General features: G+C 41.3%; 4 protein-coding genes and 2 non-coding genes across 8 annotated transcripts; 2 read left to right on the top strand and 4 right to left on the bottom strand.

The window, feature by feature from the left end:
• The first annotated feature begins 3635 nt into the window (after positions 1-3635).
• On the top strand, positions 3636-10078 carry scoca (short coiled-coil protein a). Of its 3 annotated transcripts, none has more exons than XM_085460353.1 (4): positions 3636-3896; positions 8123-8194; positions 8316-8396; positions 9059-10078. In XM_085460353.1, exons 1-4 carry the CDS (start codon positions 3833-3835, stop codon positions 9199-9201), a joined length of 360 nt encoding a protein of 119 aa, XP_085316479.1. In that variant the 5' UTR covers positions 3636-3832; the 3' UTR covers positions 9202-10078. The 3 variants fall into 3 exon arrangements, with proteins under 3 accessions (XP_085316479.1, XP_085316480.1, XP_085316478.1); XM_085460354.1 differs by lacking the exon at positions 3636-3896 and adding an exon at positions 5914-6066; XM_085460352.1 differs by lacking the exon at positions 3636-3896 and adding an exon at positions 6305-6506.
• Positions 10079-11870: 1792 nt separating this feature from the next.
• On the bottom strand, positions 11871-23590 carry clgn (calmegin). Its single transcript, XM_085460350.1, has 15 exons — positions 23358-23590; positions 18231-18488; positions 18052-18125; positions 17843-17901; positions 16875-17016; positions 16712-16793; positions 16377-16569; positions 16047-16236; positions 15552-15665; positions 15305-15461; positions 14823-15038; positions 14593-14709; positions 14381-14501; positions 14148-14287; positions 11871-13216 (listed from the first exon to the last, which is right to left on the bottom strand). The coding sequence occupies exons 2-15, from the start codon at positions 18486-18488 to the stop codon at positions 13142-13144; spliced, it is 1938 nt and encodes a 645-aa protein (XP_085316476.1). The 5' UTR covers positions 23358-23590; the 3' UTR covers positions 11871-13141.
• A 1467-nt stretch (positions 23591-25057) lies between these two features.
• exosc9 (exosome component 9) lies at positions 25058-29972 on the top strand. Its single transcript, XM_085460349.1, has 12 exons — positions 25058-25203; positions 25414-25508; positions 25598-25717; positions 26486-26588; positions 26689-26826; positions 26967-27049; positions 27865-27997; positions 28549-28637; positions 28760-28906; positions 29192-29358; positions 29465-29540; positions 29639-29972. Exons 1-12 carry the CDS (start codon positions 25138-25140, stop codon positions 29700-29702), a joined length of 1281 nt encoding a protein of 426 aa, XP_085316475.1. The 5' UTR covers positions 25058-25137; the 3' UTR covers positions 29703-29972.
• Positions 29973-30150: 178 nt separating this feature from the next.
• trnaq-cug (transfer RNA glutamine (anticodon CUG)) lies at positions 30151-30222 on the bottom strand. Its single transcript has one exon. It is a non-coding gene; the product is annotated as a tRNA-Gln (tRNA).
• A 294-nt stretch (positions 30223-30516) lies between these two features.
• Positions 30517-30590, bottom strand: trnai-aau (transfer RNA isoleucine (anticodon AAU)). Its single transcript has one exon. It is a non-coding gene; the product is annotated as a tRNA-Ile (tRNA).
• A 12215-nt stretch (positions 30591-42805) lies between these two features.
• Positions 42806-61309, bottom strand: LOC146708459 (high affinity choline transporter 1-like). The gene is made up of 9 exons (XM_085460348.1): positions 61035-61309; positions 54901-55103; positions 54654-54767; positions 53380-53535; positions 49730-49878; positions 46226-46369; positions 45915-46068; positions 45568-45785; positions 42806-44394 (listed from the first exon to the last, which is right to left on the bottom strand). Exons 2-9 carry the CDS (start codon positions 55082-55084, stop codon positions 43852-43854), a joined length of 1662 nt encoding a protein of 553 aa, XP_085316474.1. The 5' UTR covers positions 55085-55103; positions 61035-61309; the 3' UTR covers positions 42806-43851.
• Positions 61310-67273: the final 5964 nt, after the last annotated feature.

The following is a 67273-nucleotide window of genomic DNA, read 5'->3' as shown; positions in this document are numbered from 1 at the left end:
GGGCAAACATCGAGTGCCATAACGAAGTGGCCGGCACAGTATACAAGAACATCTGTGCCTAGTACGGCCCGGGAGTCCCGAGGTCTAAATGGGACACATTTGTCACATCTGTGTTAATCCTGCAATAGGCTCCAGGACCCCACGGCCCTCAGTTGGTCAAGAAGACAGATTATCATCTGTTTGAGCTTAACTGTTCAAATCCCTTCGTTAGCACCAGATTTCAACATGCTACTGTGTTTCTCATCACATCAGACAAACAGAAAGATTAGAAAAATAAAAGTAAAGAATATTTCTTAGTTTTTCCACATGCATTGAGTTTACTAGAGCACACCACAATTTACAGATCACCAAAAAGGGACAGGAGCTTCACATGTTGAGTTTTGGTAATCAAACTCAGCATTTCAGTCTTTATTAATCAGACAACTCACTGAGAAAAATGCTTTCCACATTTAAGATGCTATTATCACACCAGCATTACAATGAAAATTGGAACAATTAATGACCTCACTTTTCACATTTATAAATCCATCCAGTGAGCCGGAGTAGATCCTGGCTTCCTGTTGGGCACACCTGATGTATAATATCGTTTTAGCTGCACTGTGAGTGATCTGACCACAAGATGGTGCTCTGACCCCAGTAATTACATTTAATGTGGGCTCCAGCCTCTTACCACAGTTCGAAGAGGTAAATGTCAGGTTAATCAGTGATTCCTATTCAAAATGCTAATTGCAAACTTCAGAAAGTTTTAGGTCTTCAGGTCCTTGATGTTGTGTTTCGCTTTTGTTGTTCTTTTTGTTGTTCTTTTTTAAAAACGTCCTTTTTAGTGCAAACTGAACATTCACACAGAAAACGCTTTTAGAAACAAAAACAGACTCGATTAAATAAAAGCCTAAAATATGGAAGTTTTAACTTTCAACTTTGACTCCATAACTTTGCATTTGAAGCAAACAAACAAACGAAAAGAAAAAGAACATATTCATACTCATATCAGAATGTTTAGCATCTCTGTGTATCTATAAGGCTGTGCAGGTCCTAGCTGTGTTTGTGTATATGAATCAAATTTAAAATACACCAGTCTGGTAATATTTAAAACACATAGCAGCTTAACAGCTCTTGACAATTTCAATATGAGTTTGATTAAAGTCCAGCTGCAGATCAAGTGTATCAGTAGTGATGGACTGAGGAAAGTCAGGCACAGGTTAAAGTCTGAAAAAGGTTTGTTACCTTATTTATTTACCCTGTTAAAAAAACTTGGTTAAATTATACAAAAATCTAAATCATAAATAAGGGCAAGGTAACAGAACATAACTCAAAAACCAGCGTGCCCCAATACTAGTAACTCAAACAATCGGACCTACCGAAATGAGACAAAGGGAAAACTTAAATAGTAGCTGATCAGCCCACAAGGACACAAAAAGGGTACAACTCACTAAAACCAACATAACAAATTCCATCCCCCCCCTATGATCCAGAGTTGTGGTATGACCCAATTTGCAGGTCTCCATATAGGCTTGCTCCACCCCTTTTCCACCTCTTAGCTCAAGGGGCTGGGAGCAACAGACTCTGGGAGACTAAATCATACACATAACACTATAAACTAAAATGTGCACACTTATTTTAGAATACACTACACCAAAACCAATTCTTTTTTACCCTGTAAATTAAATCCTATATTTAAAGGAAAAACAACTATGTGTAGTGTTATGTATAAGTCTGTTGTAGCGCTGTGATGTTTGATAGATGTTACCCAATATGAGTGGCTGTAACTTCAGCCATCACAACAGTAAAAGGCAAATAAATGTGCCCAGGTCCTGTTGCATTCTCAGTTTTCCTGTCATTTTTAGGGGGGATTTGGAGTCTAAAGCTCAGGACTAGACATTTGTGTGCATTCATTTATGCCAGCCACTTTAATAAGGCACCAGGTGAAAGATGTTGGCTCTGGTTCACATACTATTATTTTTATTTGGTGCATATGATACACATTTATACAACTGTAGAACATAAAGAATCACTTATAGAAACCATAAATAAAAACTGGAATGTTAAAAAAAGTATTCATATTCATGTGGGTTTTTTTTTCTTTCTCAAAGCCACAGGGAGCCAGCAGAGATGGAGGCTACATGCAGCTCTGGAGCCTTAGGTTTCTGACCATTGTTCATACTGGATTAATGCAGCTGCAGTGGGTATCTGCATTAATGGTGTTCCCTGTGTCTGCACCATAAATTCCACACAAAAGACACCGATGTGACATTAAACATTATTTCTGGGGACTGCATTGTAAAGCCTCACCATTAGGGCATTGGCCGCTGCCAAAGCAGAGGGTGAAATGATCACACAACCAAGCTTGGTTGTATAAGGGCAAAACACAAACACAGGAACCGGCTGTTTAAAGGTTCCTAACAGATGAATCAAATATTAGAACCTTGGCCATTAAGAATGAACTGCAAATGTCTTGGCTGGTCTGTGCCACACAGCAGGCTTTATCATTATTGAGATAAAAAATAAAAATGTTTTCAGGACATACACCACTGTAGGAATCTTTCATAAGACAAACCCTTTTTAATCTGTTACCCAAATAACCCAGCTAACAGCGAGCATTCCTACAACATTTGCAAACGTCAGCTATCCATCCGAATGACATCTTTAAGAAAGCATTTTGATCTTTATTATTTCAAATATCATCCATGTAAAAGTTTAAATAAGAGACAATATTTTGTAGGGGTATCAGATAATTTTTAAAACATTTGTTTTTATAAAACATCCCTTTAGTGTTATATGGTAATACGTTTTCAAGGGGCTACTCAGAGCAGAGATGTTAGAATGTTAAACTGAAGTAAAAATAGCCATTTTAATAAAAGATCGACGTTCTTGTTTCTCTGATTCATTCATTTCAGACGTACTCTTTCTACTAGCTGGAGGACTTTGAGAAACTACTAGCCTCAGCAGTGTTGGGGAGAAAGAGCCAGGTAAAATACAGGCTATCAGTTATATCGCTTTTGTCATTTCAAGAACATATTTATTTATGTTTTGATAAGATATAGTTTTAAGATTAACATTTAAGAGAAGACAAGTTATTTTTCACGGTTTCCTGGATGGGCCTCTAACTGTACATGGACCCCTGGGAACATGCCTTGAATGCCTACAGGATAATTCATCCAGGCTCTGGCCCGCAGGAAGTCTCCTAAGAACTACAATGAGTTTGACCCCCCTGTTCTAGTCCACAGACAGTGGATAGTGAGCTGCAGTGCAAAGCTTCAGCCACCAGAGTGCAGGATGCACCGCAGATTTGAGGAAACTGCTCTTTGTCGTTAAAGATTTCTCCGGTCATTTTAAGTCAGCTGAAGCCTTCAAATTCAAACCTCATGTAAATAAATAAATGAATGAATAAATAAAAACTGAGGAGCATACTGTCCCGAGTCACCGAGCTGGGGACTGCAGTGTGCTCACATGGCTCACGATCCTAATTTGAAGATACTTTAAATGTGCCTCTTCGCCATTACTCCATTTCACAGGAGCTTAAACTTTGACCCCCGATAGCTTTATTGCTTGAGCAGTCTGTCTCGTGTTTTGGTCAAATGGTCGCCATGGTGACCCATTCCCACGACAGCCACGTAACCGGAGCTGCCAGGCAGGTAGAGCAGGTAACCGTGGCAAGCAATTCAAGGCAGCAGGTGTGTGTGAGAGAAGGCAGAGCCAGAGGGGGAGAACAGACAAACAGAAAGAAGAAACAGAGACTAACAAAACCCGGAAAGATCAACACACATTCACGACTCTGTGAGATAATCAAAGAAAGAAAGGAATAAAAGTGGAGGACGAAAAGCAAACTCAGGCCATGGAGGCCACAGTGGACGAGGATGATGGGACGTTCACTAACATCTCTCTGGCAGACGATACAGGTAATCCACTTCTTCAGATTTAGCCCTAACCTGTCCTTTATTTCTATTTGCACAAACAGCTTTTAGCCTGCAGCCAGTCGACCAGATTGTAAACGTCGGTCTGTCAGTCACAGTTTTACACAGATAGTCGCCTCAAGACTAAGACAGGAGCTAACCCCCCTCTATTAAACTGATTCCAGTGTGCAGCTCTATGTTTTAAAACTAAAAAGTTGCTTTAAAAAACAGCTTATTGTTCAAAAGCATGCGCTCTTTGGGTTACAGGTGAGGTTATGTTCTGATTATTATTGTTATTTATTTATTTATTTATTTATTTATTTTACCTGGAGCAAACGGTCAGAGACCGTTGTTTTTAATGTTACAAGCATGTGACTGCACAAAGGGCTATAAGGTAGAAACAATACCACAGTGTTTATATGGGTGTGTGGCATTACTGGCTGGGGTGTGGCTCCTTTTTACTTCTCGGATTTCACACTCTCCGATTGTTACTAATCTTCACTATGTACACATGAATCTCAAACTATAATATTTTATTTAGAGTTGAAGTAAGTAGCTCGAGAACAGCATGTAAGCAAAGAGAAAAGAGTAGACGCCACAGACTGTAAATAAAGATGGCTGCAGTCACCTTCAGAATCATCAACAGGTTTGTGAATTCCTGCTATGAAGCCCGGACTTTGAAATGCCCGGAACACTTATTGTGGAAGTTGATGCACTAATTAAACTTTAAATTAATTTGAACAGTTATTGTCTTGTTAATATATGTGTTACTATTAAGGTACCAACATCAGCAGCTGTCTTACAGTTCAGTTACACAGTTTAGCCAGTTAGATGCTGCTCAGCTGCCTGTGTCAAATCACAGACAATATATAAGATGTCTGTAGCTTCTGGTTATGGAAAATTTTGTAATCACAAGCCATTAGCCACTGAGTGTGCAATTTCACAGTGAGATCCATCCCTTGCTTTTCACATTCAGTTCTGACACACAAAGAATCTCAGGGTTTCCTAAATTTAATCTGTGGTCTGTGTGGTCTTTACCCACTTGCCAGTGAAAGCAGATACACCCTCAATTATGCAAACTGGAAACCTTAGTTGTGTTGTGTTTCCTCTTACAAATCCCCTCTAAAGACCCAGTTTCCTATTACCTAATAATCCTAGAATGCTACTCATAAAGACCTTGGAAGCCACACACACTCCACAGAGCAGAAAGGAACGCACAGGAGGATGGATACAGGGTAAACTGGCCTCAGACAACTGTTGGCTGAGGCAGCAGTGCCCCCACAGGGTTTGGGTTTGGCTAACAAGCAGCAGCATATGGAGCTGAGGCCACAGGGGTGCCACACACAGACAGACAGACATGCAGGCATGTAATAATGCTCACACAGGTCAGATAACACTTCATTCATGCATTCACATAGAAAACTGTAGATGTGCATAGATGTGTGTGTGTGTGTGTGTGTGTGTGTGTGTGTGTGTGTGTGTGTGTGTGTGTGTGTGTGTGTGTGTGCGCTGGGGTTTCTACCAGACGGAAAAGCACGAGCATCTGTTAGGAAAGCTGTGTGTGTTTGTGTGTGTGTGTTCAGAGCTGACATATCTCATTGTTAAGAAACAGGGTATAATTCAGGGGACTCACGTGACATAACACTTATTGAATAGAGCTAAACGGCTAAAATATATTACATCTGGCTCTACATATACAACCCCACACTTTGGTTGGGCGAGTCTTCTTTTTTATTCATTAATTTATTTTATTATACTTAGACTGCATGCTGATTGGGTTGGTTAAGGGCACAGTCTCAGCTGCTGCTGGCTTCATGCCTGAAATCAAAATGGCAGGTGCCGTAAAGTGGATTAGTAGCCTTGTGGCAAACCCACATAAAGGTATTTTGCGAGTCTAAAATAGAACTAATTCCAACATATTTAATAAAAATGAAAATATGATAAAAACCCACGAAATCCAACATTTCTGTTACATCACGAAACCGGAAGTTTAGAGAAAGTCTCCGATGGTGCGTAATGCATGTGGTATGTTGCTCCCCCTGTCGGTTGGTGTGGTAACACACAGCGATGTAGCCGTCATCGTCATCCTCCTCCTCCTCGTCATCATCATCACAGCTGTGTGTCTGTTTGCAAGGGTAACTCCGCTAATCGGAGAAGACTTTTTTTGTTGCTTTAGGTGAGTTCATACTCCTACATCTGCTGTGTTCCTAAATTCGAAGTATAAAAATTCGGGACGTATTTCTGTCTGAACTTAAAACTAGCCAACAATTTGCTTGTAGCAGTTAGCTGCTCTTCGCTCGGTGCCACGGTGTAAATTTTATTTGTCAGCGAAAATTTAAATATCAGACAGACCAGGTGGTTTTGTTTGGTTTCTTCTTATGACGGGTTTAAACGTTTTTGGTGTTGAAAGTAAATTAAGTTTCAGAATCGTTGGCTTGGTTGGCCACTGAGCTAGTTAGCTTATGGAGCTAATCTATCTACGCCCATTATCGGACACATTTGTGCTGTTTTGGCTTGTGTTGTCGGGGAAAACTGCCTCCAGCACCTTGTCCGATGTTTCGGCCGTGGCTTCGAGTAGGAATCGTGATGTGCTAGGAGGTGGAGCTTTGTGTATCTGTATGTGTTTTTTAGCTAAATGCTATGTTTTGGCGCTCATTGCTGCTTAATCGTTGCTTCAGTGTCAGCATCGATTCGATTATTGGACGGCAGACCGGCGAACTAATGAGCGCCTTTATCCAAAGCAGCATTTGGCTCCTAACACGCGTTTTATTGATGCAGTATGACCACAGCACTCTCAGCCTGGGTGCGGTGTGTGCTCCCATCATGCTATCATCACTCACTCAGACACGGTAACGGTTACCAAATCCAAACAAGCCAAACAAAATTACACTATTCACACAAACGATCAAAGTTACTTTGTTGATCAGTTAAATCACTGATACAGTGCATTTAATTTGAATCAAAATTTCCCAAATTCTCTATAGTTTATAATAACAGTAGAATAATAGTAATAAATATCTTATGATAGTCTTTATAAAGCATTCTCCGCATTAAAATAACTGTAACTGTTATTTCAGCTGCTGGTGCACTCATTATAATTTTAGGGATGAGCTGAGTACATACTCAGTGTGTAGGAAGGTTAAAAATGCTGTCATCCTTATTCAGAAAAATCCTTTTTGTGTCACTGTTTGGTCTAGAATTAGTCATGAATTACTGTAACAGTTAAGGCACTTAATCTCTGCAGACTATCAGTAAATGAGTGAGCTCTTTATAATTATGTAATAAGTAAATTAATAGGTTTATTAAGACAAAGGCAACTTGACAAGAGTGCAACCCGGTCACAAGCCAGTGCTCCTAGTGTTGGTCTCAAGCCTGGATAAATGGGGAGGATTGTGACAGGAAGGACATCCCGAGTAAAATCTTGGCCAAATCAACAAACGCAGCTTCCCGTGTTGTTGGACAACAGGGTGCTGGTGGATTCTCTGCTACTACTGGCCAAAAACAAAAGGATAGGGAGAGATGGAGACAGATGATCTACTGTGGTAACCCAGTTTCAGTGCTTTAGGATTGGAATAAACCTGGCTTTACACTGCAGGATGGAACAGGTCTCGGTCTGGTTCATACCTCAGCTCGTGTTGGCAGGAGACATGAACTAACAAAGTGCCAGGGAGCTGAGCAGTAGAGCTTCAAAGTTATGTCACAGTAATTCAAGAAAATTTATGATAATGATATTTATGACAATATAGAAAACTACCCAGAAGCAGTTTCAATATTTTTCAGCGCTGTGACTTTAAACTTGAAGGGAATTTGTCTTATATTGTAATGATCACTGATATCCACTGATATGAAATTCAAGTTTTTGGACATATTGCCCAGCAGTAAGACTGAGAGTAAACAAAAGGGGGAATCATTACAGCTGGAAGTGTGTCATCTGTAGAGCATATAATAATCAACCTAAAATGTAATGTTCAGTGATTCTGCTAATAATTAAAATCACTGTCTTATATAGACTTTCCATTATATCCTCCCCATATGAATCTTGTCCGCGTGTTCTGTAATGTAAGTAGGCCACCCTGCCTGACACACCAACTCTACTGACATGAAAATGTAAACACTGATGGCACCATATTTACTGTTGTTTATGAAAAGAGAGAGAGATTGTACAGTGCCTCTTAAATATAAACTCCATGTTACAACTCACAGCTATAACGGCGCTTTTCTTTGTCTCACAGTGGATGGTGGATCTGCAGCCCTGTATACCAAACAGGAGAACGAGCTTATCACCATGAACTGCGACATAGATGGTACGTGTGGGTGAAACAGTCTCCCTCAGGGTTAGCTTATGTAGAAATACTACTACTACTACTACTACTAATAATAATAATATGATAATAATGATGCTGACGTGTATTGTTGTTATTTCAGGAGACATGGAGAATCAGGTGGAAGTTGAGGAGAAGACGAGGTTGATAAATCAGGTTTTGGAACTTCAGCACACACTGGAAGGTAAAAAAAACAAAAACAAACCCTCTTAACACACAAATTAAATTTTACCAGACGGGAACAATGACCTCATGGATGAAACACTCTAAAATGATACAACACGCTGCACATTTTCTGGTTTTATATCTGGAAACTTCCTCTGATATCCGAGGGCCTTTTTTTGTATGTACATCCTGCGTTTGTTCCCTAAAACAGATTCAATAAAACCCCCAAAAATCACATGTTTCTGATTTAACACGCCGGACGTTTCTCTCTGTGCAGCTGCCTTTTCTCCTTTTACGTATTCTTTCTTACTGCATGAGCTGTAAAGCATTAAATGCAGATTTTGATAAGTAAAAAACTGGTTTGGGTTTTTAAAAAAAATCCTCAGAGGAAAAAATACAGAAATAATTTACATAAGTCACATGTTGATCTTTCAGTGTGTATTCTGGTAAATTTCTACATCTAAAGCTTTAAGATGGGTCTGGGCATGTCTGCTTAGACAGCTTCCTGAGTGACCCAGGCCCATTTACAACATGGATGGATAAATGCGAATCTACTAAATACTAATAATTAAGTGATAATTTGTGTGACAAAAATTGTACAGGGGGTCAGTAAATGCTAAGAAAGGGGACCTAATGGGGAAGAGTATGCCTTTTAGCTGCCCATTTCCTTTTTTGTCCCAGACCTGTCAGCACGAGTCGATGCAGTCAAAGAGGAGAACCTGAAGCTAAAGTCTGAGAACCAGGTCCTCGGTCAGTACATTGAGAACCTCATGTCGGCCTCGAGCGTCTTCCAGACCACCGACACCAAGAGCAAGAGGAAGTGAGTTACCCTCAGTAAAAAGCTGGAGTCCTGGGCCAGCAGCTGGGAGAGGAAACCCATCATGGAGACGTGGAGAGGGGTTTGTTTCCTCAGCAGATATGGGAGTTTCTTTAACCACTTACCCGAGTCAAAACTAACAAAATAAATATCAAATAACCCCATAAACGGACTTATAGATGTAAGAAATATGTGTATATAATTTCATTTGGACCAGGGCTGTTTTTCATCAGCTTCCTCTAAACACTACAAAGTAGATGTCACCCCTTTAACTCAATAACAGTAAATTAAGAGGTTGAGGGTCTTCTTACCTCAAGTTTGTCCCTAATGCTCGCTGTCAATCCGATATGTGTAAAAACAAAACAAAACAAAGCTGTGTTTCTGTTTGAGGCCGGTTCTGATTTCCTGCGAATGTCCCGCCTTTGACGTGTTCTGTTTAAAGGCGACCCCAAAACAAACCACAGATATTACAGATCCTCTTTGACCATGAACCTCATTATCAGCACTGGTTTAATTTATTTATTTTTGGTAAAGTATTTTGTACGACAGCTGGATCTGTTCAGGTCTTGGATGTCACCTTGTCTCTGTAAAGCACGACTGTGTTCCTCCACTTAAAAGCTGGCAAGCTGAACAGTATTATGCAGAGTGTATTTGGCATGTTTGAGTGATATTTGTTTATGTATGTTTTTTTGTTTGTTTGTTTGGCCGATTAGCATATCTACTGAGATGTCAATAAATCAATAATCACTGAAAACCAGACTGTATAAAGTTACCAAGAACTTTTTTAAATCAAGAGTAGGTGGATCCAGGATGTGCAGATACCTTTGAAAGCTTGTTAGCAATATAAATAAAAGCACAGATACTAAAAGTCTTGTAAACTTGCACTCTGTACCAGATTTTGTCTTTATTATCATCACTCAAGTCGGATTTTCTGTGTTTTTGCAGACCTGTGAACTTAATAGTGCGTGTTTGGTCCAAATAATTCCAAAAGCCACGGGATAAATACTCTAAAAGTTGCATCTGTTCCCTGCCTTCCCCTTTAACTGCAGGAGCAAAAAGCTGCAAAGAGGCCTGGAGTGTTATCGATCCATTAATCCAGGCCTGCAAGATGGGTTTGATCGTAAGATGAGTTGATGTACTCGGAGGGGGGAGGGTGTGCACATTGTCGTCTTCTTCAGATAAAAAGGGACGTGGAGGGGAGGGGCCAGGTGAAATTTACTTTGAGCAAGGATTTAATTAGCTTTTAAAATGAATTTTCCCAATTATCCTAAACAGTAATGTGCTTTTTGTAAAGTAAGGAATTAGGAAGGCGAAGGGAGGCAGTGAGTGCTGTACATGGTGTAATTTATTGATGTTATTTTGTACAGTTGTACAGTAGGATTTTAATTTGTTTCCAGCATGCTGCCTGTGCCCTGCCTGCACACGTCCTCGTGTCATCCTGTATGTTGCCTTTAAATTCTGTTTTAATAAAATCCTGAGATCGAGCCTCTCGCTGGTTATTTTGGTCACCTGTACAACCTGAAGTCTGTAAATGAAAGCTGGACATACCCACTGTGGCACCCCCCCATTGGTTGGTGCTGTGTTTCTCAGACTGTAGAGCAGGGATGTAAAAATCATTTGACATCATGAGCTACACACACTTAACTAAAGATTTAACCCCTGAGACGTCTTAATATAAGAAAAAGGAACAACTTCAGCATTATGTCTCAGTGTTTTTTTTTTTAATATGATAAATCTATAAAATTACAGAAAAAGTTTATTGCCCAGGTAGTTCATGGCTCAGACTGACGGGACTCCAAGTTTGTGTTTTCTCTTTCCCGTCTGAGCAGATGCAGCTTTCTGCACCATCTCTTCGACGTCCTTATCGCCGCATTGCGTTCGCGTTCTAAAAGAGAAATCGTTTCCTTGTAATTAAAACAGATTCTGAAGTAAAATTTCACTGACTCATCTACACAGGCATTTTATAGAAGGCTTTAATCTCAACTTTATTCTCAAAATGATTGTTTTTCCTGAAGTGACCCTGATACTCGTTCGACTGTTGTGCATTTATAAAACAATGTTTTTGTTATTTCACAGAAAGACAAGAACAACTATTAGGTTTATGAAATTTATAAAGTTTATAAGAATACAGTTAAAAGTTCTAAATCTCTGCACTCCACATTTTCCACAGGCCTCCAGCTGGATTCTAACCTGTCCAGTGATTAAAACTGGTGGGGTATGATTTTTCTTTGGTTTGCCATTTAAATTAAAAAAAAAAAAAAAAGTACCACAGGGATATTAAAGCCACAAAATGAGTGTGTCCACCATCAGCATTTGTTTGAGCTTAGAGAGCTTGACCTAGTCCCCCGCCCATCAGCTGTTCTGACTTTAACACACTGTATACACAGCACTCCATCGACCCCAACAGCACGTCTGAAAAATCCAACCTTGCATTCTGTGCTCCTGTCTCCATAATCAATTATTTACGCAAATTGTATAATCAAATTCCTAATATTCATTGACAGCTTTAAACCAGAGATGATGAGTGAGGCCTCCTCTAAAGCATACCCTGCTTTATCATTATTTTTGACTTTAATGGGGACCATTCATTTCTAAACTGTTGAAGTCCATAAAGTCATCATAAAAGTGTTTACAGAGGGTGTGTGCATCTTTGTCCGGTCTGAATAAATCCCAGAATAAGTTTTCTTATTAAATAAGTTTATTTTCAAGAGCAATGTACAATTTGCAAACAAATGTAAACAGGGATATCTGCCAGTGTGTGGCGAGAAGGTGAACTACAAAAAGCTTGAGACAGTAATAGAAAACAAACGAGCGTCAACGTCTTCCCCAGGCTGCAAACTAGATCTGACCTCCGGCTAGCCGGGATAGATTCTGGGAAAGCACTGCTGAATGAGACACGTCCTCACGGCTTTTTGTTCTGTCTTCCAACTGATGGCCGAGACTTGAACTGTACTTATTTTTGCTCAAAGCGCTGAAGTTTCACTTTGATTTCAGACCTTGGCTCAAAGTAAGCACGTCAGAGGCTTTTAGTTTCAGGAAATCTGCCTCGAGTCATTTAAAACACTGCAATATTAAATTTATCTGTACTGCAAAAGAAATTACAACCAAAAACAATAAATATGGTAACCAGTGCTAATCCTCAGTTCTTAAATGCTATAACTTAGTATAAAACACACATGAAAGGAACTAATGCTCATTACAAACTAGCTGAAATCTAAACATATCATTTTTTTTATTTTTTAGAAGAGGTAATCTTTAACCCTAAGCTGAGACGAATTTGTCTGTCCTGAAGCTGTAGTAACATCTCACACAGCCTTCCTCACAGCCCGGCATCCTCTCCTGCTCTTGAAACCCGAACATTTAGAAAATCTGCCAAACGGTGTCCTTGAACACGTTCTTAAAAAAAGAAAAAGGACACTGAGAGAATGGAGTCTAACTTGAGAGAAGTAGCCCCTACGATATGCGGTAAAAATGGGACAAACAACGCACAGGCGCTCTCTGCTGCTCCGAGAGGAGAGGATATGATGGCAGAAGAAACACGGCGAGCAGGAACTGTGGTGGAGGAGAGGCGGGGCCTTTTTCATTTTAGGGCTGACAGGCGTTTCGACAGCGATGGCTTATAGAAGGAGAGAAGGATGAAGAAAAGTGGATGGAGGAGGAGGAGGAGGAGGGTAAACAGCTAAATGCACAGACTCTCTGGGGAGCTTATCTGAGTAGATGGGAAGAGGGAGAAACAAGACGAGGGGATGGTACAGGATGTGGTGGGGGTGGGTGGATGAGGAGGAGGAGTGGATGGGGCAGCCGGTGGGGTGAGAGCAGGCTACCAGTTAAAGGAAATGCATGCTGCTCCGCTCAGGGAGGAGGGAGCAGCGGCGGCGGCAGAGACGACCCTTCCACCTCTTCCCCGTTGGGGCAGAAAGGAGACAGCGGGCATGACGTTTGCCTCCTCAGTCTTTCCGTACCCTTCTCTTTCTCACTGCTTGTTTGTGGCTCTCTTCGGCAACGTCTCCTTCATCCTTCATCTGCGAGACAGAAAGCGAAGCGTCAGCTTTGATGCTGGAGCTGTACCACAGCACTCGTGCAGCTGACACGTTATTAAAATGTTAAAAGCTTTATGAGGTGTTGGGGACATGTCAGGTTGAGAGTTATTGGGCAGTTTTGACCATAAAGCCCGTCTTGCAAACGCAAATGACAGTTCCCAAGTGACCTGTAAGATTAAAGTTTTATTCTAGTGGCTGTGTTACAATTCTGCAGCAATGTCGAGTTTTATTTGGTTAAAAGGTGAAGAAACAGGTGATGTGTACTGTATCAAAATCTCTGTTCTTTGTGTAGCTAAAAAATAAAAAACCTGTCAGATGTATCGCTGTCAGCTGAAGTGAAGTTTGGAGTTTGAGGCTGTTTGGATTTTCATATTTTGCCCCCTTAGGGTTACTGCTGCTTGCACCGCTCTGAGCGAGGACATTAGCCCCTCATTAAGGGATGCTTTGGACTACCGGCCCACCTCTACTGCAGGATAAAGAGAGCCCCAGACAGCAGCAGACTCGAGTGTGCCAATAACAAACGTGGAGACAGGCTGAGAGACCCTGAGTGATCCAGAGGCAAGCTTCCACCAGTTCAGCTACGGAAAATCTGTTGGATCTACTTTCTCTAAAAACATATTTTGATCTCATTTCAGTCATCTTGTAAACAGAGAGTGAGTTTGGGCTTTTAGCAGCACAGTGAGACAAATCAAAACAGTCACTGCATTAATGGCTGTAATACCTCCACAATTTAAGCAACTGTTTCTGTTCAACCCCTTAAATTAAAGCTAAACTTAAGTCACATCTTGATAGTTTCATTTTATCCTCTTCTGGTGGTAAATAGAAAGAAAATATGTCAAAGACTTGAGAAGTTCCCTGACTGCACAGCTGTTAATTTTTTATCATTTCCCCCTGTTGAACAGATGACACCAACCTCATCTTCTAATGTTCTCCCTGGAGCTTTGCTTTCCTCTTCTCCTTCCTCCTCCTCCTCTTCTTCCTCCTCCTCCTCTTCTTCATCATCGTCACCCTCTACATTGTCCCCTCCTGCTTCTGCATCCTCCTCGGCTTCTTCTGTTGCATTAGGGAAAAAAAACAAAGAGGACAGTAAGGGGAGAAAATATGATCCAGAACAGTGCAGTATAAATGTAGGTGAATGTGTGTCACCTGCAGCTGGTGCTGCTTCTGTAGCTTCAGCTCCTTTGTCTTCCTCCTCCTCCTCTTCTTCCTCTTCCACATCAGCCTTGGGCGGATCCACCTTTTTGTACACGTAGTCATCATCCGATTTCTGGGATGCAAATACGAGACATCACAGCAAAAGTCAGGAAGCTGCGCCTATGATCTGAAGTCTAAATTAATGTTTAGCAGGGTCTTAGTACCTTTGGCCAGCAGAAGAGCACGAGCAGTCCCACAGGCAGGCCTACTGTCAGTATGTAGATCACCCAGAGCCACGGCCGCTCCTCTGCTGCCATCATCAGCTGAGCAAAAATCCCTGGCTGTTGAGATGGAGGGAGAGACAAAGAGTAAACCGTGAGAACTTCTGCACAGAAACGTGACAGCTCTGTGGTACGTCACACGCACACAGCAACCCCGCACACGTGCTCCTGACCTCGTTAGCACTGGCCACCAGTTTCTTCAGCCCCCAACTGTCAGACGCCCAGCGGTCAGCAACCTCCTTGTGAGAGGTGATAATAAAGTTGTCAAAGTAGATATCTGAGGTCATGGACCACAGCTCCAGTCCCAGAGCCTTGAATGGTGTCATCCTGAACGGCTGCAGGTCCTCAAAATAGTCCGGGTTAAGGATCTTACGAGGCTTCCACACTCCCTTAGGAGACAACACAAAGCATGGAGGATACAGTCAGAAGGACCCACAAATACAAATATACTGGCCAATGCTGTTTTGCTGATAAGATGTACTAATAATACACATTAGCAAACATCACGGTTTTAGCTTTTGTCTAGAGATAAAAAATAATAAATTAATTTTAAAAAACTATGAAAATCGTAAAGTACCAGCTGTGCAGGGGCAACTTGGTGGACACTGTGACATAAATTTAAGTTATGTGTATAAAACCACAGAACAATAGTTACCTGATAGTTAGGATTGTCCACCAGGGGGGCTTTCCACTTGCCCTTGTACTGAGGATTGTTGATCATGGGACGCTTCCACACCCCGCAGCCAGGAGCCGTCTCACAGGCTGGGTTAGGGATCTGCGGCGCCTCCCATTCTCCATCCATCTCCTCGTCCCTAAGGAAACACAGCGACAAGCTGTCACCCTGAACCATTCCTCATTCCAGTTAGCATGACTGTAAGACCACGGTGAAAGAGTTTGTTTACCAATCTTCTGGTTTCTCTGCATTGGGGTCAGGGACAAACTCCGACTCATCATCCAACCAGCCCTCAGGCTTCAGTGCATCAGGGTCTTCGATCTTTGCAGGTGCATCCTCATCCCTTTGTTACACACATACAGCAGGGTTTGTTATTTGCTAATATGCTTTTACATTTCAGCTCTTTTACCCAATAAAGACCCCATCTGATGACCTCCGCTGTACTCCTAATGTTGACACACAATATATATCAAAGATGTGGTTTAAAGAACAACAAAATAGTTTCTGGATTTGTCCAAGCTTAGCTGCAAAGACAGAGACCAATGAACAAAATGGACAGAACTGAACTTTCAAAATAAGAGCAAGGAAGAGTTTTCTGCCTGTCAATTGTAGATGGTGTTGTTCTGACAGATAGCCAGACTGAGAATAACTGAACATTTTCGCTCATCAGTTCTAGCCTCAACTTGTGTGTCATTCTGTACACTAGTATGGAGACTATAGTCACCAGTCATCGGGCTTCACAGCCTCTGGGTCGGGAATCTTGGCCCTCTCGTCCCAGTCGTCTGGCTTGGAGTCATTTGGGTCGTCTATCTCTTTGGGTGGGTTGACCGGAGGCACCATGTCCTCCAACAGGTTGCCACGGCTCACGCTCGACTGATCGATAAACAGCTCGTAGCTGTTGTCCGGGTTCAGGACTGATGCCAGACAGAAGTGACCAAAGTAGAAGAGTAGAGTGGATTTTAATGTCATCTGATGAAATCTGAGTCTTACTCCAAAATGAGATCATACTACAAAACAACACTGAGTGCTAAATGTCTTCAAATTAGCTACATACGCAGCGTGTAGAGGTGAGTCTTCTTGTCAGTGTAGAATTTCTTGAGGTCGACGTCGGCTCTCTTTGCGTGCTTCTCCTCCATGTCTCTGTTCAGAGGATTCTTGTGGCGGAAGATGAAGTGCAGCTTGTAGTCCTCGCCACATTTGTCCGGTCCAAGCATGATGGTGTAGGGTGTACGGTCATGGAACTGCTCCTGTAGTGCAGAACAGAAAAAAAATACTTAAGCATTTGGTGGATTAGAGAAATTCACCCAATTCTACCACAAATATCAGATTACAGCACAGAAATCTGGAGGTTTTGCTAATTATGGTGGATTATAAAACATGTATACAAACCAGGTTGAGACTGCCAGTGTCGGAAAGCAGTTTGATGTATGCTCCACCACAGTCGATACCATCTTGGAAATTAACTTCATACCTACGACGCCACATAACAAAACTGTTTAATGGGTCCAGGTTGCGACTTCTCTACATAACGAGGGACAAAGTGTGAACTCACTGAATGACCAGAGGTTCATCCTTGAACACAAAGGGTTTGTCCAGCATTGCAGAAATGGCGTGGTGTTTAGCCCGGGACTTCAGCACCAGGCCCTGGTCTCCTGGAACCTTGTTCTCCTTCAGCTGCTCCACAGCCCACTTCCCTGCAGCCACAGACACGGTAAATGGACAGTAACACTTATTATTATGGACGATTCTCTCTTTTGAACAAGTCTGAGTTTTATTTTTACTGCCACAGCTTTTAGTCCTGTGGGTTATATGGTAACGTTTTTCATAAAAGCCTACTTTTTGGGATGTGTGGTGGTGCTCACTGTGTGTCAGACAGCTTTAAGAGGACCAGTTTCTGGCTCAGGTATTGTAACCTCATGCTGCAGCAGTTATGTTGCCAAATGAAGTACAATTAGCACCAAAAAGAAAAGGTGGCCAATACTATACAAGTTAGACCAACTATTATAAATATCATCATCATTTAAAAGCATAATTTCTGCAGGTTTTAAGAAGTTACATTTAATAACTGACTGAGCGAATTTTCAGTCAGTTATTAAAAACTGCCAACCAGTCCCATTGGTTAGAAAATTTGTTGTGAAGAATCAAGCATTTTTGCCATTTTGCCGATATGACAAGATCGAAGTAGAACTAAACGCAGAACCCAGAGGAGTCGGATTTCCTTTTGGAACCACTGAAGTCGCCCCCTGTTGGCTATGAGAGAAAAGGCTGGTTTAGGTACTAATTTGAGCGCTTACATATGTTACAATGAGCCTGACTTAAAGCGTGGTTTGCTTTGATTGTTATAGGCTTAATTGATAGTTTTGTTTAGTACTTTCAATATACTTGCGTTACTTTGAATTTAATGCAACTTAAAATACGATTTTCAGACCTTTCAAACAATGGAATCATGCATGAGGAATACGTGATGTGAGGAAAACGCCCACACGCATCTTGAATAGGAGGAAGAGAACAGCAACAAACCGTCATATTTGGCGATGTCACCATCCGCGTCCTCCTTCACTGTTTTTGACAGCTGCCATCTGTGGAGATCAACATCATGAAACACACACACACACACACACACACACACACACACACACACAGAAACACTCTTTGATCCGCTAAATCTCTGTGGGAGACCATATAATAAGTTTGGGCTGTATTTTGGAAGTTTGTGTGTTAAACAATACCTGTCCAGTGAACCATCATCAAATGTCTCTGCAAAGTACACATCTCCAGTGGGAACAGGAGTCCTGTATGTTACCTGGTGATATAATAAAGGATACAATAAGAGGCTTTGCAGCCATCAAATAATCTTCTGATTCAATTCATTTTACTAGATTTCCTGATTTTTTGCTCTGCTCCAGACCTGGAAGGAGACATTGGAGTCAGTGTCCTTCTCGCTGGCTGTGCTCTTGCTGTGCGTCTCTTTAACCTGCTCGCTCTCATCCTCCGCCATCAGGACCTTTAACTCTTCCTCATCTAAGCCCATGTCATCATCGTCGTCGTCAACGACGACGTCTGAAACATCGGCCTCCGACTGCATCTCGTGGGCCACCACAGCTGCCACAGCCAGGGTGGATAGAAGCAGCAGCAGGAGCCACGTCCAGCCTTTTTCCAATTTCATCTGTAGCAGGAGGGTTACAGAAGTGTGAGATAAGGGATGTGCATGGTGTTAGAGCCAGAGTAAAAAAGGGTGCGGGAGGGGGATGGGAAGAAGAGGCAGGTGTGAGTGAGATGGATTTTATTTATGGAGAACAACGGGGAGTGTGTGTGTCGTGTCAGGGATAAAAATAGAGGAGAGACAAGTGGGTGAGGGTTAGAGGGGAAAAAAAAAAAAACTACAGACATGGAGGTTACATTAGGACACAATCCTACAAGATCAGGGACGTGTATCTTCAGATCATGACTCTTAAAATAAAAAATCTGCACATTTTCTGCTGTGTTTTTCCACCAGAAGAAACGCCTTAGGAGCAACACCTCTACTTCACTACACATCTTTTAATATCTTTCTTATTTTTTGCAGCACATGCACAGTATGAATACGCATTTGAAATCTAAACGGTGGCGATTTAGCATGCTGAACATCAGCTTCAATAACCTCCCATTGATCAGCCCACACCCGCTCGCTCTTGTTGCGAGCAGCAGGAAATGAAAAGCATCACTGGAGACAGCACAGCGGCATGCTTTCCCTTAATTCCTAATTAAGTTTAATTCCCAAACTGGTGTTGTTCTGTTTGCTAACAACAGAGTGCAGGAGGATCAAAAGGATTGTGATGAACATAAGGGAGAGATGATGAAAGAGCAGCATAATGAAAAAGCTGTCTTATCTTTAAAGGCATTGTGCTGTTGCTCATGTGTTTGCATCTTTGGACTGAAAGCGAAGCTCAGTTTGAAAGAGAGCTCAACATTTAAAAATCAGGTAAGTTTGATGGGGTGTAACCATTCTGTTTTATCACGGTTTCATCTTCCCCTGTTGTGACAGCCATGTGGAGATGCTAATGCCTGGTTGAAGTGCGCTAGTCTGGTTAAAGGTGTGATGTTTAATGAACGTTGAGTTAACGAGTAAACTGAAAATATAGCAGAATAAATTAGTTTATTCTGCCTGAGCAACTGATCAGGCTTATGGTAAAAATAATTAAATTGAATAGGAATGCACCAAAGATATGGCCCAGATCCTCACTCAAAAAGCTGGATGGGATATCCGCAACAAACAGCCCATAAACAGCCCAGTTCTATGTCCTGTATTTATGCTGAAGAGCTAATTTAGACTGGGGGAAGTTAACAGCAAAGGTTCAGCAGTCTGGAGGTATTTCACACCTTCAACATCAACTGATTTTCTTCATGTTTGAATATATTTTTTATTCAACTAGAAACTGTGGTACCAGGATCAAGAAGCTCAGCAAAGACTCATTTGTTTACTATACCTCTGTACATTTGTTCAGAGAGACATTATATTTGGTAGAAGCTAGGAGGACACTGGTTCCACTGTTGTGACTTGTTGTGAAACACTCGATGCACAATTTCAGCTGAACAGTAAAAGGTCTCAGACAGAAAAGAAATGGAAAACTACCAATACATTTTAAAAAATATATATTGTTTGTGTTGCGCCTGATGTCATGCATTATTCTTCTCACTGAAATAAAAGGAGTCAATTTCTAAACTAAATTATCAGCTTTTATTAGCAAATTATAAAATCTTGTATGAATGTTCCTAAGTTTATTTTAAAACGTCAGTATATCAGAGTTAAGTTGAGCTTGATGTTGCCTTAGCACCGAGAGAATGATTCCTAGTTTCCTTCACACAATGAGAAATACAGCACAATCAAATACTGGCATTAGATCAACGCTCAATTAGATCAAACCCTATCTGCAGACATGTGAGGTCTAGTTATTTATCTTGGAACTGGAAAAATTTGGATTGGAGCACCACTAGGTAAGCCACTTCCCCACTGGCTTCCCTTTTCAAACCAAGGAGCTACACCCATCTTTTATTCTGTCTATGGTTTGGGGTTTTAGGCTTCAGGTGTCTCAACTTGGCCTGTTATGCTAATACTCTGCAAGGACACATCGACCATATCTTACCTGGTGTCAGTCTATCAGTTATGCAGGTAACTCCCCCTTTAGCAAACAGATTTATTACTGGACATAATCTAGTACTCAACAGCTGTCATTGTGTGGATGCTTTAAGCATCCACACTATTGAGTTCCTCTTGGGACTTCCGTACACTTTTTGGCACTTAACTACTTCCACAATTTTCAGCCGATTTTCACCGTTCAAATTTTAAAATATTCTGCTATTTCTGCTAATTCCTGCTATGTCTTTTGGTATTTTTCACTATTATACTTTTTAAAATATTAAGCTTAATTTGTCCCATTGAAATGAATGGGAAACTTCTGCAATTCTGCTAAAATTTGCTTGTTTCTGAAACTTAACTACTTCCTCATATTTTCACGTAGAACAACCATTCAAACTTTAAAATGTTCTCAAATTATTGGGCTATTCAGGTATGATTCAGCTTTTTCAAATCTTTTACCGTTTTACCTTTATGCCTCTTAAAGTTTTCAGTTGCAAAATTGTGATTTTTCACAAAATACATGCGTTGTTATGGTTGCTGTGCACTTGGCTTCCAGTGTGCCACTGAAGGTTTTGCAGTCTTCTCTTCATGTCCGAACAACTTCTTGCTACTTGCTCAATCTTCACTCAACTTCCACAAATTATACATCAAAACGTAGGTATTTTTGATGGGTTTCCGAAAATGTCACTATCATTGTTGTGGGATTTATAGAATTTTGGCAAATCTCCTCAGACCAACACAAAGTCGCAAAACTCTCCATAGAAAGTCAATGAAGAGCTTGTTCAAAATCACCGCTTGATTTCTGTAATGAGAGGCATATTCGAATCGTCATATCTCCTTAACGAAGCAAAGTTAAGACATAAGGCTTGTCCCAGTATATCTTCAGACACTCCTGACGCTCACAATTCAAGAATTATTTTCTCACCTATTACCGTTCTGAAATGAGTTAGACTTGTTTGAGGGTAGGAACTTCGTCCTTCGCTCAGATTTCTTCAGATTTCAAACTCTGGAAATGAACCACTTTTTTCTCTCGTCATATCTTTTTAATGGATTTCCACAGAGACCTGAAAATTTCCATGATTGTTCACCAAAGCCTGCTGTCTCTTACGGTGAAAGAATGATATTGATACTCCAAATAGATTTAGAGTTAGAAAGCGTTGTTTGAGGGCAAGTCAAGGCAGTTTTTGCTTTGCTCTACTCAGTTATGGTGCATTAGAAGTCAATTATCTTTAATAATTCATATTTTAATGATAAATTGTCAACACTTTAAGATTCCCCCATCTCTTCTGAACAAAACGGTGTAAGAATGACCGCTCTAGCCCCTACGGTTAGGAAATTATGGTCATTTATTTGAGGGGAGTCGTCATTATGAGAAATAGACTGCAAAAATCCTGTGTCTCTCTCTGTGCTGCGTGCACCTGTTTTGGCGGGAAAAAGTGCACAGGCTCTCTGATTGGTGGATTCAAATTCAGCAGCTCCAAGGCTGCTTGACTGAGCTAGAAACTTACTTCTCTGTGTGTGTGTGTGTGTGTGTGTGTGTGTGAGTGTGTGAGTGTGTGAGAGAGAGAGAGAGAGAGAGAGAGAGAGAGAGAGAGAGAGAGAGCCTTTTTATGGGATGATCTCATTGTAAGATTCAAATTCAATATATTTAGACTGGTTGACTGAATTGGATCTTGTGTGTGTCTCTCTCTGTGCATGTGTGTTTCCATATGTGTCCATATTTGTGATTGTGTGGCTGTTATATTTTTTTTTGCCAATTTTTTTCATTTAACAAGTATATTTGAGGGACCCTTAGCATGTTCAGCATTTTTTCAGCTGTCCATTTTGCTTTTCCAATTTTTCTGTTTAAGTTATTACCATTGTGCTAAATCATACTATTTCTGCTATTTTATAAGATTTGTGCTAAATATAGTATTTCTGTCAAATTATAGTATTTGTGCTAAAACATAGTATTGATTTAAAATTACAATATTCATAGTTCATCACAGTGTCTCTGGTAAATCACAGTATTTCTGCTCTGTTGTACTATTTTTCTAAATCATAGTGTTTCTGTAATGCTTAAGTATTTTTGGCTAAATATATTCTTTCTGTTATCTTATACTATTTCTCCTAAATTCTTGTATTTTTGAGAAGTTATCATGTTTCTGGTAAGTTACAATATTTCTGCTAAGTTCTGCTATGCTATTGTATTTCTGCCAAGTATTATGTTTCCTCTAAGATATTGCAGTTCTGCTAAGTTATTCCATTTTAGCAAAGTTCCTTTGCTTCTGCAAAGTTTTTACAATTTCTGCAACTTTTCAGCTTTTTCAGCTAGTTTTTGCATACAGCTTCAGCTTTAAAGCATCCACACTGCATTTTCGCAGGAAATGCAAATCTTTCTAGTTATCTTTACCCCACAGTCACGCTTCAGTCCTCCTGCTGAAGTGTGCAGGGGCTATATGCCTTATCAGCATCTGGTTGACTCTAAACAGCGCCAATGTGACATTTTTCCATTTATAACCATTGTCATAACACACGTTTACACAATAGGAATAAAAAAAAAAACTAAAAAAATAAAAGGTCAGAGGCGCTAACATGGCTGCCACCAAACACAGCAACGTCCAGGCTCTTTCAGAGAGCGGCTCTGGCTGCAGGAGCTGCTCGGCTAGCTGACGTTAGCGCGCCAGTCACAAACGGCAAACGTTAGCACAAGATAAGCTCAGCCAGAAATAAACTAACGGGCTCGTACCAGGAGCCCGGTAATTCAACACACACTGGTGTTTAAATTAAAAGATGCTAATAATTAATTTGAAAGCAAAAGGCCGCCGAATATCGCATTCTTCGGTTGCAGAAATGAATGAACAGCAACGGTTAGCTGGCTACATTAGCAGTGATGTCGCACAGGGAGGATGGAGAGAGATTGAATGAGCGCAAACAAACCTTTGCGCCTTCTGGATATCACGGAGAAAAGAAAAAAAAACTCCGTCGATGAAAACTGCTTCTCCACGCAAAAACACGGGAAGAGTTATGTGGGGTGAGCCCGCTGAATACTACTAGGATACAGTCGAGGAGAGCACGGTTATCTGCTGGAGGAGATGGACCGTGGATGACAGCTCGGCCCGGATAACGGTGCGCCGCTGAGGACAGGTTCCTTTGCGACTGAGCATGCGCACCAGGGTGGCTGGAAGCGTAAAGGGTGCATTCAGGCACCGCAGAAATTAAGAGCATAGCGGTATTCATAAGTATGAAATGACTGAAAAGGAACACTCAGCATTAAACACATAACTAAACAAATCTTGAATATTGAATATTTAAAAAAAAATGTAAGTGAATACATATATAAATAAAAATAGCTTACAAATTACACAAATGAAAAAGCTTAATGACATTATTTAGAGAAAAATACATTTCTCTAAATAATACATTTATTAATACAAAATTTAGAGAAAAAAGTAAAATAAACAAGTTCAGAGCTCTTTCTTGTCTGTCAGGGTAAAGGTCAAGCTAACAGATGATGTGAAGGAGGAGTCTCCATGAACTATGATTTGCAGATTAACCTGTGACCTGAGAGTAGGGAGGAGTTAGAAGAGAGTCTGAAAGGGTGGAGGTATTCTCTGGAGTGAAGAAGAATGAAAATCGGAAAAACCAAGACTAGAACAGGGAGGCAGACCTAATGGTGAAGACAGAAGAAACCAAAGCTAGTGAAGGTAGATTATTTTAAATATGACATATAACATAATTTCCTCTTGAATGAATAAAGTATTTTGATTCCTGGAGTCAACCATCCAAAGCAACACATGAAGAAGAAAGTGCAGGTAGAGGGGATTTAGACACGTGTTAGTGATGATTTGTGGTAGAAAGACAGTAGCAAGAATGAAAGTGAAGGCTTTCATGATGGTATGAGACCTGCTGTGAAGGTGGTCCTGATAAAAAGACAGGAAGCCGAGCTGGAGGTGGAGTTAAACATGCTAAAATTTTCATTGTGAGCCTCTAGGATGGACAAGATCAGAAATGAGTACATCAGAGGGAGAAGTCAGTTTTGGAGCAGTTAACAGACAAAGCTAAAGAGGCAGGCTGGGATAGTTTGGACTTGTGCAGAGGAGGGCATTGAAGATGGAGCTGCCAGGCATGAGGAAAAGAGGACTCTCACCTGGATGACTGAGAACCTTCACAGACATTTCTATCAAATATATTTCAGTGTAACTGAGTGACAAAACATGAATTTTATTATTATTTTTCATGCATAACATAAAACAACATTTAAAGAATGGAATATCCTCATACTAAATACATTTTGCCCATTTTTTTTATTGCTTTGTAATGTGTTTTCCAAAATTTCCAAATTCCTCCAAAACAATAAAAAGCAGCTACTGAGAGCTATAAAGGACAAGCTTTCAATATGTCACTAAAGGCATCAAACCATCACACCGCGCTGGGATTTCAAAATAAAAGACCCGTATCAATAAATTCTACGCCCAACATATCAAAAATAATGAAATACGACACAAATAAAGATTCTAAATTAATTTAAACGAGTTTAATCAAATACTTAATATTAATAATTTTAGATACGCCAATTATTTTAAAAAAATATATCATCTAGCCGTTTTTACGTTCACGTGTCTTCTGCACTTCCGGGTTAGAGTTTAAAAAAACATCGATGGCGGCCACATGCTTTTTGGAACGGTGAATTAGATCAGTATATTATAACAAAAACAGAATGAAGGACACACCGCTGTCCAACTGCGAGCGGGACTTCCTGCTTAAAGCCATCGAAGAGAAAAAGGTGGGTGCGATAATCAGCACGCGCTGTTACGTGTGTGTGTGTGCGCGCGCGCAGCCTGAGGATTTAACATGATGGTCATATATCAGTGTCCTATCCTGGCATCGTTGCTCTGTTTTAGAGAGGATTTATGTGTATTATAGTGCCTTACCATAGCACACCTACAGGCTTTCATCCGCACTCATGGGTCCTGTTTCTGTTCTCTTCCTTCAGCGCCTGGATGGACGGCAGACCTATGACTACAGGAAGATTAAGATCAGCTTTGGGACTGACTATGGGTGCTGCTTTGTGGATCTGGGACAAACCAGGTGAAGCTGCAGCCACATGTTTGCAATCGTGTGCCAAACTGAGCATCTGTGTACACTGAGCTCTGTATTCACTGTACGGCTCCCCGCAGGGTCATGGCGCAGGTGTCGTGCGAGCTGGTGGCTCCTAAAGAAAACCGACCGAATGAAGGAATCATGTTCTTCAACATCGAGCTGTCCCCGATGGCCTCACCGGGATTTGAGCAGGGAAGGTGAGGACGAACCTCACTCTTTGAATTCAGCTCATTCATTTATGTTCGCTGGAATATAAAGAAATAAGCTTGGGGTTTTTTTTCTATGGAGTGTAGGGACATTGTTCCTGAATTTAATTAGATCTGGTGACTGGAAAGCATCCATAATAAGCTTCCATGTTCTGAGGCCGTGGTTCCCAGTTGGATGAGGGTGGAGTACCAATTGGGTTGGGGATGTATGCAGCGGGAGACTGATAAAAGGACTGGTGGCACTTTTGTTTTGGTGAGGAGAAAGGTTACCATGAAACAACAGCTGTTCATCTATGTCACCACGAGCTGTGGTTAGTGACTGAGATTGTGGATGCCAGCGACAGACATGAGCTCCTCCAAAGGCCGTCTGTGCTCAGTCTTAGAGCCAGGGTGTGGAGCTCGTTCTTTCAGGAGGCGCGCAGAGTACAGCTGCTACTCCTTCATAGCGTAAGGAACTAGCTGAGGTGGCTTGGGCATCTGATCTATGTGTCTCCTGCTCCTGGCTTCGAAGTGAGGTAATTAAGACTTGATCTACAGTAGCTACCTTAGCTTACCAACAATTCTGGTTTACATGGAAATAATATGTAAGAGGACCTCTGTGTTTGGAGAATGATAGCTGGTGAATTATAGATGACCTGTGCAGTTATTGTTAATCACAAGTTTCCAAGTAGTGGTCGTCCCCTGGGGCTGTCTGGTTCATTTAGACAGACTGCTGGTGCAGAGAGTGTAAATCATCTGTGGGGTTTTCTGTGTTTCCAGACAGTCTGAGCTGTCAGTGAAGCTAAACAGACAGCTGGAGAGATGCCTGAGAAACTCCAAGTGCATCGATACAGAGTCTCTGTGTGTGGTGTCTGGAGAAAAGGTAACACATACACACAAGACAGACACGACAGACAGAGAGAAGCTTTATCTATTGATGATGATGATGATGATGGTGGTGGTGCCTGCTTGCGGGTCTCTAGGTGTGGCAGATCAGGGTGGATGTTCACACACTGAATAATGATGGAAACCTGATGGATGCCGCCAGCATCGCCGCCATCACCGCTCTGTGCCACTTCAGGCGCCCTGACGTCAGCACCCAAGGACAGGAAGTCACAGTGGTGAGTCAGCAGCACCACAGCAGGTGGTGTCTGAGCTTCCCTGGACCTGCTGGGAGAAAATTGATGATGTTATTGTTTTCATGAGAATTCTGCTTTATGTTAGCTGTATTTTATTTTATTTTTTTAATTTCTGTCTTCAGTACAGTCCAGAGGAGAGAGACCCCATTCCTCTGAGTATCTACCACATGCCCATCAGCGTCAGCTTCGCCTTCTTCCAACAAGGGTAAAACACTGCTTCTCACAAGATTTCTTCTCCTCTGTATCAAAATGTTAATGTCATGTTTACAGGTGCAGCAGGTTTTAGTTAACTCAGTATATTCAGTAGTGTTTATAGAGAGTCACTTCAGACCTCCACCAGCACAAAACTCGTGGAGGGGCAGCCCTCATCAGCCTGCCACGACCAGCTGGGGAGTGAGGGGAAGCTCAGTGCATTGAGGCATGAAGACAGTGCCGTGGTTGCTGGTGTTACACGGGCCAGGGTATTTCAGAAACTGCTGATCTTCTTTTCCCACATGCAAAAACATCACCTGGTCTGACAGCACCTTGATTTCTGCTGTGACATTTGCATGATAGCAACTGAATTTGGGGTAAACGATGTGAAAGCATGAATCCACCCTGCCTGTGATGGTGTGATATTATGAGGGACCTTTTTTTGGGAAACTTTGGGTTCCTCAGGAACAAATGTGCATTGTTTCAACTCCACAGCCTGCCTGAGGGTTGTTGCTCAACATGTTTATGATCAGTGCACACATGATAAAACTCAGATCATCTCAACCTGATACTGGCGAGGTGTACCTAATAAATTTGCCAGTGAGAGTGAATATAAATTTGACTTTAGCGGCACAACTGAGTGCGCGTTCAGGGTCACCTGATCCAGCCTCAGCATTTAACTGTAGTAACATGCAGGCGATCAGGAGAGTAACTTAACTGATCTCGGGCTGTTTTCTTAAAACAGTCCTCTTATTTTCTGCTGACCTTCTGAGTACCTGCAGGTGACCACTTGTTTGAACATTAACCTTCCTCATTGTTTCCCTGCAGCACTTACCTGCTGGTGGACCCGTGTGAGCGGGAGGAGCGAGTGATGGATGGCCTGTTGGTAATCGCCATGAACAAACACAGGGAGATCTGCTCCATCCAGTCCAGCGGAGGCATTATGCTGCTTAAAGAGCAGGTGAGCTCCTTAAAAGCTCTTTGTTACTGTGAGTGAGTGAAAATGGGCTGATTTCCAAAAGGCATAAATTAAGAAATTAATTCTATTTTGTTTTTCTCAAAATGCAAAGTTTCATGAGGACTTATGAATGGGAGATATGACATGTGCTGAAGGTATCTGCAGCAGCAGAGTCTTTCTTGTTTGGAGTTTTCCAACTATTTGTCCTGCAAATGTTGTTGCATACACTCCCCGCTGAGGTCTGTCCACAGATTTTCTGTGATTAGGCCACAGAGGTCTGTAGACATCATGGCAGAACCTCATGAGGTTTAATTAAGATCTTTGTCCAGTTGTCTGATCTTCAGCTTTGTTTGAAACAGGCTGCTCCCAAAATCTGCTGGAATATAATTGAATCAGTTCATCCCTCTGCCAGTGAAATATTACAAGGCCCAAATGATTTTTTTTTTGCTTACTCTAAAATCAACAGATACTTGGCTGATATGTTGGTGAAATAACTGTTCAGTACAATAATTCTTTATCAGAGCAATAGATCATTTTTCTGTGTTTTGTTGAAGGTGATGAGGTGCAGTAAGATAGCTGGTGTCAAAGTGTCTGAGATCACAGAGCTCATCAGTGAAGCCCTGCTGAATGACAGGAAAGCCAGGTGAGCAGAGACTTAGTCTCACTGCCAAACTTCAGTCTTAAACTAGAATCATTTTCGAAGCTAAATTAAAAACAGTGTATTTTCCTGTGTTCCTGTATTTAAAATGCGTATTTTAAATACAGGAAGGCCGGTGGAAAGTGTGGATTTGCAGAGTCCATGCCACAGGACCGAATCACAGCTCTGAAAAAGGACGAGACTCCGGTTGAGATGACAGATGTGACAGAAACAGCCAATGGCATTATCCAGAAGGGCGAAGCTGCACCTCAGACGTATCCTGAACCGAATTACAAGCTTGGATATAAAGCATATGAAAAATGGGACACGGTGTCATGGCATTCTTTCAAATGGCCAGCAGGGGGCAATTGCCAAAAACAGATGCCACTTTTCACTGGATTTGTTACGTCTATAAATGCTTTTGTAATGAGTTAGTGGTCTTGGCAGTTTTAAGTCAACAACATGAATTTTATTTTTAAGGTTTATAACTGAATGACTACATCAAGATTTTATATACAGTCTGTGATATCAACAAAGACATCCTTAACCACACATGCTAGGGTGCCATCCCCAGTGGTGCCAGTCCCTGGTGTTGGACAGGTGGGGCAGGGGCTGCAGAACAGCTGGGGACTGGAGGAGGATGATGAAGATGATTATGAAGAGGAAAAAAATGACAACAGTGGTGACGAGCAAGTGGAAGAAGTGACAAAGATGGACGTGGGCGAAGGTGGTTTATTATTTATTTATTTGGACAGTTTGATGTAAAAGTCAGGTTTGCTGATTAGAGGAAAAGAATAAAAATGTGCTTGAACTGAGAGTTTGTTGTCTTACAGGAGATGTGGTTGAGATATCAGACAGTGAAGAGGAGGATGTGGTCATATTAAATCCTGAGGTGCCAGAAAAACCAAAGTAAGCACAGCTGTTCTTTTCTAATGAATGTAATTAACAGATAAATATTATTTTTATATTGATGTGGTTGTTCTTAATTCATTTTTTATTGCTCTCAGAACTACAGGCTCCAAGTCTCACCAGAAGGGGGCAGCAGCATCCAAGAAACGGCAGAAAAAATGAGGAACGACTGCAGATGGGGATTTGTTCCAAAACGTCAAAAGGTTTTATTATAAACACTGAGCTGGATTTCAACGAGTCCCACCTGAAGTGACTGCAGCTCAGAAATAAAACATTAACTTGATGTTTGTAACTGTTTCAAACAAATGTACAGAAAGTGAAAATGTTAAAAGATAGTTCATCTGTGCACATCAGACTTTTATATTTCAGTTTGTTTGCAGGGATGTATTTCCTACGTCGATTTCAAATAAAATTAAATAGCTTTTTTTCTAACAGCGTTTCTGGCTTCATCTAATGGGTTTTATGAATGATAAATGCAAACTGAGAATCTGTAAATATCCTAACATCGTTTCAATGTGTAAACTAATTAAAGTAAGCACGTGTTGTCAATGGAAGACATTTACAATTATGATAATGATAAGGAGTAGCAGCTGGAGAGAAGTAAAAGTTTAGGTTCCACCGAGATTTGAACTCGGATCGCTGGATTCAGAGTCCAGAGTGCTAACCATTACACCATGGAACCACCGTTGTGACACAATGAGAAGGTTTGATCGATATAGACAACATGATGGCATTTCGTTAAAGTCTATAAAACTACTTTTCCTCACTGAGAACGATACAGATTTTCTGAAAAAGAAAAGAAAAATGTTCTTGCTTCATTAAGCAAGTTAGCTGAAGTTAGTTAGCATACTTGTGATGAGCTAGCCCCGATATGGACTAGCATGCGAACAAAACCTCGATAAATGGAAGAAAACTGCCGGATGACCAGATGTTTGTATTAGCGAATTGCTTGAAACAACATAAAAGAAAATAAAGTTGGCCCGTACGGGGATCGAACCCGCGACCTTGGCGTTATTAGCACCACGCTCTAACCAACTGAGCTAACCGGCCACGTTGAACCTGCCCATCAGTCATACTTAAATAACTCACACGTTTCATAACAAATGGCAGCTACATAGCACCTCTGTGGCGGATGTTAGAACACCACTCAAACCGCTAATGCGAAATCACATTTAAATCAGTTTTTAAATCACTTTTGGTCCTACACCCTGGTGTTCACACTTAAATGTAGGCTGTTGAGTACTGACTACAGATTTTTGGTTATGTGCTGAAAGCTTTAAACCATTTACAGTTTTTTCTGATGGCTTAAGCACATTTTTTGTAACTATTGGCTATTTTTGCAAAACTCTACACACAAATAAGAAAACCCTTCACCAAATCAGCAAAACATTGTAGTTTTCTTGTAAAAGCTAATAAACCTTGCTTAACTCTCCAGTTAAAAATAAGAGTTGCTCACTAAATTTTATCACACACATATATGCAAAAAGTGAGCGCGAGGGCCCTCGGTGCGCCCCCTTGCTGCTGCTGCTCAAACTGAACCTGTCGAAAGGGGAGGGGGCATGCTGCTTCCAAATAGTGCACATTTCATTCATAATATTGTCAGTGCAAGCCCATTATGTGTTAACTATTTCCCTGAGTTGTGTGAAATCTAAAAAAAAAACAAAAACAAAAAACCTCTACAAACCTAATCTGTGCACTGAAGTGTAGGTCTGTTAGGTTATGTTGTGGGGTTGGGTGTTGATACTGGAGTGCAAAATTACTGATGGAAGATGGACAAGAAAAGGTCAAAGCCATCAGGTCCTCGGTTTAGAAAAAAAGAGAAAAGATTCCATTTGGATACTCTCTATCTCTCACTATGTAAAATATTTATCTGGTTAAATCCAGTATGGTTTCGACAACAGTTTTCACAATAAAATATGTCAATGTGCAATCCTTAATATGTTTTGTGTGTGTGTGTGTGTGTGTCGGGGGGTAGGGGGGCAGGGGACAACAGAGGGAGTGTGTGGGCACCAAACAGGCTAGGACCACTCCTGGCTGTATGCATTTTGTCCATTCCTAAGTTGTGAGTCTTCACCAGCCAAATATATGAATCACTCGAGCTAATGTAAAATTTGCAGTTTCTTTCTTTATTGAATAAACTCTGGCCAAGGGAACCAGTGAGACAAAATCCAAAATACTGTTTTTAGTTATCAACATTTGAAATGATGAAGGCAATTGAAAAGAAACACAAAATTAGATGCCTTGTGAGTATTGTCCAAGCGCCCTCCACTTTTGGAAGCACTGGTCTAATGGTTCTCAGACACACCCACGTCAGGGTCGGGGAAAGCCTGTAATCATGGAAAGTGGGTGTTTGTGTCTCTAGACTAACTATTAGTGAGACCGGAGAAGAAGACGACTCCATGTGTCTGAGTGAGACCTTTTCTGTCTCGCTCAGACATTATTTAAAGAGCCAACAGCCAACTAAAGCTCGGGGTACAGGGGGCCTGGGATGTGGTAGTTCCTGTATAACCAACTGTTTGCCCGCCTGGAGATTCACTTTCACGAGACGGACACTTCCAAACTTTTAATTGTCGGATAATGAGAGGGTAGCTTGCAGAACGCCAAGCTGCCTTTCTGCTTTCTGTCAACATCCATATATCGTGTTACACTAACAGTGGAATAGTTGAACGCTCATTTACATATTAAACACTTCTTAATTGTGCACCAACTGTTATAATGGGCAGAGAAGACAGTATACTGTATATAAATGTTTCACAGCAGACAGACGATCATATTTATCTCCTTGAGGTAAAGCTGAACACAATGAAGTTATTTATTAACTCCTCTTTCAACCTCCAAGAAGAATAGAAAGGAATGTAACCACCCTGAGATTATTTGTGCATAGCAAGCCCAGTAATAATATAAAAGGTTAGGAAGTTCCTGGCCCCCCTCATCTGTAGGCAGTTGTAAAATCTGTATCTTTAGTCTAGATTTCTTCCCATGCCATATAAATTTAGAAAGATATCCCTCAATACCTTCTGTTTAAATCTTTTGTTTACAAGGAGCAGCCAATCAGAAGCTAACAAGCTATAGGCATTTTGTTCTTGTGTTTGATTTTTAGGCTAGGCTATGCTAATGCTGAGAAAAAAATTGATAGCAACAAAGAAAATGTGTTTCACGTCCTTGTTCTTAGTCTCCTTAACCACACATGCTAGGGTGCCATCCCCAGTGGTGCCAGTCCCTGGTGTTGGACAGGTGGGGCAGGGGCTGCAGAACAGCTGGGGACTGGAGGAGGATGATGAAGATGACTATGAAGAGGAAAAAAATGACAACAGTGGTGACGAGCAAGTGGAAGAAGTGACAAAGATGGACGTGGGCGAAGGTGGTTTATTATTTATTTATTTGGACAGTTTAATGTAAAAGTGATGTTTGAACTGGGAGATGTGGTTGAGATATCAGACATTGAAGAGGAGGATGTGGTCATACTAAACCCAGAGGTGTCAGAAAAACCAAAGTAAGCAAAGCTGTTATTTTCAAATGAATACAGTCAACAGACAAAGGGCTACGCACATATTGATGTGGTTCTCAATTCATTTTTTATTGCTCTCAGAAATACAGGCTCCAAGTCTCACCAGAAGGGGGCAGCAGCATCCAAGAAACGGCAGAGAAAATGAGGAAAGGCTGCAGATGGAGATTTGTTCCAAAACGTCAAAACGTTTGATTATAAACACTGAGCTGGATTTAAATGAGACTGCAACTCATTAACAAAACATTAACATGCTTTTTCTAACTGTACTGAATACAGATTTTTGGTTATTTGCTTCATTAAAGATTATCAAACCTTTAAACCGTTTAAAGCACCATATGCTCCTGTTCTTCTGCTTCCAGTTGCTCCCATTAGGGGTCACCACAGGTCATCTGCTCCCCATCTCACCTTGTCTTCCTCTGTCACACTAGCCCTCAACATCTCCTCTATTTGTCACTTCCTGGTCACTCCCAATGAAAAACTTAGCATCCTCACCTACACCTCAACTTCCTGTCTACTGTCAGTGCCATCGTCTCCAATCCATACATCATAGCAGGTCTCACTACCATCTTGCCAAACTTACCTTTTACTTTTCCATCCATCCATCTTCACTTCCTCTGCTCTTCTAATCCTCACTGCATAACCTCCTGCAAATCCTGCTCATGAAAACACTCATAAAACTGAATTAAATAGATATGAAACTGGTATAACACACTTGTTTGTGCAATGAAAAAAAGTAGACATGAACAGCAAACCTCAGATAATAAGCACAGACAACAATGGGACATACATAGTTTAAATCAGTAAGGAAATTGCACAGATCCTCACATCTCCAATGGTTGTACACGTTGTCATTAACGTGGCATCACTCCACATCAGCCACGCCGCTTTGCTAGCTAAAACACCGGTGTCGGCACATAAGGACGCTGTCATAGCCTGTCAGCGACGTTGATTAGCTGCGTATATATGAATGTGAATCGCATTATTGGCTGGACTGTGGGATAAGGTGGCATCGTTCTAATCCCATACGGGAGCAGCCAGTCACTTACTGACTAACACTGCAAAACAGAATTGTTAACGTATTTACTTTAATTTCAATTCAGGTTAGATTTGTTTTTGTGCGAAACGCAGATTTTCTGTGCGCAGAGACCGTGCCAGCAGTGCGCAATTGCGCACGCGCGCAGCTTAGAGGGAACATTGGTGGTTGCCAATGATTGTGTGCACTTGGAGTACAGGCACCAACACCTTCACATATGCTTCAGATGTGTTTTTGTAGAGTAGTGCCTTTAAATGACGTCATGCAGGGTAAGCTGAGACATATCATATTTAAAGGTGAACCCACTTTGAAGATTTTTCAGAAAATTTGGTCTTTTTCATCTTTTTGTGGAGAAGGATTCATACAGTATGATGAGGAGCCCAAACACATCTCAAAGCTTCCCAAGAAAACCAGAGAGGACCAAGAATGGCTGACTGTCATTTACTTTCCTTCACAGCCACATAACAAATCCATTTATGGGGGCACTTGAAGACTGGTTTAGCCAAACATTCCTGTCATCACAAGTAGCTCTTGGGAAGTTCGTGCTGGGTTATCAGGTTTTGCATAACATTTGTTGAGTGCTGCTGCCTTGAAAACAAAAGCTGGGGGAACCAAATTTACATATTATTCACCATCACTGCACCTTTTACTCTTAGTTGATATTAACATTTCTGATGGGAAATGCTGTACTGACTTTAAAACAAATGCAAATTAGAAGCACCTTTTTGCAAGTTTGCAAATGAGTCTCTGCTCACACACCAGTAAAAAAAAAAAGTCATATTGTTGTCATTATTATTGTTGATATAAACTCCCAGTGAGGCATTTTAACACATTCAAAGAAAAATGTTGTTTAGAGCTGGAGTTTCCTTTTTCCAGAGATGATCATCATGGATCAGACTTAACCAGTTTGGGAGGAATAAAGCACAAACTCCACATACAGTGAAGTGCTGCAGTTTAATGGCATGAAGCAGTGGAGGTGGGACCTGCCAGACAGCATGTGTTTAGACACCTTCTTATCAAACAGGCCATGCTCTTATATATATGTCCGTGTGGACGAGTTATAAAAAATTCACACTACTCTGAGTTGTTATGAAGGGAAAAACTATCTATCAAGGCTAAAACATTTTTTTTGTTGGAGCTGTTGCAAGAAGAATTTTCTCCCCAACATGAAGAGGCATCAGTGTGTTTCTCTGTAATCTGTGAAGACGTTTTCACACTGGCTTCAGGAGCTGAGTGCCAGTTCTTGCATGGCTGCAGTGGGAGATTTTTCAGACCCACTGCTGAAGACCAGAACTTTACTCTGAAGTAATGAAATTTGGATAAAAGCAGAAACCAGTTAACACAGAAAAGCTACTTGACACTGACTAACTACTACTAACAACACGAACTGGGCCTTTTGGCAGGCAGTGACACTAAAGCAGCATAAATAACTTTCATTAGATCTTGCAGTTCTAGGTCTTATTTTGTTGGGTTTTAAAGTTAAAGGTCTAATTTTTATGATGTTTCATGTTCAATCTTTCATGTCCCTAGAAGGAAGATAATTTTTTCCAGGAAAAATTGTCTGCAATGATTCCCCAGCTAGCAGGAAAACAGCTATTATTAACATCTACAGCATCCTTTGCTCTGAAACCTGAGCTCCTTTGTCCTAATTAGAGGAGTGTGTTGATTGCATCCACCTGTTATAGAGAGTGACACTGAACCAAGACCTCAGCTGAACCTGAAGCTTATTTCTGTGGCAAAGAGGATTTTGCTATAAAGCACAACTTTCACATCTTAGTAATCTATTTTGACTTGCCTTTTTAAAAAAAAAATCAATGGAGTTGTGCGACACTGGGTGGAGCTAAACTCAAACATCACCCCTTCTCCTGTTTATATGGACTAAATATAATGCAACCCACGTATTCTTATGGGCACTCCCTCTTTAGTGATTCGTTTTAACCCCATCTTGCCCCATCTTTGGTAGATATATATGTGAATGCATATGGTTGATTGTTTTTATTTTTTTAGACTCTATTCCAATCGTGTCTACAAGGATGAAGAACAGAAGCCAAAAATGTGTCTATGAAACTATCAAAGTTGTGCTGTTGGAAACTTTCACTCACTTTATTTCTCCGTGCATGAACGTTGTGCCAGAAGCTTCCACTCTTTTAAGCAACAATATCACGGTGGGCAGAATTTGCCTGCAGTGTCCGTCAGTCACTGCTGATTTCTTTGTATAGCCCCATCCCATAATGCTTCCAACAATTTCGTGGTGTCATTCTGCTGCCAGGCTTTTGGCAAGGGCACTTATCTTCATTTGTTTTTGGTTCAAATGAATGGAACTGGGTTTAGATTGGGCACAGGCACTGCATGAGTGAGGAAGCGATATCTGAGACTTGACGCTCGGCCTATCAAAGAGCTCCCTTCAACTTTCCAGTCCTTAGAGAAGTGATGAAGGCGATGCGTGTGGAAGTCACTCATCATAGCTGGTGGTGTAGCTGCAAGCTCAAATGGCGTTTGAGTGACAAACTGTTGGAGCAGAAGCGATGAAATGAAACTTGGACACATGAGAGCGTTTGCACTTGTGCAGTCTGTATTAATAGTTCTGGTTGGGGTGCTGGTGGCCACAAGTCAAAGTGCAGGACTTTGTGTCAGGGAAGTTACAACATAGACAGTTTTCTAGCAGTGCAAACGTGATGGGTCTTGTTCAAAATGATCAGGATCTTTCTGTGTGTTTACATATATACAGCTGTTTATTTTAAATATAGCCTGAATTTACTGGATTTGATAGAAATCCCCAAACTACCACCTGAACTGTTGAATGGATCCATTTTTGGATTTCAAAGGAACATTTAACCAGCTATGCAGAATAACTCTCACATGTGGGGTCTAGGGCAATTTAATGCTGGCATGGGGAGACAGAATATGTGCTATCATAAAAGAGCTATTAATGTTTTCGAATTGATCTATAAGAGTAGCTGTGTGTATGACTGAGGCATACTTCAGTCTGCTCCAGTAGATTTACATGGCTCTTGGGTTAAAGCCCTAAAAGTACCAGTTTCACTGAACCATAATTGGTTCTTGAAACAACAACTCTGACCATGTTTCCAGCTAATTCATCATTCAATCTTATAACAACAAGTCAAACAGACACTTTCAGGCAGTTGGTGGCAGTGTGACGTGTAAAGCTTATGAGGCTTCAGTCCTTTAAGACCTTTACTGTTCTTCCCTTAAGGCATCTGGTCTGACTTTTACCAAACAAAAGGTAAAATAAACTGAAGTTTATTTATTTAACAGAAGTATTCACACAACTAGAAATTAGCAAATATTCCTCTGACACTGACACTAAAGAGAATTTTTCTAAACAACACACAGAAAGTCATTCAGTAAAAACGACTCTCTGTATTTAAAACCTCAACGTTAGGATTTGGCCATGGCTGTATGTTTTCAGAGCCAAACATAACCATATTTGCACGAGAGGCTGGAGTATTATATTAGCAGGTAACAAGCTAGCTTGGTTAGTAAGCTGCATTCATAAACTGAACGTATGCAAAGCAGACGTGCAGATCTGATAATTGGTGCTAATAAAATCAAGGTTCACTCAGCAAAAATTAAACACAGAAGCTGCTTCTCACATAATTGCATCAAAAAAGCACAGACATGACCGAGAGGCTCAGTTCAGGGATTTGAACTAGCAGAGGTGAGGCCTCCCAGATGTCAATCAGCTGCAGCTACCCGTCACACCTGTAACTCCTTTTCAGGAAGTGTCATACATGTGCATGTCTTCATGAGTGCATGCACATACAAGTTGCACTTGTCTGTGCAGCGACCTTTAAAAAAAATGTTCCTTTTCATCTTTTTTGGGTAAAAAAGTACCTGTGCTTTTCATGCTTTAAGACAAGACCCCAGAGGCTGTAGGGCTTAGTGCCTGATCCTGCTGATGCACTGTTTGTGTATAAGAGGAATGCACAAACTGTTTGTGTGTTTCAACTTTCTTTCCCTTTTCTGTTACTATTTTATCTTTTGCAAAGCTATTCGCTCAGTGTTGTCAAATGACTGTTTAATGCTAACCACTGAGCTAACAATAATCACAGCTCTCTGTGCCGAGGCCTTAACGAAATTATTATTTTACATTCATGTCATAACCTCTTCTTTCAACTTGCTCCTCTTGGGTGGTTTTCATCTCCTTCTATCTTTTTCATCTTCATCTTCCTCTGTCATGCTAGCCTCCTGTACATCCTCTCTTACCTCATCTTTAAACCACTTTTTCTGTCCTCTTCCCCCTCTGCTGGCAGTTTCACCATCAACACCATTTTCCTGGTGTACCCAGCATCTCATAACTAAACATTTTCAAACCATCATCTATATTCAAATCTTATCTTTTTGATCCTCCTTACTTCCAACACAGGTACGAATAACAAAACCTAACTAAAGTATCCTTGGGCAAGACACTGAGCCCCGAGTTGCCCCTGATGCATCGATGGATGTGTGAGGGTGTGTGTGAAGGTATAGACAAAAGCACTATGGATGTGCGTGTGACTGCATGGTGAGCTTGTACAAAAAATCACTCTGAGTGCTCAAAATTATGTAGAAAAGCACTTTATAAGTACCAGTAAATTTACCAACATAAGTAGATGTAAACGTATGTGTGGTGCTGAGTCTGAGAAGCACAGATGATTGAGAGGATGATTTTGGAAACTTAAATAAACTCCTCTGCTGAAGTAATATATTTTTCCTACATCTAAACACTGAAACAAACTTTCTGGGCAGACTTTTGCATCTTAAACAATGATGCTATTCTTTTCTTAGATGTGCTTTACCACTTTGATTTGATTTGATCCCAATAACTGGCAACAACGAGGATGAATGACCTTTTTTGTGGCGTTTGCACAGTTTTGTGCAGAGATTCTCTGAGAGTCCTGCGTTTTCCTTCTATCAAAACATACACCAGGGTGTTGCTGGATATCGTGGTCCAGGACTCCACCACAAAATGACTTTTATTACCAGGAAGCAGAGCACAACTAAAGGTATCAAAAGCCTTAAGATGACAAATCCTGCCACCGACAGAGATGATTTACTTCAAAATCTTATCGGCAATTTTTTCCCCCTCTGGCCTGCGGTGCTATTCATACATCTAGATTATTTGTTGTAAGTTGCCCAGTAATGGAAATATCAGCTGTAGAACATTCGGCCTCTCTTCAGTCAGTGTCACTGTTGCTGCAAAACTCCCGCGATAAACGAGGGACCACTGTATAGCGTGAAATCACAACAACAGCTGCCTCGGGATGCTTTATGTTGTAAGATAAAGATCCTACAATAATACAAAGAAAAATAAAGTCTTTGCTGTGATTTCTTCTTCACTGATGCATATAGAAGCTGCTGGGTGTTGATTCTTTCTTGGATTATAATCATCTCTTGGTCTTATCTACATTTATGAAAAGATTATTTTCATGAAACCAGGCCACAGTCCTGCCAGTTCTCTTCTGTGTGTCATCTGTTTGTCAGTGATCAGCCCAATCTCTGTAGTATCCTCTGCAAACTTTATAATGCTGGTGTTGGTCTGGGAGGTCAGACAGTCAGAAGAGGCCAGACAGTTCTGGTTCTTGATGTCTGGTTTCTAACTCTGGCTGACTGCAGTCTGTCTGACAGGAAGTTCAGCATCCAGTAAAAATGCACGAGTGGATAAAAGAGTGCATGAATGAAGAATGAGGAAAATAAATAACTGTCTGGGAAATAAGAGAAAGGATAGAAGACACCATTGACTTAAACTGCAACATAAATGGAACAGATGTCATTTAATATACACTCACTAGCCACTGTATTAAGTACACGTTGCTAATGGGTTGAATCCCTTTTCACCTTCAGAACTGCTTTAAATCTTCATGGCAGAGATTCAGCAAGTTGCTGGTTTTGGTCCATATTTACACGATAGCATCACACATGGCATGTTAGACACTGCTGCTGAAACAAGGCTGCTTTGATCACCACAAGGCACAGTTTCAGCCATATTATTATGTTCATAAAACAATTATGAAATAAAGCATAAGAACAGGGAAATTTAAATCCGTTATAATTTTTTTTTTTAAAAAAAGCAACTGAAATCTACAAAACTGAGTCCCCCATTCCAAACAATCCAGATTATATTGTCAAGTATGAAAAGAGGACTGGAGTCAAATTCAATCTAAGTCTCAGAGACAGAAATTCTTTGACAAAACAACTGAAAAATATAAGAGCTGTTCATTTTCTAATATTGAGGCACAACTTCTGAAATTGTGAGATAACATAGCATGTTTGGGTTGTAACTGTGCGAGCAGTTCAGGGAAGACATTCAGAGTAATGGCTCTGAATGGTTGGACAGAATTCATGGTATACAAACTCTTATTAAGAGTCACAGTGAACATCTACACACATGCACTCATGTTTTTTTTAACTGTGGACCTGTTGTATTCTGATTTTACCGCCTGTGTGCTTTCACATCATTAAATAGAGCAGTTGTCTAAATGTTTGCAAAATCTAAGTGATATTTACTTGCTGGGAGGGCTTAACCGTTCAGGACATGTGTTGGAGAGCGGCATATGTGTGTGTGTGTGTTGCTTCTGGCACAAAGACGATTCAGACAGTAATTTGGTTTCATCCTTTATTCTGACAGAACATCAGCCCATGGGGATTTACATTAACTGATGACAAAGTAGGACCTTGCCAAATGGCAAGAAGAGAACAGTCTTCACAAAAGTTCAGTATACAAACAACTCAGTAAATGACATGCATGATAGTATAAAACCAAATACATGTTTAGGGGACAAAATACAATATAGAACTCACACTGTAATACAAACACCACTGTCCAGCACTTTTAGAGCTGTTTGACCAACACGCAACTGAAATGAAAGCCACGACAAACGTACGCAGCATTTTTAAAACGTTCTTTTTGTAAGACTGTGCCACCCTTCACTGGACCGGAGACAGCCTCCCGAGGACGGCTGCTGAGTTTCCTTTCAGATCACGTCATGTGGACGTAATCTGAGGCTGTCGGGACAGGAGTGCTCATGTAGGCACGTACAGTTTCTCCACACGTGTTCACAATCACTGCTCTCGAAAGTTCATCAACACCTGTTGAAATTCTATATTTATATTCATGTTCTGCAAAATCAAAGGTGAATTTATATATTATTTTGCTAACTTGAGATAAAGTTTTCTACTCTGCACCTAAGCGAACAACTGATAAAAAATAGAAAGTGTAGAAATACAAATTATGATCAGAATTTACAGCACAAGAGTAATAATACAAGTAGGAATCACAATCGCACGTATAAAAAGACACATGCATCATATCCTGCATGTCCTTATCTGTCTTTGCTTTTTTTCTTCTTTCTGACGGCTCGTTCACATTCACACTGTTGGATAGAAGCCAAAAAATGTAACGTTTTGTATACTTGAAAAACAACAATACCACTATGAGCTATAAGAGCAGTGACTAGCGTATATGAAAGTTTTAGTCTGTGAATTACACAATCAACAATTTAGTAAAACAGGTTTCCAGTGACATTAAAGGCAACAGCATGGCAGAGGAAGGCTTCCTGCTACTACCAGGCATCTAGTGCACATAAAACACACAACAAAAAACATTACACAGTCTTAAAAATCAAATCATCAATAAAAGGGAGTAGAATTTGCACTGCTGTAAAACTTTCAATTCTCTGAATCTTAGCTGCAAACATTTGCACTGCCTCAGAGAAAAAATGATCCCACGCTAAACTACAGCTTTGCATACAGTTACAAAAAAACGACAGTACGTTAAAAACAAAAAAAGAGAAAGGCACTTCTCCCGTACTCTTGGAGAAAAAATAAAAACGTGAGAAAGAGGAATGAGCGAGGAGGAAAACGAGGGAGATGTTTGGCGACTTCTCTGCGCAGTCGTGGAATAAACTGCTACACTCAGTTATTTTGTAAAATGCATTTGAGCGAAGCGGGTGTACAGTTTCATCTCCCCCTGCTTTTCTTTACAGCAAAACTCTGGGACTCTCCTCAGCTCTTACTGGGACAGTGGCGCGGCTGCCCCTCTGTTGGTCTTCCATGGTCTCTTGTGTTCTGGGGGCCTCTGGATGTCTGGAGTTTTGATCTCCTCCATACCCGCTTCACACCCTGGAGGACGGGGCTGTGGCCCCCCCACACTCCCTAGCAGATCATTACATGGAGAAACCTTTGGAATGCAAGCATGCTGATCCACACAGGTATGCACACATGGGTATTCACAGACGCGGACTAAAGCTTTCTTGGCTGCTGCCTCAAAGCACACTGTGCGCTGTCTATCTTGCGTGCTGCACAATATCGTTTATTACTTAGTAAATACTGATATCTATGACTAGCTAGTTTATTGTGATGGTGCTTTGTTTTCTCTATTATTATGTTGCTCTTTGTTGTTTGCTGTCTCCTCTGTTTGTTTTTGTTTGTTTGTTTTTTTTTTTTTTCTCCATACAGGTGACCCAGGAGTTTTTTTTTCTTTCTCTCTCTTCCCCCCCCTTCTCACCGTCTCTTCTCCCCTTTGGGTTTTCTTTCTTTCTCTCCCCCTCTCTCTCTCATTCATTCCCCCTGTCCTATTTATTAAAAAAAAAAAAAAAAAAAAAAAAAAAATGACAAAGGATGAACTGAAGCTCTGCCATCACGTAATGTCGCATACTGCTGTTTCTGATGTCATTTAGGAAGAAAAAAAAAAAAAAAAAAGGAAAAAAAAACAAAAAAAAAACTCATCATTCAGCAGACAAGGAGGGGGGAGGAAAAAATGGGACGTTTAAAAAGCACGAGATAGTGCTGGTGTCACTTCCATCAGTGTTTCTGTTGCCATTTCATGAGTTTTATTATTTCTCAGCACCTCCAGCATTGCACTGCAGCCGAGCTTATCAGCTGACTTAAAATTAACCTAACTAGCAAGATGAGGAGAGTTGCTGTTGCTACATTATTGGACTTGAGGCAGCCTTAGTGAATAAAGGAAGGAGATGATGATGAAATGAACTGTCTAAACATCTTTCTCATATGAAGCCGTGCAAAACGTTCACTCGTTCTTTGTTCTCAGGGTGACACTTCTTTGTTCTATGTGAAAGAGCCGCGTCCTGCTGACAATCAGAGGAAAGGTAGCGGCACCCGCTGCACAGCGCTGCGATGCAGATCATATGACTATGTGAAATGTTAATAAATAACAACATACTATTTGTGTGTTGTTATAATCGTCAACGTCCTGGAGGACTGATTATTCCTTTTGTGCAAAGTCTCTTTTTTGTGCAAGTGTCTTTTTACCACAGTGCTGGTGGTCATTAGGAAAGGAAAATTCAGGTCTGGGCAGCAGCTCAACCTGTCAAAGTGTGCTTGTGAAAGTGAACTACTGTAAGCTTGTAGCAAAAAAGAAAAAATGAAATGGTTTTAATGAACTGTATGTAATTTGTTTCCATTTTAAGTAATGACTAATGATTTAAATAGAATGCAGCACAAACTGCAACATTTTATTCTGGGTCTGTGTGAATGTTATTATTGTGGCTATTTATACGACACAGGCTTATGGCTTTTAGCCAGGGAGCCTATTTTTTTTTTACTGTATTTTCTTTAGAAGACAACAGCTCATAGGTCGGGTACCAGAGAGCTCAGCTCATATCTGCTGCTGTTGTGTCAGCAGTGCTGTACAAACTGTAAAAAGCATCCAGCCTTTGCTGCTGTTCCCCCTCTGTGAAATCGTGCCCAGCCGGCAGACAAACATGCCTCCAGCCGGCGCCCACCCTTTCTCCCCCTTGTTGTGAGACTTCTCAGCAGCTGGTGGTGTCCAGCAGCTGCTTGGCCACGGCAGCCTCTTCCTTTTCTGAGTTGGTCCTCTTAACGTGTGCGACCTTGGATGTTGCTCTCTGCCTGTGTTTGACATTAAACACATCCCACTTCTCCGGCAGCAGGCCCTTGTTGAAAATGATGGACGCCAACAATGAAACAAGGAGAATAGACATTAGAGAGATGAGCATGATGGCGGTACGGAAGGGAAAGTACTGGGTTAGCTTTCCCTCCTTGTCCAGCCGGCAGCCGGGGAACTGGATGGCTGGTGGGAGGCCAATGAGGGGCTCGCCGCTCAGGATCCTCATGACGAGCCCCATTATGTAGCCCACGATGGCGCCGTAACCGTTGGAGACCTTGAAGAAGAGGATGCAGACCAGCTGAGGGAACATTATGGTGTAGGACATGTCCACGCCGACAAGCCAGAACACCAGGACGCTACTGTCCAGGAAGGTGAGGCCGGTGCCAGCCAGACCCACGACCACCACGGAGATACGGATGACCCACTGCATCTCACAGTCTGAAGCCTGAAGGAGCAGAGGAAATGACAAGACAGACAAACAGAGTTAAATAATACATTACATAAACATGCAGCTTGTTGAGCCCTCCAAGGTGAAGAGATGCTGTATATCTAAGCCACTGTGCGAGACGCCAGCAGTGAACAGTCTCACTGTAGGAAACACTGGGTGTAGTTGAAATAATGAAACAGGTCGTTGCTTTCAAATAATTCTTTCTGCACAGTTAAGAACTTTTTTTCATGCTGTCTGTTTCTTTAAATGTTAATGTAAATGAAATGATTATTACAGCTTAAGCACAGATATCCTGCATAAATGGCTGCACATTGTGTTTCATGTCTTTTAAAAGGAAATTGATGATTAATCCTGGTGAATCATCATTTGTATCTCCACAGTATGCCAGAAAATTAAATCTCTTATGAAGTGAAATTGCCACCGGCACATGAAAAACAATGTTTTACGTCAACCAGTAACAGTGTTTTATCTACGCTGACCGTTATGGTGATGACAGTTCAAAATGGGGGGATGTTTTTAACATCTGAGAAGCATAAATGACGACAGTTTGCTGAATTAAAGTCGGCAAATTCAGCAAAACCAAAAGATGGTGAGCACTACAGCTGCTGATCTATGACTAACAAGATGGCATTGTCAGTTGAATTAACGAAGCCTCCTTATTGGATGATTCATCAGCATTACCGCAGTTGTCCATACCACTGGGATGATTCATTTAGGAACAAAGTGTTCTTGAGCAGCAGACGCTGACACGCCTTTTCTGGAAGATCATATTTGATCCCTAATGGAACTTTTCCTTCACATAAACAAAAATGGCATTGCATTACACCTGAAGGTGGCAGCACAATGGACCTTCAGACCAGGATCAAGTAGTAATAGGACACTGCAAACTGGTGCTGTGGTGTCGTCTCACAGTAAGAAGGTTCTAAGTTTAAATATCCCCACCACCTCTGTGCAAGGGTGAGGTTTCCTGCATAGTACAAAACCACATGCTTGTTTGGTAAACCGTCCACGGTTGATATGATGCTACGATGGCTCCATTTGCAATGACCTGGAGTTAAGATAGGTAGTTAAAAGAAAAGGATGCACAGACATTATAATGCTGCCTCAATGCAACAGAGCAGAACACACTGCTGCTTTTACAATCTGATTAGTGCTGCTAAAAACACTCACCTGCTTCCTGATGATGTTCTTGTAGATATTTGAGGAGAACAATGAGGCAGAGGATAGCAGGGCCGAGTCCATGGAGGACATGACAGCGGCAGCTACAGCCCCAATGCCAATGACAGAGACGTAGGGGGGTGTGAGGTACTGCAGAGCGATGGGGAGGATGGATCCTGCCTGGTCGCGCTCGTACGGGGTGGGCAATCCATAAGAGGTTGAGTTCCAATCTAGCAGGAAGCAGGCGAGATCAAATTTCCACATTAAGGGGATGGACACAATCATATCAGTAAGAAATATGTGCTAAGGCGAAAAGCTGATGAAGGAATTTTCCACAGGTGCAAGTTTAGAGGCTTTACCTGTAGATGCAGCCACGGCCCCGATCAGGACTGAGGGGATACCGAGCACCAGGCAGCAGGCCGAAGAGGCGAAGCAGGTCACTTGAGCCTGGGTGTAAGATGAGGAGGACAGGATCCTTTGGTAGAACGCCTGGTAGGCCAAACCGCCCAGAGCCTGGCACAAACACACACACAGTTCAGACACGATGACAGGAATCGGCTTGGAGTGTGAAACAGGACAAGATCAATCCTGCAGTGAAGCCACTGCTGTTATTCTTGGCCAAGTTTAAACAATGTTGAGTACCATTTCCACGTGTGGCATTCACACTCACCAGCAGCATGAAGTCATCGAACCACTTGCCAGCCTCATCGAGCTCCACGGTGCCGACCCAAGGAGCCTGGAAAGTTGCGTTGTATGCAGTCAGCGAGATGTCCACAGAGTGAGGGTTGGTCATCATGAAAGGGACGCACACCCACTGTTTACACAAGCAAGAACACAGATGATCTGATTATTAGCTCAGCAGGGGATATTTTTCATCAGACACTGAGGACGTCAACACTTTTTATTGACTGTTTTTATTCTGAGTGAAATACAGTCAACTAAAAACAGTCAATTCATTTGCTGTTCTGGACATTCTTAATCACATAAAATCTTCTCTGTCTGCAGACTTAAATGGTTTAACGTCTAAGTCAACACAGACCCTGGATACTGTAGCTCCTGTGAAAACTAAGGTCTCTAATCAGAAGTATTTGACTCTGTGGTATAATTCTCAAACACGTACCCTAAAGCAGATGACTCGTAATCTGGAGAGGAAATGGCGTGTCACAAATTTAGAGGATCATCATTTAGCCTGGAGAAAAAGTTTGCTGCTTTATAAGAAAGCCAGAACATCTTATTATTCATCACTGATTGAAGAAAATAAGAACAACCCCAGGTTTCTCTTCAGCACTGTAGCCAGGCTGACAAAAAGTCAAAGCTCTTTTGAGCCAACCATCCCTTTAACGTTAACTAGTAATGACTTCATGAACTTCTTCACAAATAAAATTTTTATCATTAGAGAAAAAATTACCAGTAACCATCCCACAGATGTAATATCATCTACAGCTACTGTTAGTACCATTGATGTTAAGTTAGACTCTTTTTCTCCAATTGATCTTTCTGAGTTAACTTCAATAATTACTTCCTCCAAACCTTCAACGTGTCTTTTAGACCCCATTCCTACAAAACTGTTCAAAGAAGTCCTGCCATTAATTAATTCTTCGATCTTAAATATGATCAACCTATCTCTAATAATCGGCTATGTACCACAGGCCTTCAAGCTGGCTGTAGTTAAACCTTTACTCAAAAAGCCATCTCTAGACCCAGCAGTCTTAGCTAATTATAGGCCAATCTCCAACCTTCCTTTCATATCAAAAATCCTTGAAAGAGTAGTTGTCAAACAGCTAACAGATCATCTGCAGAGGAATGGCTTATTTGAAGAGTTTCAGTCAGGTTTCAGAGCTCATCACAGCACAGAAACAGCTTTAGTGAAGGTTACAAATGATCTTCTTATGGCCTCTGACAGTGGACTCATCTCTGTGCTTGTCCTGCTAGACCTTAGTGCAGCATTCGATACTGTCAACCATAATATCCTATTAGAGCGATTAGAACATGCTGTAGGTATTACAGGTACTGCACTGCAGTGGTTTGTATCATATCTATCTAATAGACTCCAATTTGTTCATGTAAATGGAGAGTCCTCTTCACACACTGAGGTTAATTATGGAGTTCCACAGGGTTCAGTGCTAGGACCAATTCTGTTTACATTATACATGCTTCCCTTAGGCAGCATCATTAGAAGACATAGCATACATTTTCACTGCTATGCCGATGACACCCAGCTCTATCTGTCCATGAAGCCAGATAACACACACCAATTAGTTAAACTGCAGGAATGTCTTAAAGACATAAAGACCTGGATGGCCGCTAACTTTCTGCTTCTTAATTCAGATAAAACTGAGGTTATTGTACTCGGCCCTGAAAATCTTAGAAATATGGTATCTAACCAGATTCTTACTCTGGATGGCATTACCTTGGCCTCCAGTAACACTGTGAGGAACCTTGGAGTCATTTTTGACCAGGACATGTCCTTCAACGCACATATTAAACAAATATGTAAGACTGCTTTCTTTCATTTGCGCAACATCTCTAAAATTAGAAATATCCTGTCTCAGAGTGACGCTGAAAAACTAGTTCATGCATTTATTACTTCCAGGCTGGACTACTGTAATTCATTATTATCAGGATGTCCAAAAAACTCACTGAAAAGCCTTCAGCTAATCCAAAATGCTGCAGCAAGAGTACTGACAGGGACTAGAAAGAGAGAGCAGATTTCTCCTGTTTTGGCTTCCCTTCATTGGCTTCCTGTTAAATCCAGAATTGAATTCAAAATCCTGCTCCTCACATACAAGGTCTTAAATAATCAGGCCCCATCTTATCTTAATGACCTTGTAGTACCATATCACCCTTTTAGAGCACTTCGCTCTCGCTCTGCAGGCCTACTTGTTGTTCCTAGAGTATTTAAAAGTAGAATGGGAGGGAGAGCCTTCAGTTTTCAGGCCCCTCTTCTGTGGAACCAGCTTCCAGTTTGGATTCGGGAGACAGACACTATGTCTACTTTCAAGATTAGGCTTAAAACTTTCCTTTTTGCTAAAGCATATAGTTAGGGCTGGACCAGGTGATCCTGAATCCTCCCTTAGTTATGCTGCAATAGACGTAGGCTGCCGGGGGATTCCCATGATGCATTGAGTTTTTCCTTTCCAGTCACCTTTCTCACTCACTATGTATTAATAGACCTCTCTGCATTGAATCATATCTGTTATTAACCTCTGTCTCTCTTCCACAGCATGTCTTTTATCCTGTCTTCCTTCTCTCACCCCAACCGGTCGCAGCAGATGGCCGCCCCTCCCTGAGCCTGGTTCTGCCGGAGGTTTCTTCCTGTTAAAAGGGAGTTTTTCCTTCCCACTGTCGCCAAAGTGCTTGCTCATAGGGGGTCATATGATTGTTGGGTTTTTCTCTGTATCTATGAAGCGCCTTGAGGCGACTTTTGTTGTGATTTGGCGCTATATAAATAAAATTGAATTGAATTGAATTGAAAGACCCGAAGTTCTTTGTAGAATGGAAAATTCTGTAACCTCTGAAAACACCACCGGCAGCAGAAGATTATGTGATATTAAGATCAAAGAACAGATATTAAATGACTCGTGACGGAAGCCTACTCATCAGTTTCTAAACTTTTAAGCTTAATCAGCATTTAGGGAAAAGGTTTCAGGTCCATTTTTTGCTCATTTCCAGCTGTAGAATTGCTCGACTAACAACTAGCATGCTGGTGCCACGAGGGCTGCCAGTTGTCCTTAAGTTGCCGTTGAACAAATGTGGAGATCTACCATTGCAAAGGTAGAGAATAACAACTTTTGGGGGTGTGACGTGGAGTCTTAGCGTGCAGACAGAGCCTTGACAAACATGGGGCTTCCCAACGGTGGTACATGAACGCGCCTACATAGCAGCCTTTTAGCAGTTGACAGCTGTAACATCAACAATCTTATTTGCTTATGTGGATGGCAGCCATTTTGAAAACTGAGTGATGGAAATTTCAAATAAGCTACTGAAACCAGAGCCTGGTTTAATAGCACCAGTTTGCATTGTTAATAAGCTACCTGTTGACTCTATATTGAAATCTTATCCTTCTATATTCTTTCATGCAGCAGAGCGAGTAACCTGATAGGATACATGCTTAAATAATATTTGTCTCTCAGCGGGAGCCCCTGCGTTGCCATATCAGTAGACGGTTACGCACCAAGCTGATGAAGATGAGGATCAGCTGGATGACGTCTGTGTAAGCCACAGAGTAGAGCCCCCCCAGCAGTGTGTAGATTATGGCCACCACTGAGGAGATGATGATGGAGTAGACATAGGGCAGGTCCAGGATCACGCTCATGGTTCCGCCTGGAACAACAGAGCAGAGCGATGAGCATCGGAGGACTGACGGACACTCGGGTGCAGATGAGTGTATCTATGTTTACATGCAGCTTCTCACTTTCGTTGTTTAATTAGATGGTTTTAGGTTCTCAGTCTCTAAATACGCTCTCTCACACACCACATCCACTCTTATTTTAAGTTCTAATGAGAAACATTGTCTGGTTATACTGTTCACATATAGAGATGCAGTATTAACACATTACTCATAAGAGCAACATTACATGTGTAGCCGTTTAACTCAGTTACGCATAAGCATGGGTGACTTTGGTTTAAACCTTATGTTAAGCAACGCTACAACATAAAAGTGATGATGACAAAACTAACAAAAACCATAGAGGAACACAAAAGAAAGCAGCCTATTGATTGTGACTCCACTATGTTCAGGTTCACCCTCTTGTTTGGGCGAGTTAGCACCCTTTGTAATATTGATGTTTCATTTAAAAGAAAAACATTAAAGACAGAGGTGTGGAGAAGTGTGTTCTAGTGTGAAACAAGTGTAAAAAAAAGGAATGAAACAAGTACATTTAAATAGGTGAGTAAAAAAAAAAAAAGAGAGAGATCTTGTTACTCAAACAAGACAAGCAAAAACATCACTACCTTCACCGTCTCCTCTGCCACATTGCCAGGGTCCCCCCAGCCGCAGCCTGCAGCCACACCACAACAATGCCCTTAAACAGAGAAGTGTCAGATCGGCACCATCCACCCCGCTGACCTTTCACCCCACCCACATTACAGCTACCTGACCACCCCGTCTCAACTTCCCCACTAGCTTTGCATCATTATGAACTGAGACATGAACGCTTTAGATTGACCTTTAACCCTGTTTGTGTATTTTATTGTAATATGATCCATTTCTCTGACTTTATCAGGTTCTTATTGGAAAATGTAAACGACTGGACTAGGTGTCAACTATCTAAGACCTTGTGGCCCTGCAAAGGAAGGTTTGTTATACAGGTGTTCATTTTATTTTGCACTTAGGCTTCATTTAACGTTTTAGCGTTAACTCTGAAACTGTCTGACACTTCTGTGATGGGTGGGACATGATGCAGCACAGTCACTGCATCGTAAATAATTCCTGGATGGCCTGTTTTCCAGATATAGTATCAGAGCTCTTATGCGTTCTGTGCTGAACTGTGCCTTTCCCCTCAATGCTAAATTTAGGAATAGGAAAGGTGGAATGAGAACCAGGGGCCTCTGGGGCTTAATGAACAGCACCAGGGATGGACAGGGGCAAAGAGCATCCCAAACACCCCCCAGGTTGTTATTAGATCCTTGTCCCACTTACAAACCTCAAACATGTGTGCATGCACACACGCACACACGCACACACACACACAGGCACCCCCCCCTTCCAAACTGTCCTGTTCCACATTTCTTCTTGGCAGAAATTGGACCGTGACAGTGCCGTTGATACTCCACTGCTAAGTGACAGCACATCGAAAGCATTTTTTTTTAGTTAAGTACCCACCCACACACACACACACACACACACACACACGCACGCACGCACGCACGCACGCACGCACGCACGCACGCACGCACGCACACACACACACACACACACAAAGAGGCACACGCTCAAGCATAAAGCAGCTCGGTTTATGCTATACATACACACATACAGTCACTCAGCAACATCGCCCTCAGCAATATCAGGTGTTTGTGTGTGCGCATGTGATGCGTGCACATCAGGGAGGTTTGCATAACATTTCCAAAAAAACACTGGTGGACGTTGTTACACTGACATGTTAAGGAGGGGTGTCCCCTGATTCTATATCAGTTTGTAGGTTTGAAAAAAAAAAAAAAGAGTCCCAGGAGCATTCCCGCCTCCCCACCAGTCCTTTTATGGAGCACTGGCACAGCTTAAAGTGACTCAAACAAATCTCATTAGATTTCACTGCTTCTCTTTAAATCTTTAAACTACACACAGGCATTAAACTTTAATTCAGCATGTAACATTTACCCGTTAGTCACAACTGGCACAAACTTTGGAAAATGTCTCTAATGAAACAGCAATCTGATTGGAATAATTGATCACCTTTCACAATCAAAAGGCTGCTCGATGTCTAACCCCCTTTTCAAATAACACTGGAAAAGAAAACAACGTTAAAAAACACAAAGGAAAACATTATACACACACAAAGGCGCGCAAACACGCACACACTTTTGCCTCTTCGCAAACACCCATGCACATACACACTTGCGTTCACCATCTCAGCACGTACCACACACACATACACACGACACCATCAAAACAGTGTTAACAATGTTACCAAACAAGCAGGTTAAATAAGTCACACCATTCCCATTACTTTACGAACATTTCAAAGTAAATTCAATCCATCATCAAACCTTGTATGTGAACTTTTACTCTTTAAAAACAAACAAACAAACAAAGAGACCCTACCAGCAGGAGTGGTGAGATTTTAGATCATATGACTGATAGAAATAGAATTGTTACCTAAACATGAGTGATAATACAAAGATCCACATTAATCTTCAAATAAGTCAGGTGAACACTATGTAACAACAATAACCCAGAGCTGCAATTATTTTTAGTCACTCATCCTCATTGTGCCTATAATAAGGGACAACATTTGTCTTTGCAGTGCCGCTAGGATGACCTCACAGCCGTGCACGAGAGCAGCGTACTTGGTTCGCTCTACATCGTTTCGTTTTTTTCGTCTTTTTGACACGGACTATTAGCAACACTGGTGTTTACATTTTTTAGGCTATTAATCCTTCATTTTAGACAAGGCTTTATTTACAGCCAGCAATCAGGATGTTTACAAATGTTGCTAGCAGATACCTGTTGTAGCTAATTATTCAAGCTAAACGAGTTAGTCTGACTTTAAACTGAGTTGTATAGCTAACTAGATTATAACTAACATGCATGCTGGTGCTAAAGTAGCATAAATAAACTGAGAAATGCTCTGTTCAGATCTTGCAGGGTATAAATAGCTGGTCCTTCTAAAAAAGGAATAGTTGTTTTAAAAATGCAAAGCTTATCAACTTGTTTTTTTGAGATGCTAACGTATCGTCTTCTGTTAACTTTAAAACAATTGCGAACCTCAAAATCGATCCAAGAGCAGGACAAAGTGATAAGATTACTCTACCCAAAGTAGTGTACCTTATAATTCTATTGTTTGTGTGTTTTTTGTGTTTTTCACCCATTCTTTAAACTTCTTTAAGCTACGTTAACAGCTGGTGAAGAAGTTACAAGCCAGCGACTGTTTACAAAGTTGGCTGTTCACTGACAACTTTTGTTTGCAGTTTTCTTATAGCATTGTTTTCTTCACCTGCTTCCTTCCTCTGAATTATTTACAGCATTCAAGCTGTTTGCCAAAAAAGCATCCACTATCAGTATCCTGCTGTTTTTTCTTTTTTTACCATATACTCTATTGGTTGCACAATTATGTGCGTACACATTATGTTGCCAGACCTTTTATAAAGTGTGAAGTAACTTACCCAGGCTGACAAGTGTGCGTGCCACCCACAGCACGTCTGCAACCAGTGCAGGAAAGATCAGTGCACTTGCAAGGACATTCCCATACTTCTTTTGGAAAGGATCCATCATTGTCACATACTTGTTCTCTCTCATTGGCTTGGCAAAGAAAAAGCCACCTGCAGGAGGAGGAAAGGGATTTAGCAACACATCTGATTACCTCCTTGAAAATGTTGTCAAGTTTAGGATACATCGTTTACATATATCTTTCATTAACGAGAGAGAAAGGAAGCGATTTAGTGGCCGAGTGAAAGAATGAACGCTTTTGAACAATAGAAAAAAACAAGTTCTCCCTCCAGATAGCATAATAAACACCTTCAGACAAACCCATGGGGCCATAAGGCCAACAATGAGGCATGTTGTATTTCCTGATAAGAGGCTCCAGTTCACATTACTCTCACGATCTGTGGGCTATTGTGAAAGAGGTGCCCGAGTGCCGATGACTGAACATGTCACAAATGTTTATGGATGCCGGATGCCCTGCTGAGTTTGTCAATTTGGTGAATTCACAAGAAGGCAACCCAAGCTTAGGGGTAAACTCATCTGTTTGCACCTGTTGCCTCCAGTTAAAATCCTAAACTGATTTACTACAGTACTATTTTTAACACGAGCAACACTTTTATTGGTGCAGTCAAACGGGGTCTGCGGGAAAGGGAGTTGCACGGACGGCGGTCAGTAACACTTCTGCTGCAGACAGACACTCATTTTATTAATGCATTTTACACACTATGGATAACTTAAGGTGATTATGGTTAAAATACTAAACCTATAGCTGCTCACATCTCTATCATATTTCCATAGTTCTCTCATAGATTTCAGTTTAGACTGACTTCCTCTAACAATAGCACCTCTCGTACCCAAAGGTCATTGTACCACAGGACCTTCATTAGCTCCTCCTGGGTGTAAAATGAAGCATACAAATGTTGAACTTTCTTCTTCCAAACACTGGAGGGGGCTAAGCTGTGTTGTTAGGCTCATTAAAGCTGACATCAACTTTTTGTTTCTATTTAAAAGTCCACCCCTGGAATGTGAGGATAACAAGCACCAATCCGACCTGCACAGTTGCATCCAATCAAATGAAGCCTGAACTAAAATCATGTAAAAAATACCTGCATGACTAAATGGACACGCTTCTATTCTAATCGACCCAGAGCGTGCTTTGAGTGCTTTGTACTTGCATTGCACACGTCCTGCTGTGGCTCTCTTTGTTCTTGTTTCATAAGTGGGTTCCACTCACCTAAGAAGAAGGTCAGGACATAGGGCACAGGCATGAGTGCCCAAACTGCGCCTAGTGTTGGGTTGTATGTTGCTTCAGCTATACCCAGGATGAAGCCTCCACCAACCCATGTAGCTGCGGATGAAGAAAAACAACTCACTTGTCTTATTCATGTACCACTTTCAAAGATCAAAATTTAGTGCACTATACAAAAGACTCAGTGTATATATATTAGTGTATATATATTCACACCATCTGACTGCCTTACCAGTAAGTGTGAAGATACCAACTAGTAAGTTGATATTGCGTCCAGCCAGTAGAGTTATCTCCATGCCGTCTCCTGTGCATTTTTTCTCCTCCTTTTTGGAACGCAAGGATGCCCAGATGCCCGTGCCCAAGATGAGCAGGTAAAACAGCGCCATCACCACCAGGCCTGGTATATTGAGAGCCATCTTGAACTACTTTTGTGTCCTGTAGAGAGACATCAGAGGCTGGTGAAAAACTGAGTCGCCAACTGCTTCAAAAGGAAACATGCAGATGCTGCTTGCAGGTCTTTTAATTGTAAAATACAAATAAATCACATCTAATTCTCTTTTTTGTATAAATAAATATTTGCAGGACTGTAGCGCAAGGAAGATGGGGGAGGAGCCACGTTTGCATACATTTAAAAGTCACCTGAGAAGAATCTGATAAAAACGTGCATTCATAATGTGCAGGAAGAAATTAAGCACAATGAAAAGAAAACAGAAGGATATGTTTGTATTAATGAAACCTGAGCAAAGTGCAAAGAAACTATATGCCTCTTTAAAAAAGCAAAAAAAGGTTAGAGTTTAAAAAACCCCCAAAAACATAAGAAAGGAGCAGTAGCATCTGAGGGCCTGGGTCTTGGTGCAAAAGGGGGGGTAATAAGAGGCAAGGGGCATGAAGGATGAAGAGTCAAAGAGGTGAAAGGGGTCTCACCATAACACTCGGCAGCACTGATGAAGATGGTGGACAGATGTTGTCCCCCGTCTTCAGTGGTTGAGTAGCCTGAATTTCAGCCCCAAACATTGGGAAGTGAACACATCTGAGAGCCACATTAATACGTGTGTGTGTGTGTGTGTGTGTGTGTGTGTGTGTGTGTGTGTGTGTGTGTGTGTGTGTGTGTGCAGTTACTGTGAGAGGGCATTGCACCGAAGCCTTCTTTGAAAAAAATTAAAAACGGACTCTCACTCATAGACGCGCTAAAGTTTTATTATTGAACACATCACAGTAAAGCAGTAATGTTTCTTATTATAAACCAACTCCTTTATTTTAAACACAGCCAGTTCATTGGTTAAAAGTTTTTCATTCAGAAATAATTGGTTTAAAAAAAAAAGAAGCCTACATACACACATGAGAGAATATGTAAGAGGAAAAAAAAAGAATTTTGGTGCGAGTTAAAGCTGAAAAAATAATTTCTTTTAGGAAAATGTGTTTACATGGAAGCATGGAAGGAATGAGCGAGGTGGAGACGGGCTGTGCGGGCTACTGGCTCGCTGCCAGAGTCCACTAAAGCCTCAAAAGCACACTGACACAGCCCATGTGTTTTATTCCTCCTGTTGTTCGAGTGTGCGCGTTTGTACACACTGTTATTGCCTATATATAGCAAACATAGCTGGGTTCAAACTGCATCATTGCTACATTAAAGTGCTCATATTTTCTATGCAAAGCTGTAAAGGTTTAAAGAGAACAGAGGGCTGCAAACACAACCCTGAATAATCTGAGTCGGTGCCTCTGTACTGTGTGAGGAACACCAGGCTAGAAATACAACTCTTTCTGGCAAAACAAATGTCTTATGAGTTCTTATGAGGGGCCGTACAAGCCAAAATTCATTCTTTCACTCTCACACACATACATTCTTCTTTCACACACATATACTTTCACTCTCGATAAGTGTACACAAAGAGTTGAGCGCGCATGGGCAGGAATGTTGAGAGCGCAAATACAAAAACTGAGCGAGAGGGGCTGCTATTGTGTGTGTGTGTCTGTGTGGATAATAGCAAAAACTGAAATACATTTTTTGCACGCAGCAATGAATTTTGTTCACTCAAATTCAGCTTTTCTTCGCTCAATATAAATTTCTGCTCAAAATGCAACACTTGCACCTGCAAATATTTTTTTTATGTGCGCTCAGAATAGTGGCACAAAAATAACGCCATAAAAGACTGCCCCACGCCAGTCGAACTCCGTGTAGCTACATGGCTTGTTGAAGCTACCCGGGTGTTAGCTGGTCTAAAAAGTTCCCTCATCTCACTTTCCACCGTGCTGTGGGTAACACTGGGTGCAGTTGAGCCCGTCCCATCTCAATCAAGTGACGAGGACAACGATGTGACCGTTTCAGGAGATGATAAAATATTTCTTAACACCCTGATAGCTTGCTGAAGAACTCGAGTTTCTTCTCTCCCCTCCATGCTGTCAGACACTTGAAAGTGACCCGCGCGTGCTTCTCAGCCAATCACAGCGGTACAGACACCCAGCCTTCCGTTTCCATTAAACTCCTTCTGTTTCCACTATACTCTTTCATTCACATACATTATTCTCTTGCATACATATATTTTCTTCAGACATGTATGCATTCTCTTCTTACATACATATATTATTTGTGAGATTAAATGCATATTGAATGCATGTAAATGAGAGCAAAATGTAGGAATGCATAAATGAAAATGCATGTATTTTAGAGTGCAAATTTGTAAATATGTACATTAAAATACATGTATAAGAGAGCACAATATTGCAATGTGTGTGTTAAATATGTGTAAACATGAGAATAAAAATATCTAAATATAAAAATTAAAATAAAACTATGTGAGAGTGAAAGTATATGTGTGTGAATGAAGAATGTATGTGTGTGAGAGTGAAAGAATGAAGTTTGGCTTGTACGGCCCCTCATATTGTATGACTAACATTCAGCATGCAATAAACCTAAAACATCTGCACCATAACTAGTGAAGTTTGTTTGTAGGTACTGAGCAGCATCTCAATTTGCTTAGAATTCTGTCCTTGGACATGTATGGGGTTTTATATGACTGTTTTCATATTGGGTGAAATGGAATTTGGGAAGATTTATACTAGTTAATCCTTTTCCTTAAAAAGCCAATTTTAACTGACCAGACTATTTTCTCAACCGGCTCTTTTCCTCTCAATCAGAGCATGCAAGACATTTCACAGACCGGTGAGAGGTTTGGAGTCCCTCTTTCCGAATATATGTTTACTGACCTACTTTAGAGTTGAAAAGCATCCCAGTATGTCTGCCTTGCTTACTACACAGACTTTCGTTGCCCTCTGAATATCGTGCCCCTACGGACTTGGCCAGTGACGTGGATCGTCTGCCTTTTCTTAGCAAGACCGGCCACTCTCATGTTACAGACCTCTCTGGTCCAAATGCAAAAGCAAAAATTCATTATTTCACATATTTACACTTTTCACATTGACATAATTCACTCTGTTTCCTTTTTTTTGTTCACTGTTGAAAGCATGGACACAACACCAGCTGACTTTAGCTCGTATTTGATCCTGGATCACACTAAAATGATGTCCAACTGAAAGGATGCCAAGATATGTGTGCTGTAGGCAACTCCCAACCAGGCAACTAAACTCTATTAAGTAAGAGGCAACAAAAAACCAGCTGGCTTTCTTTTAATAACTCCTGACAGGTCAGCTTACGCAGCACACAGTCACATGCATTTCTTTCATTTTGCTGTCATAATATGTAACTAAAGCTCTAATAATAGCTGCTGAGCAGCATCCACTGCCCATATGTCGGATGCTACTTGCATGTTTAGGGTCTGTATCCATACATGGACCAATAGATACTGTTGGTCTGCAATTCATTTGCTGGCTTAATTTAACTTCACATTAACTTGACATGTGTTCCCAGTCCGCTTTGCTTAAGCAGTGGACTTGGAGCATGGTTTAAGTGCAATGCGCCACTTTTGGTGCAAAGAGGGACTACTTATTCCTATTTGTACATCTTCCAGGAGCTCTGGAGTGAAGTAATAGCTGTCTAATAGTTGGAAATGCAAAACTATTCCAACCACAGCAATTCCCTTCAAACAAGCTGTAGGGAATTGTTGCATTTCCTTGCACTGAAGTCCAAGCTCACGAAAGCCTGGACTTTAGAGTACCTACTCTGCAGAAGATAAAGTAAAAACCTCTAAAACTTTTAGGAACCACATTGGTCCTTAGATCCTCTGGTGCAGATAAAGAAAAAAAAAAGCGGTACCACCTCCAACGATTACTAGAACCAGGAAATTAGCATTGTTGCCCCACAGCCAGAAGGTCCTGAGTTCAATTCCACCATCAGGCCAGGGACTTTCTGTGTGGACTTTGTGTTCTCCTCGTGTTTGTGTGGGTTCTCTCCGGGTACTACTGCTTCCTCCCATAGTGGGGACTAAATTGCCCATGAGTGTGAATGGTTGTTTTTTTTAATGTGGCAGACTGGTGATCTGTCCAGGGTGCACCCTGCCTCTCACTCCCTGCCACCCTGAAAAGGATAAGCGGAAGAGAATGGATGGATGAACTTAGAAAAATAAAAATTAAATATTAAATCCTTCAGACTGCAAACTGGTCTCTCTGTCACTATTATCGTATTACATAGGCTAAACATTCATTTATCATTGGCTTGAATACTTTCAAGGCAAGGTCTATAGAGAAGCCTATTACTTTCATGCCTCATTGAGAAATCACTCTAATGACCCTTTTCACACAATGAACGGTATTCATCATTTTATATCGGCATCGAGCCCTTCTGCTATAAATGTCACGTCAGCAGGCTGCCGACTCATCACTGGTAATTTTCCATTACTGTTGCTACCTGGTCTAAGTGTGAATACAGCGCAGACATGAGTGTTACTGTAAGGTGACCTTGAGGGTCTGAAAGGCGCCTATAAATAAAATGTATTATTATTATTATTATTATTATTATTATTATTATTAGGGCCTGTAGCTGTCAGTGCAGTGTATCTATACACACATTAATCTGTTATTAGTTTACATACAACACAATCACATCTTCAAAGTTGGATGTACTTTGTAGTCGTGTTTTCTCTTCTTTATGGTGCAAACCAAAAGCAGAAAAGAAATCCACTTACAAGTCACCAAAAATTCCCATTTGATTAGTGTCAGCTTACAGAAATACAGAAAGAAGCGTTAAACAGATGAACCTCTGTGCTGCTGAACAGCGTTTTAAAAACACAAATTTCCGTTCAACGTTATTTTATGTCTCATTTCAACTAAATTAAAATGACACAACTTTTTAAATTTAGTTGTCACACAGCAGAAAACAACAACAACAAACATTTAACACTCACAGCAGATTTACTGCAGGTCGGGCATCTCACGATACATCAGCGCTTTGCCGTGAGCTAAATGCAGCGGGTTCAGCTGACAGAGAGCAGACCTGTTGCTGCCTTTTTTTCTTTCTGTTTTTATGTTTTGTTTGGGGTTTTTTTTTGGTCCAACATTGTTTTACATTCTCATGTGCAGACGCCTGTCACAGTGGCATTTTTCGCATGCCTCCGCCTTCCGTCCCCATGGCAGACACCAATACACGCATCTAATTTGTCAGCCTCTCAGTACTTTTCCGTCACACTGGCTCTCCAGCGCGCTCTGGGTTTGCAGCCTTTCGCTCCTACGTCCCCACCCCCGTGTGACTTTGTGATGCTGAGCGAGAGAGTGCTTACGGATATTACCGGCGTAAAATTATTTATCTTAAAGGCGGATACAGCGCTTAGAATGCAGCTGCAAAGTAATATCAGAACACAGACGTGGCATGAGGCTCAAGAGTCAATCCAGCGAGGACAACTTTGACTGAGATAATTAGGAACAACTTGGATGATTAAAGGCTTAGAGGAAGAGAAGACAGGGAAGACCAAATAAGTAAAATTGCACGTAATGCGGACTGCCTATTAAAGCAGCCCACACACATCGTTATTACAGTATAAATCCCCATAACACTTTCTTCTATGAAACACCACATCAGCATTAAAAATTCATTCAAAGTCATCACACTCTGACACTACACTAGAACCGGGCATCGTTCCAGTTTCTGCCACTTCTCTATTTCGCGATCAAACACACTAGAAAATTGCAGCTTAGAGATATGCTTCATCAGTCACACAAAACAAACCAGAGAGCCAATTTGGCTCTGCAGCGGAGGTCCTCGGTGCTATTTCTAGGCACCGGCATGCACTCCACTAAGTGTGCCCCAACTTGACTGAGTTTGAACAACTTTACAAACAGTCTGCACGTGGACTGGACACGGACACAATAACATGTGGAATTTTAGGTGATGTCAAAAAGTCTTCAGAAAGTAACACAAGGTGGCAACAAAGAAAAACAAAATACACATGCGAGCATATTCAGTGACTGAATACATACCTGAAGTGCACAGTACGACTCAGTTATAGTGATGAAGAGGGAACAGAGGCGTTTCTCACAGACCAGGTGTTAAACTCAGTCCAGGATGACACTAGTCCACAGTGCTGAGGGAATGAGAGACTACCAGAAAATGTAACGAAAGTTCTTTTAAATGAAAGTAAACAAAAATCTATCTGAAAAAAAGAAGCTGAGAAGAAAGAGGTGAGTCAGAGATGATGTTCAAAGAGAGGCTAGGGCCACCACAGAAGGATGGAAGTCTAGAATCAGCAGCCAGACTTCCCCTGATTTTAAAGCTCACGGGGTGGGAGGGGTTAGGCACAACACACAGGAGAGGGAAGCTGCCGCTAGTGCTACCTGATTGGCGACTTGGCCCCCTGGTTCTGTCTGCAGCCAATTAGTAGTGCTCAGAATCTAGGGGCAGAGCAGACCCCTCCTTAGCTTTGGCCCACATGAGGATGGTTTTGGGTGTGGGTTGGCACTGCCACATCCAGATGCTCATTATGGCTTATTAACCCCCCCCCCCCCACACACACACCCCTTTACCCCTCACTGACTACCCCCCCCCAACCCTTCTCAAAAACTTTATCATCTCCCATCCACTTCTCCTTTTCTGTCTCTAACTGTATCTGTCTGCCACCTACCTGCAGCCAAGGCAGCTGTGCACCCAGCCTGATGGATGCAGTACCAGGATCCTCTCTGTCCTTCAACATGAAGACAAATATAACCTCTGTCTGTGTGCTGTTTTTCCCTCTCTCTTTGGTTTCATTGGTGTGCTAATGTGTGCCCAGTACTTTTATAAAGTAGTGCTTGTTCTGTCCCATATGTTTTAGTTTATCAAGTAATTAGTAAAAAAAAATGCTGGTGTGTTTTCAGACTGCTTTCACATATTCTCACATCAGTGGTGGAAGCAGAAACGATTTCACATTCAATAAACCTGATATATGTCTGGATTCTTGTCATGTTTTACAGCAGGGGTGGTGGAACTCCAGGCCTCAAGGGCCGGTGTCCTGCAGGTTTTAGATGTGTCCTCGATCCAACACAGCTGACTCAAATGGCTAAATTATGTCCTCAACATGTCTTAAAGTTCTCCAGAGGCCTGGTAATGAACTAACTGTTTGATTCAGATGTGTTGACCCAGGGTGAGATCTAAAACTTGCAGGACACCGGCCCTTAAGGCCTGGAGTTCCCCACCCCTGTTTTACAGGAACTCTGCAGAAAGGGTGATGGCAGCTAGTCATCGTTCTCCAGAGTAAACAAATATATTATGTGGAAACCTCCCTCACATGAATATGAACTTTTTAAAATCACAACTGTGCCATTACAGCCTAATTCAGATGTCTGTATGAGCATAGATTGTTAAACTACAAAATAGCATCATTTTTTCACACCCAATGAAAAGAGAAAAAAAAACCCTTCCTCATTGAGGAAGCGAAAAAAGAAATCTCATTTTTTACTACAGGACGTTTCAGTAAAACTACGTTTTTTGTCCTTCTTTGCTTTGTCACTCTTGGATTCAAATCAACAAAGACCAGCTGTACATGTCTGCGGTGACACTGTGCCTTTACGAGTCTTCCCCCTTCCATCCTGGAAGTTCAGTAACTCTTTGAATGTGTCGCTGCATGCAAATGCACAGTCACCATGCCTTGATACTGCCTTACATGCCGGTTTAGATCAGACTTGACTGATCCCCCACAGGGCAAATTAAAATTTTCCCCTGGCTCAAGGAAGGAAAGAGACGGAGAGAACACTGTATGCACCCACCACTTAAATATGACATGCAGCAGTAATATACACATAGTTTGTAGATTATTGTGAAGGAAACTTAATACACTGTTTCTGATCACAAAGACTTTGCACTTCAGACTCATTTAAACCCTTTTCATTCATAATCGAGATCCAGAATCCACAGATCTGTTGCTCGAATTTTATTTTGTAAGATTTATTTTCTGCTTTTTAGGCCCTTATTTAACATGATAGTGTAGAACAGATATGAGGGTGGGGGTAGAGAGCCAGAGTGGATGAATGACACAGCAAATGTCCTGAGGCAGACTCAAACACAGGCTGCTATAGTTCACACCAAAACTTTGCATTTATTTTTAACATTCAGTTCTTGCTAACCAGGTAGCCACAGCTCTTCTTGTCCTGTGTTTTCCTACTGGCAGGTATAACACAGGGTGCTGTTGTCCTGTCCTGGAGTCTTTAGCACCTAACTCTGCCATCTCAGACCACAGCTGGACATGGTAATACTCGTGCTCTGGAGTGCATACACCACCTTCTGCTCAGTTACAAATCCATTTTTTGTAGAGTGTAAAATCACAGTATTGGTATACACTCACTCTCTTAACCTTTAATTTATAGATCTTCACTTCTGTGGGCCTGAAGTGATCGTCCATCCATCTATGATCTAACAGATGTCCTTTTCCAGTTCCTCCTTCGGGATTCCCAGGCCAGATGAGATTATGAGATATTTTTTTTGGTCAAGGCCTGACCTCCGCTTGCTTTCAAGCTTCCCTTGAGACTGGATCTGGGGTTGTCACTTTTCAGTAAGGGTATCCAGCACTAGGGATGGGTACCGGTATCCGGTGCCATTATGGCACGGTTCTGACATAAACGGTAGTAACCAGACCGAAAAGCAGCGCACATTTTGGTGCTTTTTTTTTCCTGAGATGTCGTACACTTTGGATTCTAGCCAATCATTTTACCTTTGCAAGTGTAGTAGGCGGGCCCAGGTACGTACGTTCTTTTAGAGCAGAGCTACAGATTAAAAATGCCCAAGGCGAAGTGGTCAAAAGTCTAGCTGTACTTCACAGCAAAAGATGCAAATTCAGCAGCCTGCAACAAGTGCTTTAAGGTGATACTGTGCAAAGGAGGTAACTCCTCGAATCTGATGAAACACCTGGCAACGCATAGCGTTTTTTTAAAAGCTGAGAAATGTACTGTATTTGATAGCTTGCTGCAAGACCGAGCACCGAGCACATCTACTGCGGGTGTGGTGCCTGTTATCATACTCGGAGTTAGCAACATCCCCCAAGAACCCGAAGAGTAGAGTCCTGGCCCCTAGCCCTGCCAGTGTAGCAGAAATGATGACGGATGATGATGGCAGCAGCAGCAGCAGTTATTAAATTAACGCATGTAAGGTGAACTAGCAAACACCGTCGTAGTTACATGCAGCTGTCTTCTTGTTTGATAGAGTGATACGATATATGCCCTATAGCTGCAGAAAAGGCTAACATTGTTAGAAAAAAAACAGCTAAACATGAGAGGTTTTAGGACAAAGTTTGTGTTTTCCATTGTTTAAGCACCAGTTCGAGCACCATTTAAGCACCGGCACCGTTTCAAAAGTACCGGTTTGGCACCAGTATCGGATAAAACCTAAACGATACCCATCCCTATCCAGCACCAAAACTTTCTACTTCATTAGTTTTTTAAATTTTTAAATTTCATGTCTGTTTCCTCCCCCGAGAATAATCTGTGTCAGGAGAATCTGGCAGGCCCTATTGGCTCAGACAACACAGCTCCCACATCACATGGACATGTAAATCCCTCCACCATGATACGGTGGCGATTCACTGTGGGGAGGGGGGATAGGGGGAAAAATTGCCACTCCCCCAAGCTCACCCCCGCAACCCCGAGTATGATGGCTCCATTGTGTTAAATAAACATGATCCTTGCTGTGTTGTCAGGGCGCTAATGGTGTGAAATGAATCTGTGTCTGGTTGATATGGAAACAGCAGGGAGTACAAGTTTGATGTGGTTGAATATTAAAATCCTTTCTATTGTTTCATCAGGTGAGAACTTAGAGCCATTAGTATGAATTTGGAGTTGGGCTCCCTGGGGTACACAGTCTTCTGTATTGCAGCAACCTTAAGGTAGTTTTCCGTAGGACTGGAACTTTCTGCAGACAAAAGAGATAGAATTAAATTTTTGAGTCGCAGTAATGGCGAGCAAACAGCTGCTAGCTTACCTGCTGTTGACAGTGAGTAAATACCTAAACTATTAGGGGACAGACTGAAGTGTTTCTAGGGCTAAGTCAAGGCTGTCAACCTTTGTGCAAACTGTGATTTAATGATTTAAATGCAAAATCATGTATGCATATATAAACTGTACCTACAAATGAGCAATGCAGTAAATGCAACACCAAAGTGCCTTATATATGCATTCCTTTAATATCCAGCAGGGGCGACTCCTGTTATAATGACCATTCTACAGAGATCTGTGGGAAAATGGCCCATGGCTTCCTCGTTCTATGCATTAGGTTTTCTACAGATTACGACCCCCATTAGAGCTGTAATAAAGGAGGGTAAACGTTCTCATTGGCAAATATGAGTGTACAGTTTCCTTCAGTTTCAGTTGCCTCACCATTCACACTGGGTAAGTCCACCATTCATGGACAGTTGAGAGTGACCTGCTTGCAGACTCAAGCCTCTAGCCCAGCTGTGAGGTGCATGACCTGAATAATGAGAGAATCAGTTTGAACATTAACATTAAGGTACATGACTTTTGACCTTTTTGGTTTTAGGCTCCAGACCTCCTGCAACACTGAAATGGGTAAGCAGTTAAGAAAAAGGATTTAGGTTTCAGGAAACAACAGCATATCAGAGGTTCTCACCCTATCTTTAAAAAATGTCTCTCAAGGCTTCAGAGCTTCTCCTTTATAAATGTTAAACTGGCTTTCACCTTCTGCACACAAAACAGTCAGAAGATCCCCATTTCCCATTTTTCAGCACTAACACTGATCCACCAACATCACAGTGAGTCTAAAAGACAGTTAGCGTGCCTTTACTTGCCAGAGGCACACACACAGCCTTCTCCCTATCACCAAGCACCTTTCATGTACATGTTGACCTTGAACTCATTCATGTTGCTCTCCAATTTCACACCCCTTACAGACATGTCAAAGATAGAGCTTTACATGGTAAAGACCCAACAGCAATACTGGTAAGCCGTGGAAAAGTTAGCTTGTTGCATGTAGGAATTTATTACACATTTACAACATCATAGCAAAGCATAGCAGCAAAATCCATCATTGAACTTATTTAAAGTAAGTGTTGCCTTTGTTTACACATGCAGCACTAACTTCATTAATCACTAATAATAAACTGTCTCCATGATGATAAGAAAACTTTATACTTTTTACGCTTTATCAAGTCTTGGGCATAGTAAACATTATTGAGTACTGTCGATTTTTTCCATCAGCACTGTGGGTATGATTGAAGTCTTGAGGACCATTAACGTAAGAGTGAGCCTTGTCTGAATGTCACCTTAAAAAAGGTTGAATTTTACTTTGGATGCCACTCCTGATGCAATCCCAAAGGGCTTTATGTCTCCTCCTTGGACAAACTATGTCTCTAAACCCTTTTCCTCATGTTTTTACTTAAATATTGTCCTCTTCAGATCTCCCACACTTGTTGCACTAAATGCTCGTTCAGGTTTCTTTTGTGGCTGTCTGTCTTCCTTGCTTTCCACACTGAAGGAAATGCTGGGCAGAAGCAATAGGCCAATTTCCAAAGCAGGAACTATCTGGTGGTTTTTAGGCAGTCTGCATGTGTATGTGTTTAACCTCCCTTGTAACCACTCTGTAGGTCCTTAAACTTGGAGAACAGTAACGTTTCAGAAGGAAGACGAAGGACAGCAACACAAATGAAAATAAAAATAAAAGTCAGGGATGGTTTGATGAGCCTCTGATGACATCCAGACAGATTTGTGTCAGAAAAAGAGCAAGAAGCACAAGGATGAGCAAAAAGGTGATTGGGGAGCTCCTCCTCCCACGTCCCCGCTCCTCAAGATGCCTATCTGTGTTCAGCAGTCAGTCATTTAAAGATTGAGAACAAGGCTGCATGCCCAGTCTTGTTCTATAGAAACAGTGTAACAGACACTTATTTGTGCACTGCAGGAAGACTACATCACATTTCATCTATGTTGTAACAGGAGGCAAAGTATGTGCACAATGCAACAGAGAGCTACAGCTTCAGACGGTTTTGCAAATTAGGTGATAAATATGTGATCAAGCCACAAGTTAAAACTCAAAAGGAAATATGATGAAAGTATAAAGTAAAAAATATCACAGATACAATTATAACATATAACTCAGGCATTCAGATATAAATAAAGGATCATGCCATACATAATAAAGATCAAAGCTCCAAGATACTAAGTCTTATTTAATGTAACAACTATTTAGAGGGCAATTTAACATCTTAACCATTACCTCTATTTAAATGAGTGGCCTCTGGTTATAT

Source organism: Copadichromis virginalis, linkage group LG6 (genome assembly GCF_057382275.1).
Source record: "Copadichromis virginalis isolate Kocher_CV1m ecotype Utaka linkage group LG6, C_Virginalis_male_GT1.1, whole genome shotgun sequence".
In the NCBI taxonomy this organism is placed as follows: Eukaryota; Metazoa; Chordata; class Actinopteri; order Cichliformes; family Cichlidae; genus Copadichromis; species Copadichromis virginalis.
Note: the sequence above shows the minus strand (reverse complement) of the source record. Positions and strands in the feature narration are given on the sequence as shown.

Bases quoted from the DNA above. Each gene is read 5' to 3' on its own strand.
- scoca (XM_085460352.1), top strand. From the start codon at position 6,353: ATGGAGCTAATCTATCTACGCCCATTATCGGACACATTTGTGCTGTTT. The intron at 6,507-8,122 runs GTATGTGTTTTT...TTTGTCTCACAG, and splicing joins AGGTGGAGCTTTGTGTATCT to TGGATGGTGGATCTGCAGCC. The intron at 8,397-9,058 runs GTAAAAAAAACA...TTTTTGTCCCAG, and splicing joins ACTTCAGCACACACTGGAAG to ACCTGTCAGCACGAGTCGAT.
- clgn (XM_085460350.1), bottom strand. From the start codon at position 18,488: ATGAAATTGGAAAAAGGCTGGACGTGGCTCCTGCTGCTGCTTCTATCC. The intron at 16,570-16,711 runs GTTTGTATACAT...TCTGCACTACAG, and splicing joins ACACTGGCAGTCTCAACCTG to GAGCAGTTCCATGACCGTAC. The intron at 15,666-16,046 runs GTGACTATAGTC...TGTGTAACAAAG, and splicing joins GCTGTGAAGCCCGATGACTG to GGATGAGGATGCACCTGCAA.
- exosc9 (XM_085460349.1), top strand. From the start codon at position 25,138: ATGAAGGACACACCGCTGTCCAACTGCGAGCGGGACTTCCTGCTTAAA. The intron at 28,907-29,191 runs GTATCCTGAACC...CACACATGCTAG, and splicing joins GGCGAAGCTGCACCTCAGAC to GGTGCCATCCCCAGTGGTGC. The intron at 29,359-29,464 runs GTGGTTTATTAT...GTTGTCTTACAG, and splicing joins AAAGATGGACGTGGGCGAAG to GAGATGTGGTTGAGATATCA.
- LOC146708459 (XM_085460348.1), bottom strand. From the start codon at position 55,084: ATGGCTCTCAATATACCAGGCCTGGTGGTGATGGCGCTGTTTTACCTG. The intron at 49,879-53,379 runs GTAAGTTACTTC...CTGTTGTTCCAG, and splicing joins ACGCACACTTGTCAGCCTGG to GCGGAACCATGAGCGTGATC. The intron at 44,395-45,567 runs GTGAGTGTTTTT...CTGCTCCTTCAG, and splicing joins AGAACATCATCAGGAAGCAG to GCTTCAGACTGTGAGATGCA.